This window comes from Rhinoderma darwinii, unplaced genomic scaffold (assembly GCF_050947455.1).
Source record: "Rhinoderma darwinii isolate aRhiDar2 unplaced genomic scaffold, aRhiDar2.hap1 Scaffold_645, whole genome shotgun sequence".
Classification (NCBI taxonomy): domain Eukaryota; kingdom Metazoa; phylum Chordata; class Amphibia; order Anura; family Rhinodermatidae; genus Rhinoderma; species Rhinoderma darwinii.
In genome coordinates this window covers 67,715-139,803 of record NW_027464201.1, presented here as the reverse complement: position 1 = coordinate 139,803, position 72,089 = coordinate 67,715, and the positions used below count along the sequence as shown (strand labels likewise).

The 72,089-nt window shown below is 47.2% G+C and overlaps 1 protein-coding gene across 2 annotated transcripts; it reads right to left on the bottom strand.

Moving 5' to 3' along the window:
• Positions 1-16,977: 16,977 nt before the first annotated feature.
• On the bottom strand, positions 16,978-50,869 carry PDE3A (phosphodiesterase 3A). 2 transcript variants are annotated; one of them, XM_075849029.1, is made up of 14 exons: positions 50,624-50,869; positions 49,904-50,058; positions 49,695-49,810; positions 48,495-48,711; positions 48,083-48,168; positions 47,859-48,001; positions 45,594-45,731; positions 44,233-44,344; positions 42,078-42,191; positions 41,591-41,790; positions 40,620-40,823; positions 40,062-40,223; positions 38,594-38,843; positions 16,978-19,219 (listed from the first exon to the last, which is right to left on the bottom strand). In XM_075849029.1, exons 1-14 carry the CDS (start codon positions 50,834-50,836, stop codon positions 19,014-19,016), a joined length of 2,316 nt encoding a protein of 771 aa, XP_075705144.1. In that variant the 5' UTR covers positions 50,837-50,869; the 3' UTR covers positions 16,978-19,013. The 2 variants fall into 2 exon arrangements, with proteins under 2 accessions (XP_075705144.1, XP_075705145.1); XM_075849030.1 differs by having other exon boundaries at positions 48,495-48,606.
• Positions 50,870-72,089: the final 21,220 nt, after the last annotated feature.

Below are 72,089 nucleotides of genomic sequence, written 5' to 3'. Positions count from 1 at the left end.
AGGGATCTGGTGTGGCTATCGTCTAAGAACTTGCGTCTCAAGGTTCCGTCCAAGAAGTTTGCTCCCCGGTTTATTGGGCCGTATAAGGTCATTGAGGTCCTCAATCCTGTCTCCTTCCGGCTGGAGTTACCCCCGTCTTTTCGGATACACGACGTGTTTCATGCCTCTCTCCTCAAACGCTGCTCCCCGTCCTTAGCTCCCTCGAGGAGACCTCCTGTTCCCATCCTCACCCCTGAGGGGGTGGAATTCGAGGTGGCCAGGATTGTGGACAGCAAGATGGTCCAAGGCTCCCTCCAGTACCTGGTCCATTGGAGAGGATACGGGCCCGAGGAGAGGACTTGGGTACCCGCCCGGGATGTTCACGCTGGGGTATTGGTCAGGAGGTTCCACCTGCCTTTCCCCAGTAAGCCAGGTCCACGTAGAAAGGGTCCGGTGGCCCCTCATAAAAGGGGGGGTACTGTAAAGGATCTGCCAGGCACAGCTTCGGGGTTAACTCCCAGAACTAATCAGTCAGCACCTGAGAATACATCCCTGAGACTGACTCCAGCTTCCACCACTCAGGCTGGCAGGCTTAGGAGTGGGAGAGCCTATCGTAGCCTGGCCAGACTCAGCTAGCTCCCGCCCTCGGTCTATTTAAGCCTGCACTTCCTGTCCCTTAGTGCTTGTGACTCTTTCCTTGTGGTTTCCTGGCCCTGCTACAGCTCCTTCTATATTGATCCTGCTCCATACAGACCCTGGCTTACCGACTACTCTTCTGCTTTTCGTTTTGTACCTCGCACACTCCTGGCTTGACTCGGCTCGTTCACCACTCTGGTTGCTCACGGTGTTGCCGTGGGCAACGGCCCCTTTTCCTTGCTTGTGTTCCTTTGTATGTTTGTCGTGTTTGTCGTGCACTTACTGAGCGCAGGGACCGCCGCCCAGTTGTACCCCGTCGCCTAGGGCGGGTCGTTGCAAGTAGGCAGGGACAGAGTGGCGGGTAGATTAGGGCTCACTTGTCCGTCTCCCTACCCCCTGCCATTACAGTGTGGGTGTATTACTCCTCATGCACATGATCATGTGTGCCGTCCGAGTCTGGTCAGTGATTCGAGGAAAGATAGGACATGTTCTAACTTTCCTCGGATCGGAGACTCGGACCATTTTTCACATACCCGATTCACCCGCTTAAATGAATGTCAAAAACGGCCCGAGTGGCACAACGGTCGTGTGCATGAGGTATCAGTCAGTTTATGGGGGTATTATTAAGTGTATAGATGTAATAATCTGTGTATGGTGGTACTAGTTATTCACTGTGTGGAGGTAATAGTCAGTGTATGGAGGTAATAGTCAGTGTATGGAGGTATTTGTCATTATATGGGGGTATTAGTCAGTGTATGGAGGTATTTGTCATTGTATGGGGGTATTAGTCAATGTAAGGGGGTATTAGTCAGTGTATGGGGGTATTAGTCATTGTATGGAGGTATTAGTCAGTGTATGGGGGTATTAGTCAGTGTATTGAGGTATTAGTCAGTGTATGGGGTATTAGTCAGTGTATGGAGGTAATAATCAGTGTATGGGGATATTAGTCAGTGTATGGGGTATTAGTCAGTGTATGGGTGGTATTAGTCAGTGTGTGAGGGTATTAGTCAGTGTGTGAGGGTATTAGTGTGTGAGGGTATTAGTCAGTGTGTGAGGGTATTAGTCAGTGTGTGAGGGTATTAGTCAGTGTATGGGGGTATTAGTCAGTGTATGGGGTATTAGTCAGTGAGTGAGGGTATTAGTCAGTGTATGGGGGTATTAGTCAGTGTATGGGGATATTAGTCAGTGTATGGGGGTATTAGTCAGTGTATGGGGATATTAGTCAGTGTATGGGGGTATTAGTCAGTGTATGGGGGGTATTAGTCAGTGTACGGGGGTATTAGTCAGTGTACGGGGGTATTAGTCAGTGTACGGGGGGTATTAGTCAGTGTACGGGGGTATTAGTCAGTGTACGGGGGTATTAGTCAGTGTACGGGGGTATTAGTCAGTGTATGGGGGGTATTAGCCAGTGTGTGATGGTATTAGTCAGTGTATGGGGGGTATTAGTCAGTGTATGGGGGGTATTAGTCAGTGTACGGGGGTATTAGTCAGTGTATGGGGGGTATTAGTCAGTGTACGGGGGTATTAGTCAGTGTATGGGGGTATTAGTCAGTGTATGGGGGTATTAGTCAGTGTATGGGGGTATTAGTCAATGTACGGGGGGTATTAGTCAGTGTATGGGGATATTAGTCAGTGTATGGGGGGTATTAGTCAGTGTACGGGGGTATTAGTCAGTGTACGGGGGTATTAGTCAGTGTATGGGGGTATTAGTCAGTGTATGGGGGTATTAGTCAGTGTACGGGGGTATTAGTCAGTGTACGGGGGTATTAGTCAGTGTACGGGGGTATTAGTCAGTGTATGGGGGGTATTAGCCAGTGTGTGATGGTATTAGTCAGTGTATGGGGGGTATTAGTCAGTGTATGGGGGGTATTAGTCAGTGTACGGGGGTATTAGTCAGTGTATGGGGGGTATTAGTCAGTGTACGGGGGTATTAGTCAGTGTATGGGGGTATTTGTCATTATATGGGGGTACTAGTCAGTGTATGGAGGTATTTGTCATTGTATGGGGGTATTAGTCAATGTATGGGGGTATTAGTCATTGTATGGAGGTATTAGTCAGTGTATGGGGGTATTAGTCAGTGTATTGAGGTATTAGTCAGTGTATGGGGTATTAGTCATTGTATGGAGGTATTAGTCAGTGTATGGGGGTATTAGTCAGTGTATGGGGGGTATTAGTCAGTGTACGGGGGTATTAGTCAGTGTACGGGGGGTATTAGTCAGTGTATGGGGGTATTAGTCAGTGTACGGGGGTATTAGTCAGTGTATGGGGGTATTAGTCAGTGTACGGGGGTATTAGTCAGTGTATGGGGGTATTAGTCAGTGTATGGGGGTATTAGTCAGTGTATGGGGGTATTAGTCAGTGTATGAGGGTATTAGTCAGTGTATGGGGTATTAGTCAGTGTGTGAGGGTATTAGTCAGTGTATGGGGGTATTAGTCAGTGTATGGGTGGTATTAGTCAGTGTGTGAGGGTATTAGTCAGTGTGTGAGGGTATTAGTGTGTGAGGGTATTAGTCAGTGTGTGAGGGTATTAGTCAGTGTGTGAGGGTATTAGTCAGTGTATGGGGGTATTAGTCAGTGTATGGGGTATTAGTCAGTGAGTGAGGGTATTAGTCAGTGTATGGGGGTATTAGTCAGTGTATGGGGATATTAGTCAGTGTATGGGGGTATTAGTCAGTGTATGGGGATATTAGTCAGTGTATGGGGGTATTAGTCAGTGTATGGGGGGTATTAGTCAGTGTACGGGGGTATTAGTCAGTGTACGGGGGTATTAGTCAGTGTACGGGGGGTATTAGTCAGTGTACGGGGGTATTAGTCAGTGTACGGGGGTATTAGTCAGTGTACGGGGGTATTAGTCAGTGTATGGGGGGTATTAGCCAGTGTGTGATGGTATTAGTCAGTGTATGGGGGGTATTAGTCAGTGTATGGGGGGTATTAGTCAGTGTACGGGGGTATTAGTCAGTGTATGGGGGGTATTAGTCAGTGTACGGGGGTATTAGTCAGTGTATGGGGGTATTAGTCAGTGTATGGGGGTATTAGTCAGTGTATGGGGGTATTAGTCAGTGTATGGGGGTATTAGTCAGTGTACGGGGGGTATTAGTCAGTGTATGGGGATATTAGTCAGTGTATGGGGGGTATTAGTCAGTGTACGGGGGTATTAGTCAGTGTACGGGGGTATTAGTCAGTGTATGGGGGTATTAGTCAGTGTATGGGGGTATTAGTCAATGTATGGGGGTATTAGTCAGTGTATGGGGATATTAGTCAGTGTATGGGGGGTATTAGTCAGTGTATGGGGGGTATTAGTCAGTGTACGGGGGTATTAGTCAGTGTACGGGGGGTATTAGTCAGTGTATGGGGGTATTAGTCAGTGTACGGGGGTATTAGTCAGTGTATGGGGGTATTAGTCAGTGTATGGGAGTATTAGTCAGTGTATGGTGGGTATTAGTCAGTGTACGGGGGGTATTAGTCAGTGTATGGGGGTATTAGTCAGTGTACGGGGGTATTAGTCAGTGTATGGGGGTATTATTCAGTGTATGGGGGGTATTAGTCAGTGTATGGGGGGTATTAGCCAGTGTGTGATGGTATTAGTCAGTGTATGGGGGGTATTAGTCAGTGTATGGGGGGTATTAGTCAGTGTACGGGGGTTTTAGTCAGTGTATGGGGGGTATTAGTCAGTGTACGGGGGTATTAGTCAGTGTACGGGGGTATTAGTCAGTGTATGGGGGGTATTAGTCAGTGTATGGGGGGTATTAGTCAGTGTATGGGGGTATTAGTCAGTGTACGGGGGTATTAGTCAGTGTATGGGGGTATTAGTCAGTGTATGGGGGGTATTAGTCAGTGTATGGGGATATTAGTCAGTGTATGGGGGTATTAGTCAGTGTATGGGGGGTATTAGTCAGTGTACGGGCTACCCTGCTTGCTAGGCTTCTTTTGGACACAGCCAGGTCTTTGATGCTGGGAGAGAATGGTGTGTTGTTGTTTGGCCTAGCAAGCAGGGTAGCCGCTCTATGAATTATCAAGGCGTCACAAATAGGCTTCTACCTGGCTAGACACGTTGCGCCTCATGACTTACACACTATCCCTCCATGTTTCACACACTTGCATCCCATTATTCATTTATTTTTTAGGCACTTTACTCATTACTGCCCCCTATATTTCACTTACATTATTACACTTGCACATACACTATTCATTTATTATTTCTTACTACACATCCCATGCACCACACGCCCCTCCCCTCAAGACTAGTGGGAGTGGCTATTATTATTTAAAGCACCTGCTCACTCGCCTTCATCAGCGTTTCTGACCTGGCTGTGTCCATTTGTAAGCATGGCCTTTTTCGGTGTTTTTGCTTAAATGTCCTTGTTTTTATCTGTTTTGGGGGTATTAGTCAGTGTATGGGGGGTATTAGTCAGTGTATGGGGGTATTAGTCAGTGTACGGGGGTATTAGTCAGTGTATGGGGGTATTAGTCAGTGTATGGGGGGTATTAGTCAGTGTATGGGGGGTATTAGTCAGTGTATGGGGTATTAGTCAGTGTATGGGAGGTATTAGTCAGTGTATGGGGGTATTAGTCAGTGTATGGGGGTATTAGTCACTGTATGGGGGTATTAGTCAGTGTATGGGGGTATTAGTCAGTGTATGGGGGTATTAGTCAGTGTATGGGGGGTATTAGTCAGTGTACGGGGGGTATTAGTCAGTGTACGGGGGTATTAGTCAGTGTATGGGGGTATTAGTCAGTGTATGGGGGTATTAGTCAGTGTACGGGGGTATTAGTCAGTGTATGGGGGTATTAGTCAGTGTATGGGGGTATTAGTCAGTGTATGGGGGTATTAGTCAGTGTATGGGGGGTATTAGTCAGTGTATGGGGGGTATTAGTCAGTGTATGGGGGTATTAGTCAGTGTACGGGGGTATTAGTCAGTGTATGGGGGGTATTAGTCAGTGTATGGGGGGTATTAGTCAGTGTATGGGGGTATTAGTCAGTGTACGGGGGTATTAGTCAGTGTATGGGGGTATTAGTCAGTGTATGGGGGGTATTAGTCAGTGTATGGGGATATTAGTCAGTGTATGGGGGTATTAGTCAGTGTATGGGGGGTATTAGTCAGTGTACGGGGGTATTAGTCAGTGTACGGGGGTATTAGTCAGTGTATGGGGGTATTAGTCAGTGTACGGGGGTATTAGTCAGTGTATGGGGATATTAGTCAGTGTATGGGAGTATTAGTCAGTGTATGGTGGGTATTAGTCAGTGTACGGGGGTATTAGTCAGTGTATGGGGGGTATTAGTCAGTGTATGGGGGGTATTAGTCAGTGTATGGGGGGTATTAGTCAGTGTATGGGGGGTATTAGTCAGTGTATGGGGGGTATTAGTCAGTGTACGGGGGTATTAGTCAGTGTATGGGGGGTATTAGTCAGTGTATGGGGGGTATTAGTCAGTGTATGGGGGGTATTAGTCAGTGTATGGGGGGTATTAGTCAGTGTATGGGGGGTATTAGTCAGTGTGTGGGGGTATTAGTCAGTGTATGGGGGGTATTAGTCAGTGTATGGGGGGTATTAGTCAGTGTATGGGGGTATTAGTCAGTGTACGGGGGTATTAGTCAGTGTATGGGGGTATTAGTCAGTGTATGGGGGGTATTAGTCAGTGTATGGGGGGTATTAGTCAGTGTATGGGGTATTAGTCAGTGTATGGGAGGTATTAGTCAGTGTATGGGGGTATTAGTCAGTGTATGGGGGTATTAGTCACTGTATGGGGGTATTAGTCAGTGTATGGGGGTATTTGTCAGTGTATGGGGGTATTAGTCAGTGTATGGGGGGTATTAGTCAGTGTACGGGGGGTATTAGTCAGTGTATGGGGGGTATTAGTCAGTGTATGGGGGGTATTAGTCAGTGTGTGGGGGTATTAGTCAGTGTATGGGAGGTATTAGTCAGTGTATGGGGGTATTAGTCAGTGTATGGGGGTATTAGTCAGTGTATGGGGGTATTAGTCACTGTATGGGGGTATTAGTCAGTGTATGGGGGTATTAGTCAGTGTATGGGGGTATTAGTCAGTGTATGGGGGTATTAGTCAGTGTACGGGGGTATTAGTCAGTGTATGGGGGTATTAGTCAGTGTATGGGGGTATTAGTCAGTGTATGGGGGTATTAGTCAGTGTATGGGGGGTATTAGTCAGTGTATGGGGGGTATTAGTCAGTGTATGGGGGTATTAGTCAGTGTACGGGGGTATTAGTCAGTGTATGGGGGGTATTAGTCAGTGTATGGGGGGTATTAGTCAGTGTATGGGGGTATTAGTCAGTGTACGGGGGTATTAGTCAGTGTATGGGGGTATTAGTCAGTGTATGGGGGGTATTAGTCAGTGTATGGGGTATTAGTCAGTGTATGGGGGTATTAGTCAGTGTACGGGGGTATTAGTCAGTGTACGGGGGTATTAGTCAGTGTACGGGGGTATTATTCGGTAATCGTACTGCGGTATTGTTTGATGGTGGATACTAAGGATTGTCCACTCTGTTAGTTACAGAATTGGCCCGGTTGGCATGGGTTTGGTGGCACAGCTGGTTATCCCCTTGGGTGCGGCGGGTGCACAGGTTGGCATTATGCAGACTTGTACCTCGCACCTCCTTGTATGATATTGCTGCTTTGGTACTTTATTATTTGCAGACTTTGCTCTTTGGTCTCGTCAGTTTTGATTCGTCTTCTCCTAAATGTTGATGATTATTCGCTGTTGGGCGTTTCGTAGTTTTGCGGCGTTCCCCTCTAATACCCTCTAATACCCTCTAATACCCTCACACTTGTACTGAGAGATAAAAACATTTCTCCGTCTTAGGCCTCATCTCATGCCATTCAGGGTGATATCGTTTTTTTATCGGATCGCCCCCTGACACATTCATTCCTATGGGGCACGCGCACTTCTGCTGTTTTAACGGAACCGTGTGGCCATTCCGCCATAGATAGGGCAGGTCCCACTCCTCTCTGCTTTTGACAGAACAGTTTCGACCTTTTAATTGATTTGGTCCGTGAAACAATGGACTGCACACGGGAGCCAAGCGCGAGCGGCCCGTGTGTCACGGATCCATCATTGCGGCCGTACGACGTGCAATGAAAATGTGCGCGTGGCCTTAGCGGCTCCTGAAGAAACGACATTAAAAATTCTCCTCCCCTGTGCGTTACACTGCAGACTGCACCAAGATGGGGGACCGGGGCAATAAACCACTGCACATCGGTGACCGGGGCAATAAATCACTGCACACCAGGGACCGGGGCAATAAACCACTGGACACCGGGGACCGGGGCAATAAACCACTGGACACCGGGGCAATAAACCACTGCACACTGAGGACTGGGGCAATAAATCCCTGCACACCGGGGACCAGGGCAATAAACCACTGCACACCGTGGACAAGGGCAATAAACCACTGCACACCGGGGACCGGGGCAATAAACCACTGCACACCGGGGACCGGGGCAATAAACCACTGCACACCGGGGACCGGGGCAATAAATCACTGCACAACGGGGACCGGGGCAATAAACCGCTGCACACCGGGGACCGGGGCAATAAACCACTGGACACCGGGGCAATAAACCACTGGACACCGGGGACCGGGGCAATAAACCACTGCACACTGAGGACTGGGGCAATAAATCCCTGCACACCGGGGACCAGGGCAATAAACCACTGCACACCGTGGACAAGGGCAATAAATCACTGCACACCGGGGACTGGGGCAATAAACCACTGCACACTGAGGACTGGGGCAATAAATCACTGCACAACGGGGACCGGGGCAATAAATCACTGCACAACGGGGACCGGGGCAATAAACCGCTGCACACCGGGGACCGGGGCAATAAACCACTGCACACTGAGGACCGGGGCAATAAACCACTGCACACCGGGGACCGGGGCAATAAACCACTGCACACTGAGGACTGGGGCAATAAATCACTGCACACCGGGGACCGGGGCAATAAATCATTGCACACCGGGGACTGGGGCAATAAACCACTGCACACTGAGGACTGGGGCAATAAATCACTGCACAACGGGGACCGGGGCAATAAATCACTGCACAACGGGGACCGGGGCAATAAACCGCTGCACACCGGGGACCGGGACAATAAACCACTGCACACCGGGGACCGGGGCAATAAACCACTGCACACTGAGGACTGGGGCAATAAATCACTGCACACCGGGGACCGGGGCAATAAACCACTGGACATCAGGTGTAGGGATCCGCCGGGGGCAGCGGACTAGGGATCTGCTCAGGTTCCACCTCACAATCCTCAGCAGTTTAAAGAGCACAACAGAAAGTAATGACATAAAATGCCCGGGCGACGGCTGAGAGTTGCGTGCGGCTCCTGACATTGCGCTGCAGTTCTCGTTTCTCTGTCTTATTTGATCAATTTAGAAGCAGGAATGAGAATGTGCGCGGCCGCAGTCACGGAAACCACACAATTAATGACATTTCCTTAAACCTAATCTGGCGGCGTTGAATGGCGTTCTTGTCACTCGGTCTAATCCCGTAATTCTCAGCTCTGACTACAATCTGCTCTGTGTTTATTACGTCGGCAGGAACACAATGTGACGGAGAAAGCGACGGCGGCGGATTATACCCCACGTGACACAGAAAGCACTGATCATAGGACGTTACCCGTCACTCACCAGTCACAGCCTCTCCCCAAATGGCTGATAACAGGGAACAATAGATTATATTACTATTATATCAGTGATGTCAGTAACAGAGGGCGGGGCTGTGACATCCTCTTAGTAACAGAAGGTGGGGCTGTGACAACCTCAGTAACCGGGGGGAGGGGCTGTGACAATCTCCTAGTAACAGGGGGTGGGGCTATGACAATCTGAGTAACCGAGGGAGGGGCTGTGACAATCTCCTAGTAACAAGGGGTGGGGATGTGACATCCTCTTAGTAACAGGGGGCAGGGCTATGACATCTTTTCAGTAACTGGGGGCAGCGCTGTGACATCCTCTTAGTAAAAGGGGGCAGCGCTGTGACATCCTTTTAGTAACAGGAGGCAGGGCTGTGACATCCTCTTAGTAACAGGAGGCAGGGCTGTGACATCCTCTTAGTAACCGGGGGCGTGGCTGTGACATCCTTTTAGTAACAGGAGGCAGGGCTGTGACATCCTCTTAGTAACAGGAGGCAGGGCTGTGACATCCTCTTAGTAACAGGGGGCGTGGCTGTGACATCCTCTCAGCAACAGGGGGCGTGGTTGTGACATCCTCTCAGTAACAGGGGGCGGTGCTGTGACAATCTCTCTGTATCAGGGGTTGGGGCTGTGACAGTAACAGGGGGCGTGGCTGTAAAATCTTCTTAGTAACAGGGGGCGTGGCTGTGACAATCTCTCAGTAACAGGGGGCGGGGCTGTGCCATCCTCTTAGGAACAGGGGGCCAGGGCTGTGACATCCTCTTACTAACAGGGGGCGGGGCTGTGACATCCCCTTAGTAACAGGGGGCGTGGCTGTGACAGCCTCTTAGTAACAGGGGGCTTGGCTGTGACAATTTCTCAGTAACAGGGGGTGGGGCTGTGACATCCTCTTAGTAACAGGGGGTGGGGCTGTGACATCCTCTTAGTAACAAGGGGTGGGGCTGTGACATCCTCTTAGTAAGAGGGGGCGGGGCTGTGACATCCTCTTAGTAACAGAGTGCGGGGCTGTGACATCCTCTTAGTAACAGGGGGAGGTGCTGTGACAATCTGAGTAACCAGGGGAGGGGCTGTGACAATCTCCTAGTAACAGGGGGTGGGGATGTGACATCCTCTTAGTAACAGGGGGCGGGGCTGTGACATCCTCTTAGTAACAGGGGATGGGGCTATGACAATCTCCTAGTAACAGGGGGAGGGGCTATGACAATCTGAGTAACCAGGGGAGGGGCTGTGACAATCTCTCAGTATCAGGGGGTTTGGCTGTAACATATTTTCAGTAACTGGGGGCGGGGCTGTGACAATCTCTCAGTAACAGGGGTTGGGGCTGTGACATCCTCTTAGTAACAGGGGTTGGGGCTGTGACATCCTCTTAGTAACAGGGGGCGGGGCTGTGACATCATCTTAGTAACAGGGGTTGGGGCTGTGACATCCTCTTAGTAACAGGGGGAGGGGCTGTTACATCCTCTTAGTAACAGGGGGCGGGGCTGTGACATCCCCTTAGTAACAGGGGGTGGGGCTGTGACATCCCCTTAGTAACATGGGGCGGGGCTGTGACATCCTCTTAGTAACAGGGGGCGGGGCTGTGACATCCTCTTAGTAACATTGGGCGGGGCTGTGACATCCTCTTAGTAACAGGGGGTGGGCTGTGACATCCTCTTAATAACATGGGGCGGGGCTGTGACATCCTCTTAGTAACAGGGGCGGGGCTGTGACATCCTCTTAGTAACAGGGGGTGGGGCTGTGACATCCTCTTACTAACAGGGGGCGGGGCTGTGACATCCTTAGTAACAGGGGGCGAGGCTGTGACATCCTTAGTAACAGGGGGCGGGGCTGTGATATCTTCTCAGTAACTGGGGGTGGGGCTGTGACATCCTCTTAGTACCAGAGTGCGGGGCTGTGACATCCTCTTAGTAACAGGGGGCGGGGCTGTGACAACCTCAGTAACTGGGGGCGTGGCTATGACATCCTCTTAGTAACAGGGAGAGGTGCTGTGACAATTTCCTAGTAACAGGGGGTGGGGCTATGACAATCTGAGTAACCAGGGGAGGGGCTGTGACAATCTCCTAGTAACAGGGGGCGGGGATGTGACATCCTCTTAGTAACAGGGGGCAGAGCTGTGACATCCTCTTAGTAACAGGGGATGGCGCTATGACATCTTCTCAGTAACTGGGGGCGGGGCAGTGACAATCTCTCAGTATCAGGGGGTGAGGCTGTAACATCTTTTCAGTAACTGGGGGCGGGGCTGTGACAATCTCTCAGTAACAGGGGGTGGGGATGTGACATCCTCTTAGTAACAGGGGGCGGGGCTGTGACATCCTCTTAGTAACAGGGGGAGGGGCTGTGACATCCTCTTAGTAACAGGGGGCGGGGCTGTGACATCCTTAGTAACGGGGCAGGGCTGTGACATCCTCTTAGTAACAGGGGGCGGGGCTGTGACATCCTTAGTAACAGGGCGCAGGGCTGTGACATCCTTAGTAACCGGGGGCGTGGCTGTGACATCCTCTTAGTAACAGGGGGCGTGGCTGTGACATCCTCTTAGTAACAGGGGGCGTGGCTGTGACATCATCTTAGTAACAGGGAGTGTGGCTGTGACATCCTCTTAGTAACAGGGAGCGTGGCTGTGACATCCTCTTAGTAACAGGGAGCGTGGCTGTGACATCCTCTTAGTAACAGGGGGCGTGGCTGTGACATCCTCTTAGTAACAGGGGGCGTGGCTGTGACATCCTTAGTAACCGGGGGCGTGGCTGTGACATCCTCTTAGTAACCGGGGGCGTGGCTGTGACATCCTCTTAGTAACAGGGGGCGTGGCTGTGACATCCTCTTAGTAACAGGGGGCGTGGCTGTGACATCCTCTTAGTAACAGGGAGCGTGGCTGTGACATCCTCAGTAACAGGGGGTGGGGCTGTGACATCTCAGTAACTGGGGGTGGGGCTGTGATATCTTCTCAGTAACTGGGGCGGGGCTGTGACAATCTCTCAGTATCAGGGGGTGGGGCTGTTTCATCCTTAGTAACAGGGCGTGTGGCTTTGACAATCACTCAGTAACAGGGGGTGGGGCTGTGATATCTTCTTAGTAACTGGGGGCAGGGCTGTGACAATCTCTCAGTATCAGGGGGTGTGGCTGTGACATCCTATTTGTAACAGGGGGCGGGGCTGGGACATCCTCTTAGTGACAGGGGGCGGGGCTGTGAAATCCTTCGTAACAGGGGGCGGTGCTGTGACAATCTCTCAGTAAAAGGGGGTGGGGCTGTGACATCTCAGTAAATGGGGGTGGGGCTGTAATATCTTCTCAGTAACTGGGGCGGGGCTGTGTTAATCTCTCAGTATCAGAGGGTGGGGCTGTGACATCCTTAGTAACAGGGGGCGGGGCTGTGATATCTTAGTAACTGGGGGCGGGGCTGTGTCAATCTCTCAGTATCAGGGGGTGGGGCTGTGACATCCTCTTAGTAACAGGGGGCGTGGCTGTGACATCATCTTAGTAGGAGGGGGCGTGGCTGTGACATCCTCTTAGTAACAGGGGGCGTGGCTGTGACATCATCTTAGTAACAGGGGGCGTGGCTGTGACATCCTCTTAGTAGGAGGGGCGTGGCTGTGACATCCTCTTAGTAACAGGGGGCGTGGCTGTAACATCATCTTAGTAGGAGGGGGCGTGGCTGTGACATCCTCTTAGTAACAGGGGGCGGGGCTGTGACCAGTGATCATTTTCAGTTGGGCGATCGTTCAGTTTATAAGTGATTTCCTAGACAGAATTGTGCAGATATTCAGCCACATAATCCCTAGTGTCCCCGGGGGGCTGGAGGGGGTGTAACTGGACATCAGGTATGACTAGTGGCCCCCTTTTCTGCTCTAAGACACCAGGGCCACTGACATTAACCCTTCTCTGACCTCCACCATCGCTGTTTTGCTGTTTCATGGTGAGATACTTGGCGCTATGCGACATTTATTTTCTGTTGTTTTGTTGTATAGGGAGCAGCGTCCCGGCCCCCGGCGGTCCCGTTCATCAGTGACAGCGCCAGAGGGGACATTGGGTGTGACGGGCTCTCTGCGTATAACGTTTCCTGGCTCCTTCTTCATATAATCCGGCACGAAATCATCAAAGAGCGAAAGCCGTTATGGTGAAATAGAATTTCATGTCTTTATTCAGGTCTCTGCTCTGCTGCCGGCAACAACATTACAATGAATAGAACTTTATGCCGTCAGTGGATTCTGACACTTCCCGTCCGTGTAAAACAAAAAAACAGGAAAAGAAACAGGAAAATCATAAACCCCTCGGCCAAGGATTCCCGGCTCCACCGGTGCCGAATGGTAACGAGACTTAGAGACTGGTATGATGTGCGGAGGGGCCCCTGGTGTGAAGTGACCGCGGCGGGGGCCACACCGGGCCACTGTGTGTCAATACTGAGGTTATACTATTGCTTACATGGTATTATGGTATAGACGGAGCGACCTCCTAATGCCGAGTGCTCTCTAGAAGCGCAGCCGCGGCCGCCGCCATGTACAAATAACCTGAGTTTAGGCGTCTACATTTCTATATTGTGCAACACGAGTGCGGAAGAAGCTCAGTGACTGGAAACTTACAGTGATATCGCTCAGGCCAAATCCCGGGACCAAACATTCCCCTATAGGCACGCGTAGAACGGAAGATTCCCTACATGATCGTCACCCTATAGACATGAGAACCCGACTGATAGTGGCTTCACTGCGGCGCAGACATCAGCAAGGACGGGACCGCAGAGTGCAAGAGCGCAGGAAGGACGGGACCGCAGAGTGCAAGAGCGCAGCAAGGACGGGACCGCAGAGTGGAAGAGCGCAGCAAGGACGGGACCGCAGAGTGCAAGAGCGCAGCAAGGAAGGGACCGCAGTGTGCAAGAGCGGGACTGCAGCGTGCAAGAGCGTAGCAAGGACGGGACCGCAGAGTGCAAGAGCGCAGGAAGGACGGGACCGCAGAGTGCAAGAGCGCAGCAAGGACGGGACCGCAGAGTGCAAGAGCGCAGCAAGGACGGGACCGCAGAGTGCAAGAGCGCAGCAAGGACGGGACCGCAGAGTGCAAGAGCGCAGCAAGGAAGGGACCGCAGAGTGCAAGAGCGCAGCAAGGAAGGGACCGCAGAGTGCAAGAGCGCAGGAAGGACGGGACCGCAGAGTGCAAGAGCGCAGGAAGGACGAGACCGCAGAGTGCAAGAGCGCAGCAAGGACGGGACGCAGAGTGCAAGAGCGCAGCAAGGAAGGGACCGCAGAGTGCAAGAGCGCAGGAAGGACGGGACCGCAGAGTGCAAGAGCGCAGGAAGGACGGGACCGCAGAGTGCAAGAGCGCAGGAAGGACGAGACCGCAGAGTGCAAGAGCGCAGCAAGGACGGGACCGCAGAGTGCAAGAGCGCAGCAAGGACGGGACCGCAGAGTGCAAGAGCGCAGCAAGGAAGGGACCGCAGAGTGCAAGAGCGCAGCAAGGACGGGACCGCAGAGTGCAAGAGCGCAGCAAGGAAGGGACCGCAGAGTGCAAGAGCGCAGCAAGGATGGGACCACAGAGTGGAAGAGCGCAGCAAGGACGGGACCGCAGAGTGCAAGAGCGCAGCAAGGAAGGGACCGCAGTGTGCAAGAGCGCAGGAACAACCGTGTCAGTCATATTTTTCTAAGCAGAAGTTGCATTAAAGCGTTGGTCACAAGGAGGCAGCATTGAGCTTCTGATAAACAGCTGTGTGACACCAGGGGGCAGCAGTGAGCTATTCTTTATGTGAGGATAGGGGGCAGCAGTGAGCTATTTATGTGACACCAGTGAGCTATTCTTTATTTGACACCAGGGGGCAGCAGTGAGCTACTATGGATGCGGCACCAGGGGGCAGCAGTGAGCTTCTCTTTATGGGACATCAGGGGGCAGCAGTGAGCTTCTCTTTCTGTGACACCAATGTGGAGTAGTGAGCTCCTCTTTATGTGCCACCAGTGAGCTTCTCTTTATGTGACACAAGGGGGCAGCAGTGAGTCTGCTCAATGTATGTATATATATATATATATATACGAGCTGGTGGTTTGTGTAATATAATATATATGTGGCACAGTCATTCGAAGCTGCAGTTGGTAGAGGAGACACTAGGTGGCAGCACAGGGCGCCTCACTTGTATAATTGCGCAGTAGCCGCAGTGAGAAATGCTGCAATGACACGGCTGCACCTGCGCCTGGACAATTACGGGGGGGGGGGGGGGGATTCAAATCAAATGATGAGACCCCGCAATCCTCCAGGTCACAAGAATCACGTGACAGCGAGCTGCTTAAAGGGCCAGTGAACCTGAAATGTTTCCTCTGCTTTGTGGGTCGGTAACATTTACTGAGAATGGGAAACAATGGATGAAAAGGAGGCGGAGCTTTTATAACAAATTCTGCTGCTGTCTGCGCTGAGGACGGCGACCGGATTATCTAATCGCTAAATAACGTCCCTCATAAAACACATCATGTGACTGTGATCGCCGTCTACGTGTCCCATGATGCTCAGTGACCGCCATTATGTCTGCTAGCCACATTCCAGTCTTTGCATTCCAGGTGTACTGGCCCTTTAAGACATGCAGATTGTTACATGTTATTCTTGTTAGGTGAAACATTGTTGCTTTACTGGTGCGGAGCGGTTTCTGCAGCGCGCGCACCCGGGGATTCGCCCTCAGAATCAGCGCGCGCCACCGGCGACATTGCACAGAGCGCGATTGCATAAATGATCCCCCCCCCCCCCCCCCCGCCGAGAATAATCCAAGACTGGAGAGTAAGAAACGTAAATGGTTGTGAAATACTGAACCGCGAACCGTCAGCGCGGTGACCAAAGATTGTCCGACCGTCTCGCGCCACAAGAACAAACTATTGCGCGGTCACTTTAACATTTCATTGGTGAAACTGAAATTTGCCATTTATTAGGGGGCTGAGGAGTGAAATATAAACCCCCAAAAAGGAAGGCGGAGCCCTGCGCCAATCCAGAGGCCGCTATATCTGCAGCAAATACGAGGATAACGTCATCTACACCCGATCCGGCCGCCCCCGCAGGGGAGGTATTGACGAAGGGGTTCTGTAAAACTCGCCACTGCTGCACGTGACCGGACGGCGAGCGATCTCTGCCCGCGCCACAAACGTTCCCGGAATTAACGGCTCCGCAAGTTATAAAAATTGGTGATTAAAAAAAAAAATCTTTACTAAAAAATCTTTTGTACTTTTTCTTATAAAAGGCGTTTCCTTCGGATAAAAATGTCGCCGTATTTACAAGATTTCCCAGAATTCTAGTGAAATAAAATATCGGACGCGTAAAGCGACTAAAAAGAGGATTTGTCTCACAGCGTAAAAAACGGAGAAAAAAACGCTCCCTTTACTACATTTGTTCATATGGTTACGAGTCACATGATCCGACGCCATGACCACCGGTCACGTGTCCTATGGAGTGCGCAGGGGGCGGGGCCTTGGAGGTCAGCGCGTTGTAAATGCCGTACCTTATATCCGTGAGCAAATACACGATCTGCTGGACGCTAAGCTCCGCCTCCCAGCGCCAACTCACCGTCTACTCCAAGACCGCGCGCCGCTTTATAATGTGAATGCTGTGACTATCCTGTACATCATGTCCTATACTCCAGTCACATCCAAAGCTGCAGTAACTATTCTACTGTTACATCATGTCTCATACTCCAGTTACATCCAGAGCTGCAGTCAATATACTGCTGTTACATCATGTTTTATACTCCAATCACATCTAGAGCTGCAGTGTCTATTCTGCTGGTACATCATGTCTTATACTCCAATCACATCCAGAGCTGCAGTCATTATTCTAGCGTCTGCCACTAAGAAACTTACAATATGGGACTATAGACAGTCCCCGATTCTGCTGAATTCCAGATATTTCGTTGCATTGCAGAGCACAGTACAGAGCGATGTGCAAACACTACAACACCTGCAATGCAACTCAGCAGACTATGTTCTGTGCAGGCACTCCACCTGAGAGCTAACAGGAAACCAGCAAAATGCTAAACCCAGCGCTGTAACATAAGACATGATGTATCAGCAGATTGGTGACTGCAGCTCTGGATGTGACTGGAGTATAAGACATCATTTCACAGTAGATTTGTGACTGCTGCTCTGGATGTGATTGGAGTATTAGACATGATGGAACAACAAAATAGTGACTGCAGCTCTGGATGTGACTGGAGTATGACATAATGCAACAATAGAACAGTGACTGCAGCTTTGGATGTGACTGGAGTATGACATGATGTAACAATAGAATCGTGACTGCAGCTTTGGATGTGACTGGAGTGTGACATAATGTAACAATAGAACAGTGACTGCAGCTTTGGATGTGACTGGAGTATGACATAATGTAACAACTGAATAGTGACTGCAGCTTTGGATGTGACTGGAGTATGACATGATGTAACTTGATGTACACGGTTCTCAGCGTTATCTGGAAATTTATGCGTGAAATGGCGCTTAGAGGCGGAGATTTTATTTCCGTCAGTCTCATTAGGGGAGAACCGGTCAGGACTTGTCCACACGTAACGGGATTGCGGACAGAAATTACGCCGCGGAACACAACAGCAGCAAAGTGACTCCACGCGCTGCGCAAAACTCACCTGCGCCGCGTCAATTATTACTGCGGAACGTGGACGGATTTCCTGCGTTTTTCCGATGTAAGGCTGAGGGGGGGGGGGGGGGGTGAGCCGCGTAAGAGAACGCAACGCATCCGACCAGTGCGCCGAATTCTGAGTGAAAAACCGCAAAGTCCGCCGTGGAAAACTGCAGCATGAGCCGGCCTGTGATTGGCTGCAGCGGTCACATGGGATGAAGCGTCACCCCCAGGGGGCCGCGCTGGAGGGAGAAACACAGACTTCTGGGTAATTTACAAAAATAAATTGTGGTTTTTGCGGCGGAATCGCTGCCCCCAACCCCCCCCCCGCACAAAACGCGACGACTTCTATTTATTACGGGTTTTACCTCCAGATTGAATTCAAGGGGGAAAACGGCAACAAATAAGCAGCGAAATACGAGCGAACGGCCGCGCCGCCACATCCCAGACCGCAGGTCCGTTTCTGCGTTGCGTTTTTTCCGCTCGCTATTTGCGCAGCGCGGGGAGATTTGTTTTATCCATTTTGCTGCAGATTTTGAGGTGTGAACGGAGCCGTAACGTGGAATTTCTTACAGGGGGCGGAGCCGACGTCAGAGGAAATGTCCGCACGGCAAAGTGCTGAACGAACCGCGACAAAACACTGCACTAATCTCCGCAGTAAAAACGCATGACGAGGTGAGGATTTGCCGCTGGTTGACGTGTAAATGCTGCAGAAATTCTGTTACATGTGAACAAGCCCTGACGCTGGCGGCCGCGCTCCCGGGGATCGCCCCCGCGCTTTACTCCTGGCTCCGCCCCTCACACCTGACGACACGCCACGATGAATATCTACCGGATTTGGTGGCAGATGAGATTGTTAGAAAAGTGTCCCTGAAGAATCCCCCCCCCCCCCATGTGGAGATCCGATGCCCGCCAGCTGCCCGCGTACAATGTACCGCCCCCCGCCCCGGGCATCACCCCTCCCCCGGGCATCACGGATATAGCTATAAATATACGATAGAAATGTGCAGCGGTGCCCCCCCATGGAGTCTCTGGGGGAGGGGTCACCCGGGACCTCGCTGTATATGGGGACCACAATGATGGGGGGGGGGGGGGCGTGGTCGTCGTCTACAGTGTTGTGTATAAGCTCCGTGCTAGCGGGAGGTGGGCGGAGCCGTCACCCCTCACTCCTCCCCCTTCTGGGCGGTTTTCTCCTCCTCCTCCTCGCTGATGGCCTGGATGTGGTCGGAGGTCGGGTGGACGGGGGGCGTGTCCTGCTCCGGCGCCTCCGCCCGCTGCTCCTCCTCCATCACCTTCCGCCACATCTCGTGGTTCTCCAGAAGATGCTGCGACATCAAACACAAGACTTTTCTCTTACATTTTTTCTTTTCTGTCAATAAAAAAAAAACGGGAAATGTTCAGAGTGAAAAAAGTGGAAATACATCCTGCAGACTATTACACCACTGACCTCCCTGCAGAGCATTGCTCCTCCACCTCCTGACAGATACATAGTGATACATCCTGCAGACTATTACATCACTGACCTCTCTACAGATCTGCAGAACATTGCTCCTCTACCTCCTGACAGATACATAGTGATATATCCTGCAGATTATTACACCACTGACCTCCCTGCAGATCTGCAGAACATCGCTCCTCTACCTCCTGACAGATACATAGTGATATATCCTGCAGATTATTACACCACTGACCTCTCTACAGATCTGCAGAACATTGCTCCTCTACCTCCTGACAGATACATAGTGATATATCCTGCAGATTATTACACCACTGACCTCTCTACAGATCTGCAGAACATTGCTCCTCCACCTCCTGACAGATACATAGTGATATATCCTGCAGATTATTACACCACTGACCTCGCTACAGATCTGCAGAACATTGCTCCTCTACCTCCTGACAGATACATAGTGATATATCCTGCAGATTATTACACCACTGACCTCTCTACAGATCTGCAGAACATTGCTCCTCCACCTCCTGACAGATACATAGTGATATATCCTGCAGATTATTACACCACTGACCTCTCTACAGATCTGCAGAACATCGCTCCTCTACCTCCTGACAGATACATAGTGATATATCCTGCAGATTATTACACCACTGACCTCTCTACAGATCTGCAGAACATCGCTCCTCTACCTCCTGACAGATACATAGTGATATATCCTGCAGATTATTACACCACTGACCTCTCTACAGATCTGCAGAACATTGCTCCTCTACCTCCTGACAGATACATAGTGATATATCCTGCAGATTATTACACCGCTGACCTCTCTACAGATCTGCAGAACATCGCTCCTCTACCTCCTGACAGATACATAGTGATATATTCTGCAGATTATTACACCACTGACCTCTCTACAGATCTGCAGAACATTGCTCCTCTACCTCCTGACAGATACATAGTGATATATCCTGCAGATTATTACACCACTGACCTCTCTACAGATCTGCAGAACATTGCTCCTCTACCTCCTGACAGATATATAGTGATATATACTGCAGATTATTACACTACTGACCTCTCTACAGATCTGCAGAACATTGCTCCTCTACCTCCTGACAGATACTTAGTGATATATCCTGCAGATTATTACACCACTGACCTCTCTACATCTGCAGAACATTGCTCCTCTACCTCCTGACAGATACATAGTGATATATCCTGCAGATTATTACACCACTGACCTCTCTACAGATCTGCAGAACATTGCTCCTCTACCTCCTGACAGATACATAGTGATATATCCTGCAGATTATTACACCACTGACCCCTCTAGAGATCTGCAGAACATTGCTCCGCTACCTCCTGACAGATATATAGTGATATATCCTGCAGATTATTACACCACTGACCTCTCTACAGATCTGCAGAACATTGCTCCTCTACCTCCTGACAGATACATAGTAATATATCCTGCAGATTATTACACCACTGACCTCTCTACAGATCTGCAGAACATTGCTCCTCTACCTCCTGACAGATACATAGTGATATATCCTGCAGATTATTACACCACTGACCTCTCTACAGATCTGCAGAACATTGCTCCTCTACCTCCTGACAGATACATAGTGATATATCCTGCAGATTATTACACCACTAACCTCTCTGCAGATCTGCAGAACATTGCTCCTCTACCTCCTGACAGATACATAGTGATATATCCTGCAGATTATTACACCACTGACCTCTCTACAGATCTGCAGAACATTGCTCCTCTACCTCCTGACAGATACATAGTGATATATCCTGCAGATTATTACACCACTGACCTCTCTACAGATCTGCAGAACATTGCTCCTCTACCTCCTGACAGATACATAGTGATATATCCTGCAGATTATTACACCACTGACCTCTCTACAGATCTGCAGAACATTGCTCCTCTACCTCCTGACAGATACTTAGTGATATATCCTGCAGATTATTACACCACTGACCTCTCTACAGATCTGCAGAACATTGCTCCTCTACCTCCTGACAGATACATAGTGATATATCCTGCAGATTATTACACCACTGACCTCTCTACAGATCTGCAGAACATTGCTCCTCTACCTCCTGACAGATACATAGTGATATATCCTGCAGATTATTACACAACTGACCTCTCTACAGATCTGCAGAACATCGCTCCTCCACCTCCTGACAGATACATAGCGATATATCCTGCAGATTATTACACCACTGACCTCTCTACAGATCTGCAGAGCATTGCTCCTCTACCTACTGACAGATACATAGTGATATATCCTGCAGATTATTACACCACTGACCACTCTACAAATCTGCAGAACATTGCTCCTCCACCTCCTGACAGATACATAGTGATATATCCTGCAGATTATTACACCACTGACCTCTCTAGAGATCTGCAGAACATTGCTCCTCCACCTCCTGACAGATACATAGTGATATATCCTGCAGATTATTACACCACTGACCTCTCTACAGATCTGCAGAACATTGCTCCTCTACCTCCTGACAGATACATAGTGATATATCCTGCAGATTATTACACCACTGACCTCTCTACAGATCTGCAGAACATTGCTCCTCTACCTCCTGACATACATAGTGATATATCCTGCAGATTATTACACCACTGACCTCTCTACAGATCTGCAGAACATTGCTCCTCCACCTCCTGACAGATACATAGTGATATATCCTGCAGACTATCACACCACTGACCTCTCTACAGATCTGCAGAACATCGCTCCTCTACCTCCTGACAGATACATAGTGATATATCCTGCAGATTATTACACCACTGACCTCTCTACAGATCTGCAGAACATCGCTCCTCCACCTCCTGACAGATACATAGTGATATATACTGCAGATTATTACACCACTGACCTCTCTACAGACCTGCAGAACATTGCTCCTCTACCTCCTGACAGATACATAGTGATATATCCTGCAGATTATTACACCACTGACCCCTCTAGAGATCTGCAGAACATTGCTCCTCTACCTCCTGACAGATACATAGTGATATATTCTGCAGATTATTACACCACTGACCTCTCTACAGACCTGCAGAACATTGCTCCTCTACCTCCTGACAGATACATAGTGATATATCCTGCAGATTATTACACCACTGACCTCTCCACAGATCTGCAGAACATCGCTCCTCTACCTCCTGACAGATACATAGTGATATATCCTGCAGATTATTACACCACTGACCTCTCTACAGATCTGCAGAACATTGCTCCTCTACCTCCTGACAGATACATAGTGATATATCCTGCAGATTATTACACCACTGACCTCTCTAGAGATCTGCAGAGCATCGCTCCTCTACCTCCTGACAGATACATAGTGATATATCCTGCAGATTATTACACCAATGACCTCTCTACAGATCTGCAGAACATTGCTCCTCTACCTCCTGACAGATACATAGTGATATATCCTGCAGATTATTACACCACTGACCTCTCTACAGATCTGCAGAACATCGCTCCTCTACCTCCTGACAGATACACAGTGATATATCCTGCAGATTATTACACCACTGACCTCTCTACAGATCTGCAGAACATTGCTCCTCCACCTCCTGACAGATACATAGTGATATATCCTGCAGATTATTACACCACTGACCTCTCTACAGATCTGCAGAACATTGCTCCTCTACCTCCTGACAGATACATAGTGATATCCTGCAGATTATTACACCACTGACCTCTCTACAGACCTGCAGAACATTGCTCCTCTACCTCCTGACAGATACATAGTGATATATCCTGCAGATTATTACACCACTGACCTCCCTACAGATCTGCAGAACATCGCTCCTCTACCTCCTGACAGATACAGTGATATATCCTGCAGATTATTACACGACTGACCTCTCTACAGATCTGCAGATCATTGCTCCTCTACCTCCTGACAGATACATAGTGATATATCCTGCAGATTATTACACCACTGACCTCTACAGATCTGCAGAACATTGCTCCTCTACCTCCTGACAGATACATAGTGATATATCCTGCAGATTATTACACCACTGACCTCTCTAGAGATCTGCAGAACATTGCTCCTCTACCTCCTGACAGATACATAGTGATATATTCTGCAGATTATTACACCACTGACCTCTCTACAGATCTGCAGAACATTGCTCCTCTACCTCCTGACAGATACATAGTGATATATCCTGCAGACTATTACACCACTGACCTCTCTACAGATCTGCAGAACATTGCTCCTCTACCTCCTGACAGATACATAGTGATATATCCTGCAGATTATTACACCACTGACCTCTCTACAGATCTGCAGAGCATTGCTCCTCCACCTCCTGACAGATACATAGTGATATATCCTGCAGACTATTACACCACTGACCTCTCTACAGATCTGCAGAGCATTGCTCCTCCACCTCCTGACAGATACATAGTGATATCCTGCAGATTATTACACCACTGACCCCTCTACAGATCTGCAGAACATTGCTCCTCTACCTCCTGACAGATACATAGTGATATATTCTGCAGATTATTACACCACTGACTTCTCTACAGATCTGCAGAACATCGCTCCTCTACCTCCTGACAGATACATAGTGATATATCCTGCAGATTATTACACCACTGACCTCTCTACAGATCTGCAGAACATTGCTCCTCTACCTCCTGACAGATACATAGTGATATATCCTGCAGATTATTACACCACTGACCTCTCCACAGATCTGCAGAACATTGCTCCTCTACCTCCTGACAGATACATAGTGATATATCCTGCAGATTATTACACCACTGACCTCTCTACAGATCTGCAGAACATTGCTCCTCTACCTCCTGACAGATACATAGTGATATATCCTGCAGATTATTACACCACTGACCTCTCTAGAGATCTGCAGAGCATCGCTCCTCTACCTCCTGACAGATACATAGTGATATATCCTGCAGATTATTACACCAATGACCTCTCTACAGATCTGCAGAACATTGCTCCTCTACCTCCTGACAGATACATAGTGATATATCCTGCAGATTATTACACCACTGACCTCTCTACAGATCTGCAGAACATCGCTCCTCTACCTCCTGACAGATACACAGTGATATATCCTGCAGATTATTACACCACTGACCTCTCTACAGATCTGCAGAACATTGCTCCTCTACCTCCTGACAGATACATAGTGATATATCCTGCAGATTATTACACCACTGACCTCTCTACAGATCTGCAGAACATTCCTCCTCTACCTCCTGACAGATACATAGTGATATATCCTGCAGATTATTACACCACTGACCTCTCTACAGATCTGCAGAACATTGCTCCTCTACCTCCTGACAGATACATAGTGATATATCCTGCAGATTATTACACCACTGACCTCTCTAGAGATCTGCAGAACATTGCTCCTCTACCTCCTGACAGATACATAGTGATATATTCTGCAGATTATTACACCACTGACCTCTCTACAGATCTGCAGAACATTGCTCCTCTACCTCCTGACAGATACATAGTGATATATCCTGCAGACTATTACACCACTGACCTCTCTACAGATCTGCAGAACATTGCTCCTCTACCTCCTGACAGATACATAGTGATATATCCTGCAGATTATTACACCACTGACCTCTCTACAGATCTGCAGAGCATTGCTCCTCCACCTCCTGACAGATACATAGTGATATATCCTGCAGACTATTACACCACTGACCTCTCTACAGATCTGCAGAGCATTGCTCCTCCACCTCCTGACAGATACATAGTGATATCCTGCAGATTATTACACCACTGACCCCTCTACAGATCTGCAGAACATTGCTCCTCTACCTCCTGACAGATACATAGTGATATATTCTGCAGATTATTACACCACTGACTTCTCTACAGATCTGCAGAACATCGCTCCTCTACCTCCTGACAGATACATAGTGATATATCCTGCAGATTATTACATCACTGACCTCTCTACAGATCTGCAGAACATCGCTCCTCTACCTCCTGACAGATACATAGTGATATCCTGCAAATTATTACACCACTGACCTCTCTACAGACCTGCAGAACATTGCTCCTCTACCTCCTGACAGATACATAGTGATATATCCTGCAGATTATTACACCACTGACCTCCCTACAGATCTGCAGAACATTGCTCCTCTACCTCCTGACAGATACAGTGATATATCCTGCAGATTATTACACCACTGACCTCTCTACAGATCTGCAGATCATTGCTCCTCTACCTCCTGACAGATACATAGTGATATATCCTGCAGATTATTACACCACTGACCTCTCTAGAGATCTGCAGAACATTGCTCCTCTACCTCCTGACAGATACATAGTGATATATTCTGCAGATTATTACACCACTGACCTCTCTACAGATCTGCAGAACATTGCTCCTCTACCTCCTGACAGATACATAGTGATATATCCTGCAGACTATTACACCACTGACCTCTCTACAGATCTGCAGAACATTGCTCCTCTACCTCCTGACAGATACATAGTGATATATCCTGCAGATTATTACACCACTGACCTCTCTACAGATCTGCAGAGCATTGCTCCTCCACCTCCTGACAGATACATAGTGATATATCCTGCAGACTATTACACCACTTACCTCTCTACAGATCTGCAGAGCATTGCTCCTCCACCTCCTGACAGATACATAGTGATATCCTGCAGATTATTACACCACTGACCCCTCTACAGATCTGCAGAACATTGCTCCTCCACCTCCTGACAGATAAATAGTGATATATCCTGCAGATTATTACACCACTGACCTCTCTACAGATCTGCAGAACATTGCTCCTCTACCTCCTGACAGATACATAGTGATATATCCTGCAGATTATTACACCACTGACCTCTCTACAGATCTGCAGAACATTGCTCCTCTACCTCCTGACAGATACATAGTGATATATCCTGCAGATTATTACACCACTGACCTCTCTACAGATCAGCAGAACATTGCTCCTCCACCTCCTGACAGATACATAGTAATATATCCTGCAGATTATTACACCACTGACCTCTCTACAGATCTGCAGAACATCGCTCCTCTACCTCCTGACAGATACATAGTGATATATCCTGCAGATTATTACACCACTGACCTCTCTACAGATCTGCAGAACATTGCTCCTCTACCTCCTGACAGATACATAGTGATATATCCTGCAGATTATTACACCACTGACCTCTCTAGAGATCTGCAGAACATCGCTCCTCTACCTCCTGACAGATACATAGTGATATATCCTGCAGATTATTACACCACTGACCTCTCTACAGATCTGCAGAACATTGCTCCTCTACCTCCTGACAGATACATAGTGATATATCCTGCAGATTATTACACCACTGACCTCTCTACAGACCTGCAGAACATCGCTCCTCCACCTCCTGACAGATACATAGTGATATATCCTGCAGATTATTACACCACTGACCTCTCTACAGATCTGCAGAACATTGCTCCTCTACCTCCTGACAGATACATAGTGATATATCCTGCAGATTATTACACCACTGACCTCTCTACAGATCTGCAGAACATTGCTCCTCTACCTCCTGACAGATACATAGTGATATATCCTGCAGATTATTACACCACTGACCCCTCTACAGATCTGCAGAACATCGCTCCTCTACCTCCTGACAGATACATAGTGATATATCCTGCAGATTATTACACCACTGACCTCTCTACAGATCTGCAGAACATTGCTCCTCTACCTCCTGACAGATACACAGTGATATATCCTGCAGATTATTACACCACTGACCTCTCTACAGATCTGCAGAACATTGCTCCTCCACCTCCTGACAGATACATAGTGATATATCCTGCAGATTATTACACCACTGACCCCTCTAGAGATCTGCAGAACATTGCTCCTCTACCTCCTGACAGATACATAGTGATATATTCTGCAGATTATTACACCACTGACCTCTCTACAGACCTGCAGAACATTGCTCCTCTACCTCCTGACAGATACATAGTGATATATCCTGCAGATTATTACACCACTGACCTCTCTACAGATCTGCAGAACATTGCTCCTCCACCTCCTGACAGATACATAGTGATATATCCTGCAGATTATTACACAACTGACCTCTCCACAGATCTGCAGAACATTGCTCCTCTACCTCCTGACAGATACATAGTGATATATCCTGCAGATTATTACACCACTGACCTCTCTACAGATCTGCAGAACATTGCTCCTCTACCTCCTGACAGATACATAGTGATATATCCTGCAGATTATTACACCACTGACCTCTCTACAGATCTGCAGAACATTGCTCCTCTACCTCCTGACAGATACATAGTGATATATCCTGCAGATTATTACACCACTGACCTCTCTACAGATCTGCAGAACATTCCTCCTCTACCTCCTGACAGATACATAGTGATATATCCTGCAGATTATTACACCACTGACCTCTCTACAGATCTGCAGAACATTGCTCCTCTACCTCCTGACAGATACATAGTGATATATCCTGCGGATTATTACACCACTGACCTCTCTACAGATCTGCAGAACATTGCTCCTCCACCTCCTGACAGATACATAGTGATATATCCTGCAGATTATTACACCACTGACCTCTCTACAGATCTGCAGAACATTGCTCCTCTACCTCCTGACAGATACATAGTGATATATCCTGCAGATTATTACACCAATGACCTCTCTACAGATCTGCAGAACATTGCTCCTCTACCTCCTGACAGATACATAGTGATATATCCTGCAGATTATTACACCAATGACCTCTCTACAGATCTGCAGAACATTGCTCCTCTACCTCCTGGCAGATACATAGTGATATATCCTGCAGATTATTACACCAATGACCTCTCTACAGATCTGCAGAACATTGCTCCTCTACCTCCTGACAGATACATAGTGATATATCCTGCAGATTATTACACCACTGACCTCTCTACAGATCTGCAGAACATTGCACCTCTACCTCCTGACAGATACATAGTGATATATCCTGCAGATTATTACACCACTGACCCCTCTACAGATCTGCAGAACATTGCTCCTCTACCACCTGACAGATACATAGTGATATATCCTGCAGATTATTACACCACTGACCTCTCTACAGATCTGCAGAGCATTGCTCCTCTACCTCCTGACAGATACACAGTGATATATCCTGCAGATTATTACACCACTGACCTCTCTACAGATCTGCAGAACATTGCTCCTCTACCTCCTGACAGATACATAGTGATATATCCTGCAGATTATTACACCACTGACCTCTCTACAGATCTGCAGAACATTGCTCCTCCACCTCCTGACAGATACATAGTGATATCCTGCAGATTATTACACCACTGACCTCTCTACAGACCTGCAGAACATCGCTCCTCTACCTCCTGACAGATACATAGTGATATATTCTGCAGATTATTACACCACTGACCTCCCTACAGATCTGCAGAACATCGCTCCTCTACCTCCTGACAGATACAGTGATATATTCTGCAGATTATTACACCACTGACCTCTCTACAGATCTGCAGATCATTGCTCCTCTACCTCCTGACAGATACATAGTGATATATCCTGCAGATTATTACACCACTGACCTCTACAGATCTGCAGAACATTGCTCCTCTACCTCCTGACAGATACATAGTGATATATCCTGCAGATTATTACACCACTGACCTCTCTAGAGATCTGCAGAACATTGCTCCTCTACCTCCTGACAGATACATAGTGATATATTCTGCAGATTATTACACCACTGACCTCTCTACAGATCTGCAGAACATTGCTCCTCTACCTCCTGACAGATACATAGTGATATATCCTGCAGATTATTACACCACTGACCTCTCTACAGATCTGCAGAGCATTGCTCCTCCACCTCCTGACAGATACATAGTGATATATCCTGCAGACTATTACACCACTGACCTCTCTACAGATCTGCAGAACATTTCTCCTCTACCTCCTGACAGATACATAGTGATATATCCTGCAGATTATTACACCACTGACCTCTCTACAGATCTGCAGAGCATTGCTCCTCCACCTCCTGACAGATACATAGTGATATATCCTGCAGACTATTACACCACTGACCTCTCTACAGATCTGCAGAGCATTGCTCCTCCACCTCCTGACAGATACATAGTGATATCCTGCAGATTATTACACCACTGACCCCTCTACAGATCTGCAGAACATTGCTCCTCTACCTCCTGACAGATACATAGTGATATATTCTGCAGATTATTACACCACTGACCTCTCTACAGACCTGCAGAACATTGCTCCTCCACCTCCTGACAGATACAGTGATATATCCTGCAGATTATTACACCTCTGACCTCTCTACAGATCTGCAGAACATCGCTCCTCTACCTCCTGACAGATACATAGTGATATATCCTGCATATTATTACACCACTGACCTCTCTACAGATCTGCAGAACATCGCTCCTCCACCTCCTGACAGATACATAGTGATATATCCTGCAGATTATTACACCACTGACCTCTCTGCAGATCTGCAGAACATTGCTCCTCTACCTCCTGACAGATACACAGTGATATATCCTGCAGACTATTACACCACTGACCTCTCTACAGATCTGCAGAACATTGCTCCTCTACCTCCTGACAGATACATAGTGATATATCCTGCAGACTATTACACCACTGACCTCTTTACAGATCTGCAGAACATTGCTCCTCTACCTCCTGACAGATACATAGTGATATATCCTGCAGATTATTACACCACTGACCTCTCTAGTGAACTGCAGAACATTGCTCCTCTACCTCCTGACAGACCCATAGTGATATATCCTGCAGATTATTACACCACTGACCTCTCTACAGATCTGCAGAACATCGCTCCTCTACCTCCTGACAGATACATAGTGATATATCCTGCAGACTATTACACCACTGACCTCTCTACAGATCTGCAGAACATTGCTCCTCTACCTCCTGACAGATACATAGTGATATATCCTGCAGATTATTACACCACTGACCTCCCTACAGATCTGCAGAACATTGCTCCTCTACCTCCTGACAGATACATAGTGATATATCCTGCAGACTATTACACCTCCTGATCTGCAGAACATCTACTGAATACAATGTCATTAATGAGCCGGACTCCTGTGGTAAACACTTGAGGATTTGCCTTTGGTTATTAGAAGTGACGTCCGGCCTCAGGAATTCTCCATTCTTCTCCGTCCGGCGACATTTACTGCGGACTCGATGAGGTAACGTTCTTCTATTTACACAATTTACCTTCCTCCCTAATTAATTACCAGTCGCCTCATTTTAAGAATCTGCGTCCTGAACCCTGAGCCGCGGCCGACACTGAACCAGCAGAACCAGGAAACATTCAGCAACCGATCAGATCACTGGATCTCAAGGAAAAGGATCCGTTCTGAGAGATGAATATTCCTGGCGGGGGTGGGGGGCACGTAGTGATCGTTCTCATATATGGACCTGTGGCTGGGGGAGTAGGGGGGGACACGGCTCCATTCACACCACATTACCACGGATACGGAATCCAACAGAAAAAAATGGCGGCACCTCCCAGCAGACGCCATTATGCAGTTGCTCCCCCTCCATCACTTTACCACCTGATGTCCATGTAAAATATACATAAAACTTTAGAATATTATTCCACGACGGACTGACAGACAGCCCAGAAAGCCGGGGGAGGGGATCTGCTCACGTGGACCGGGGGTGAGGATCTGCTCATGTGGACCAGGGAAGTGGATTTGCTCATGTGGACCGGGGGAGAGGATCTGCTCATGTGGACCAGGTGAGAGGATCTGCTCACGTGGACCGGGGGTGAGGATCTGCTCACGTGGACCGGGGGAGTGGATCAGCTCATGTGGACCGGGGGAGAGGATCTGCTCATGTGGACCGGGGAATAGGATCTGCTCATGTGGACCGGGGGAGAGGATCTGCTCATGTGGACTGGGGGAGGGGATCTGCTCACGTGGACCGGGGAAAGAAGATCTGCTCATGTGGACTGGGGGAGGGGATCTAATCATGTGGATCGGGGGAGAGGATCTGCTCACGTGGAAAGAGGGAGTGGTTCTGCTCATGTGTTCCAGGGGAGTGGATCTGCTCTTGTGGACTGGGGAAGAGGATCTGCTCATGTGGACTGGGGAGGAGGATCTGCTCATGTGGACCGAAGGTGAGGATCTGCTCATGTGGACCAGGAGAGAGGATCTGCTCATGTGGACCGGGAAAGGGGATCCGCTTATGTGGACCAGGCGGAGAGGATCTGCTCGCGTGGCCAGGCGGAGAGGACCTGCTTACATGGACTGGGGGAGAGGTTCAGCTCATGTGGACATGGAGAGGTGATCTGCTCATGTGGACCGGGAGAGGGGTCTGCTTATGTAAACCAGGGGAGAGGATCTGCGCACGTGGCCTGGAGGAGGGGATCTGCTCTTGTGGACTGAAGGTGAGGATCTGCTTATGTGGATTGGGGGAGAGTATCTGCTCATGTGAGCTGAGAGAGAGGATCTGCTCATGTGGACCGAATGAGAGGCTCTGCTTATGTGGCCCGAAGGAGAGGATCTGCTTATGTGAGCCAGGGGAGTGGATCTGCTCATGTGGACCTGGAGTGGGGTCTGCTTACGTAAACCAGCGGAGAGGATCTGCTCATGTATAATGGGGGAGGATCTGCTCATGTGGACCGAAGGAGAGGATCTGCTCATGTGGGACGAGGGAGAGGATCTGCTCACGTGGGCTGGGGGAGAGGTTCTGCTCATGTGGACTGGGGAAGAGGTACTGCTCATGTGGACCAGGCGAGAGGATCTGCTCATGTGGAATGAGAAAAATAATCTGCTCATATGAACCTGGATAGAGGATCTGCTAATGTGGACCTGGATAGAGGATCTGCTTATGTGGGCCGGGGGAGTGGATCTGCTCAGGTGGACCGAGGGAGAGGATCTGCTTACGTGGAATGGGGGAGAGGTTCTGATCATGTGGAATGGGGGAGAGGATCTGCTCATGTGGAATGGGGGAGAGGATCTGCTCGTGTGGACCTGGAGAGGGGATCTGCTCATGTGGACCAGGGGAGAGGATCTGCTCACATGGCCTGGAGGAGGGGATCTGCTCATGTGGACCGAAGGAGAGGATCTGCTCATGTGGACTGAGGGAGAGGATCTGCTCATGTGGACTGAGGGAGAGGATCTGCTTATGTGGTCCGAATGAGAGGATCTGCTTATGTGGACTGGGAGAGGGGTCTGCTTACGTAAAGCAGGGGAGAGGATCTGCTCATGTGTAATGGGGGGAGGATCTGCTCATGTGGACCGAAGGAGAGGATCTGCTCATGTGAGCCGGGGGAGTGGATCTGCTCAGGTGGACCGAGGGAGAGGATCTGCTCACGTGGACTGGGGGAGAGGTTATGCTCATGTGGACCAGGCGAAAGGATCTGCTCATGTGGAATGGGGGAGAGGATCTGCTCATGTGGACCTGGAGAGAGGATATGCTCATGTGGACCTGGATAGAGGATCTGCTAATGTGGGCCTGGGGAGTGGATCTGCTCAGGTGGACCGAGGGAGAAGATCTGCTTAAGTTGACTGGGGGATAGGTTCTGATCATGTGGAATGGGGGAGAGGATCTGCTCATGTGGACCTGGAGAGAGGATCTGCTCATGTGGACCTGGAGAGAGGATCTGCTCAGGTGGACCGAGGGAGAGGATCTGCTTACGTGGACGGGGGAGAGGTTCTGATCATGTGGAATGGGGGAGAGGATCTGCTCATGTGGAATCGGGGAGAGGATCTGCTCATGTGGACCTGGAGAGAGGATCTGCTCATGTGGACCTGGAGAGAGGATCTGCTCATGTGGACTGGGAGAGGGGATCTGCTCATGAGGACCGGGAGAGGGGATCTGCTCATGTGGACCTGGAGAGAGGATCTGTTCATGTGGACCGGGAGAAGGGATCTGCTCATGAGGACCGGGAGAGGGGATCTGCTCATGTGGACCTGGAGAGAGGATCTGTTCATGTGGACCTGGAGAGAGGATCTGCTCATGTGGACCGGGAGAGGAGATCTGCTCATGAGGACCGGGAGAGAGGATCTGCTCATGTGGACCTGGATAGAGGATCTGCTAATGTGGGTCGGGGGAGTGGATCTGCTCAGGTGGACTGGGGGAGAGGTTCTGATCATGTGGAATGGGGGAGAGGTTCTGATCATGTGGAATGGGGGAGAGGATCTGCTCATGTGGAATGGGGGAGGGGATCTGCTCATGTGGAATGGGGGAGAGGATCTGCTCATGTGGCCCGGGAGAGGGGATCTGCTCGTGTGGACCGGGAGAGGGGATCTGCTCGTGTGGACCGGGAGAGGGGATCTGCTCATGTGGACCGAGAGAGGCGATCTGCTCATGTGGCCCGGGAGAGGGGATCTGCTCGTGTGGACTGGAAGAGGGGATCCACTTATGTGGACCAAGGGAGAGGATCTACTCATGTGGACTGAGGGAGAAGTTCTGCCCATATGGACCAAGGTAAATGATCTGCTCATGTGGACTTGGGGAGAGGTTTAGCTCATTTGGACTGGGGGAGAGGATCTGTTCATGTGGACCTGGAGGGGGGATCTGCTCATGTGGACCTGGAGAGGGGATCTGCTCATGTGGACCTGGAGAGGGGATCTGCTCATGTGGACCAGGGGAGAGGATCTGCTCGCGTGGCCAGGCGGAGAGGACCTGCTCACATGTACTGGGGGAGAGGTTCTGCTCATGTGGACTGAGGTAAATGATCTCGTCTAGTGGACTGACAGAGAAGTTCTGCCCATATGGACCAAGGTAAATTATCTGCTCATCTGGACATAGGGAGAGTTTCAGCTCATGTGGACATTGAGAGGGGTCTGCTTATGTAAACCAGGGGAGAGGATCTGCTCACGTGGCCTGGAGGAGGGGATCTGCTCATGTGGACCGAAGGAGAGGATCTGCTCATGTGGATTGGGAGAGAGGATCTGCTCATGTGGACTTGGAGAGAGGATCTGCTCATGTGGACCTGGAGAGAGGATCTGCTCATGTGGACTGGGAGAGGGGATCTGCTCATGAGGCCCGGGAAAGGGGATCTGCTCATATGGACCGGGAGAGGGGATCTGCTCATGAGGATCGGGAGAGGGGATCTGCTCATGAGGATCGGGAGAGGGGATCTGCTCATGTGGACCTGGATAGAGGATCTGCTAATCTGGACCAGGGGAGTGGATCTGCTCAGGTGGACCGAGGGAGAGGATCTGCTTACGTGGACTGGGGGAGAGGTTCTGATCATGTGGAATGGGGGAACGGTTCTGATCATGTGGAATGGGGGAGAGGTTCTGATCATGTGGAATGGGGGAGAGGATCTGCTCATGTGGAATCGGGGAGAGGATCTGCTCATGTGGACCTGGAGAGAGGATCTGCTCATGTGGACCTGGAGAGAGGATCTGCTCATGTGGACCGGGAGAGGAGATCTGCTCATGAGGACCGGGAGAGAGGATCTGCTCATGTGGACCTGGATAGAGGATCTGCTAATGTGGGTCGGGGGAGTGGATCTGCTCAGGTGGACTGGGGGAGAGGTTCTGATCATGTGGAATGGGGGAGAGGTTCTGATCATGTGGAATGGGGGAGAGGATCTGCTCATGTGGAATGGGGGAGAGGATCTGCTCATGTGGAATGGGGGAGAGGATCTGCTCATGTGGACCTGGAGAGAGGATCTGCTCATGTGGACCGGGAGAGGGGATCTCCTCATGAGGACCAGGGAGAGGGGATCTGCTCATGTGGACCTGGAGAGAGGATCTGCTCATGTGGACCGGGAGAGGGGATCTGCTCATGTGGACCGGGAGAGGGGATCTGCTCATGTGGCCCGGGAGAGGGGATCTGCTCATGTGGACCGGGAGAGGGGATCTGCTCATGTGGACCGGGAGAGGGGATCTGCTCATGTGGACTGGGAGAGAGGATCTGCTCATGTGGACCTGGAGACAGGATCTGCTCATGTGGACCTGGAGAGAGGATCTGCTCATGTGGACTGGGAGAGGGGATCTGCTCATGAGACCCGGGAAAGGGGATCTGCTCATATGGACCGGGAGAGGGGATCTGCTCATGAGGATCAGGAGAGGGGATCTGCTCATGAGGATCGGGAGAGGGGATCTGCTCATGTGGACCGAAGGAGAGGATCTGCTCATGTGGATTGGGAGAGAGGATCTGCTCATGTGGACCTGGAGAGAGGATCTGCTCATGTGGACCTGGAGAGAGGATCTGCTCATGTGGACTGGGAGAGGGGATCTGCTCATGAGGCCTGGGAAAGGGGATCTGCTCATATGGACCGGGAGAGGGGATCTGCTCATGAGGATCGGGAGAGGGGATCTGCTCATGAGGATCGGGAGAGGGGATCTGCTCATGTGGACCTGGATAGAGGATCTGCTAATGTGGACCAGGGGAGTGGATCTGCTCAGGTGGACCGAGGGAGAGGATCTGCTTACGTGGACCGGGGGAGAGGTTCTGATCATGTGGAATGGGGGAACGGTTCTGATCATGTGGAATGGGGGAGAGGTTCTGATCATGTGGAATGGGGGAGAGGTTCTGATCATGTGGAATGGGGGAGAGGATCTGCTCATGTGGAATCGGTGAGAGGATCTGCTCATGTGAACCTGGAGAGAGGATCTGCTCATGTGGACCTGGAGAGAGGATCTGCTCATGTGGACTGGGAGAGGGGATCTGCTCATGAGGACCGGGAGAGGGGATCTGCTCATGTGGACCTGGAGAGAGGATCTGCTCATGTGGACCGGGAGAAGGGATCTGCTCATGAGGACCGGGAGAGGGGATCTGCTCATGTGGACCTGGAGAGAGGATCTGCTCATGTGAACCGGGAGAGGGGATCTGCTCATGTGGACCGGGAGAGATGATCTGCTCATGTGGACCTGGAGAGAGGATCTGCTCATGTGGACCGGGAGAGGAGATCTGCTCATGAGGACCGGGAGAGAGGATCTGCTCATGTGGACCTGGATAGAGGATCTGCTAATGTGGGTCGGGGGAGTGGATCTGCTCAGGTGGACTGGGGGAGAGGTTCTGATCATGTGGAATGGGGGAGAAGTTCTGATCATGTGGAATGGGGGAGAGGATCTGCTCATGTGGAATGGGGGAGAGGATCTGCTCATGTGGAATGGGGGAGAGGATCTGCTCATGTGGACCTGGAGAGAGGATCTGCTCATGTGGACCGGGAGAGGGGATCTGCTCATGTTGACCGGGAGAGGGGATCTGCTCATGTGGCCCGGGAGAGGGGATCTGCTCGTGTGGACCGGGAGAGGGGATCTGCTCGTGTGGACCGGGAGAGGGGATCTGCTCATGTGGACTGGGAGAGGGGATCTGCTCGTGTGGACTGGAAGAGGGGATCCACTTATGTGGACCAAGGGAGAGGATCTGCTCATGTGGACTGAGGAAGAAGTTCTGCCCATATGGACCAAGGTAAATGATCTGCTCATGTGGACTTGGGGAGAGGTTTAGCTCATTTGGACTGGGGGAGAGGATCTGCTCATGTGGAATAGGGGAGAGGATCTGTTCATGTGGACCCGGAGAGGGGATCTGCTCATTTGGACCTTGAGGGGGGATCTGCTCATGTGGACCTGGAGAGGGGATCTGCTCATGTGGACCTGGAGAGGGGATCTTCTCATGTGGACCAGGGGAGAGGATCTGCTCGCGTGGCCAGGCGGAGAGCACCTGCTCACATGTACTGGGGGAGAGGTTCTGCTCATGTGGACTGAGGTAAATGATCTCCTCTAGTGGACTGACGGAGAAGTTCTGCCCATATGGACCAAGGTAAATTATCTGCTCATCTAGACATAGGGAGTTTTAGCTCATGTGGACATTGAGAGGGGTCTGCTTATGTAAACCAGGGGAGAGGATCTGCTCACGTGGCCTGGAGGAGGGGATCTGCTCATGTGGACCGAGGGAGAGGATCTGCTCATGAGGATCGGGAGAGGGGATCTGCTCATGAGGCCCGGGAGAGGGGATCTGCTCATGTGGACCGGAAGAGGGGATCTGCTCATGAGGATCGGGAGAGGGGATCTGCTCATGAGGATCGGGAGAGGGGATCTGCTCATGAGGATCGGGAGAGGGGATCTGCTCATGTGGACCTGGATAGAGGATCTGCTCATGTGGACCTGGAGAGGGGATCTGCTCATGTGGACCGGGGGAGGATCTGCTCATGTGGACCGGGGGAGAGGATCTGCTCATGTGGACCGGGGGAGAGGATCTGCTCATGTGGACCTGGAGAGGGGATCTGCTCATGAGGATCAGGAGAGGAGATCTGCTCATGTGGACCGGAAGAGGGGATCTGCTCATGTGGACTGGAAGAGGGGATCTGCTCATGAGGATCGGGAGAGGGGATCTGCTCATGAGGATCGGGAGAGGGGATCTGCTCATGTGGACCTGGATAGAGGATCTGCTCATGTGGACCTGGAGAGGGGATCTGCTCATGTGGACCGGGGGAGAGGATCTGCTCATGTGGACCGGGGGAGAGGATCTGCTCATGTGGACCGGGGGAGAGGATCTGCTCATGTGGACCTGGAGAGGGGATCTGCTCATGAGGATCAGGAGAGGGGATCTGCTCATGAGGCCCGGGAGAGGGGATCTGCTCATGTGGACCGGAAGAGGGGATCTGCTCATGAGGATCGGGAGAGGGGATCTGCTCATGTGAACCTGGATAGAGGATCTGCTAATGTGGACCGGGGGAGAGGATCTGCTCATGTGGAACGGGGGAGAGGATCTGCTCATGTGGACCGGGGGAAAGGATCTGCTTATGTGGACCGGGGGAGAGGATCTGCTCATGTGGACCTGGAGAGGGGATCTGCTCATGTGGACCGGGGGAGAGGATCTGCTCATATTGGAAAGTCTGATCCGAGCAGAGGAGAGGTGCTGCTACACTGGGACGACTGATTATAATGCTGCCATATAGCAGAATGCTGGGAGATTAATTGAACTTTCCATGGTTCATTCCTATCAGAGGTGATACTTTTCCTTTAAAGGGACAGCTCATGTAGTTTTAGTCATTCTCTGTACGGGTGGTTTACAGCGAAGGGTTAATCAGAAACCCAATCAGGAGTTACAGAAGAGGAATGAACGTGGTTGTCCTGACCCCTCCCGGAATTATTTCCCCATGAGGCATCTTTGAAACAACAGAAGGTGTGACTGGACTTACTTGTTAGGTTCTGGGAGGGTTCGGACCTCTCCTCCTCTGTGGTGTCCGTGTCGTCGTCCTGCTCATCTGTGTCCTCGGACTCGTCGCTGTCCTCTATCCACGTCCCCGGCATCAGTCCAGAAGAGTCGTAGGAGTTACATAGTGGCCCCACAATGTGAGTTATAAAAGATTCTTGAAGTTTGGCCAATTGAGGGGCCGATCGATCCATAAAGGGGCTGATCGGGAGGCCGAGGCTGGCTTCTTCATCGCCCTGGAAACAGACAGCAGACGGTCACTACAGTCCGCAGCTCCTCCGCTCTATTACACATCTCTGTCTTACTGCCAAGAGATTACAGCTGTGAAGCCTTGTTGTCAGATCCTCTTCTTTTTGGGTTGTCGATGCCCCTCCCACTGAGATCTTTTCATTATGGAAGAGGAGACAGGTCTAAGGTGTCTGCAGGTGAAGATTTAGGCGGCTCTATAAGGTCCCAGAGAGGAGAGGATCTGCACTTTAGGCTTGTGGAGCTTTTATATCCCTAACCCTGATCTGCAGAACAACATAGAGAAGTGACGAAAAGCGGCGGAAAATCCGGAACATCGCAGATTATTTCCAATTATTCAACTATAATTACAACGTGGCCTCAGGATTGGGACGAGCTCCTCGAATTTCTGTATGTCAAAAATTCTCCCCCATTAAAGGGGTATTCCATCTTAAGCACTTTTGGCATATTCACAGTCCCACCTCCTGGCGGCCAGTCCCCGCACAGTCCCATGACGAAGCGGCTGGGCTTGTGTGCGGCCTTCTCCTTTAAGGTTCCAGATAGCGCGCCTCTTTCCATAACTCCCATAGATTTTAATATGGATATGACATAAATGCTAACGTTTGGAATACCGCTTTAAGAGGGAGGAGTTAAAACAATCCAGGAGGAGAGGAAGCTCCAGTTTAAGCCCAAAAATGTATTTATGACCTTAAAGGGCCGGTGTCCATTCTCCTGTAAATAATTGTATCGTTATGTCATAAAAAAAAGTTCTGCAACTTTCTGATAGACTTTGTCAAGATCTCTGCTTGCTGTTAGACATTGCTTATATTGAAGGGCTAATAACCTGTCTTGACCTAGTACTGCCGACACAGCTGAAAGCTTGTTACAATGTATCAGTGGAGGTAAGGGCTTTCCGTCTGTTTAGCTCAGACTGGATACAACTGTAACAAACCCCCTGCCGTGAAAAGTATTAGGCCAGGATGGGTTTTCAGCCGCCGGATGTAAACAATAAATGTTCCCATTCACTGACAGGAAGCAGATATTGACAAAGAATTAAAGCATAAAACCTATTAATAACGTTTCATTCTGCAGGGATGAAGCTTCATGGACGGCCCGTTGGCCCTCATCTCCCGGACGATGTAGAGAAGATGCACCTTCTGGAGACTCATTTCAATAGAAGGATTAGGAGCAGTCACCTGCAGGGGCCCGGGGACCCCCATGAGGCTCACCTGCTCATAGAACTCATTGACGATGCCCTCTGTCCACTTTAAATGGAGGTCTTTGCACTTGGCGGGTCCGTTGATGTCGGCCAGCTTAATGCACATTTGACAAACCAACAATCGGTCGTTCTCATTTGACCAATCGATTCCGGGGCCGACGTCTTCATTCACCTTTAAGGGAGAGAACGAGACGTAAGACGGAGACCGGGGGCGGCAGAGGCGCAGGACGGCAGAGGCGCAGGACGGAAGAGGCGCAGGACGGAAGAGGCGCAGGACGGCAGAGGCGCAGGATGGCAGAGGCGCAGAACGGCAGAGGCGCAGGACGGAAGAGGCGCAGGACGGCAGAGGCGCAGGACGGAAGAGGCGCAGGATGGAAGAGGCGCAGAACGGCAGAGGCGCAGGACGGAAGAGGCGCAGGACGGCAGAGGCGTAGGACGGAAGAGGCGCAGGACGGCAGAGGCGCAGGACGGAAGAGGCGCAGGACGGAAGAGGCGCAGGACGGAAGAGGCGCAGGACGGAAGAGGCGCAGGACGGAAGAGGCGAAGGACGGCAGAACTCACTTCTCACCTTCGCATTGAACTCAGCCAGGAAATCAAAGTGTTTCTTGAGGTCGGTGGCCAGAATGGCCTCGATGACCAGGAAGCGAAACCTCTTGAACTCCATGTGGTCTAAGTTGACTAAGAAGTTGTATTCAGGCCTGGAGAGGAAGAGGTTCCAGGCGGCGGCGGCGTGGTGATTCTCCAGGACTGACCGGTCATTATACAGCACTGCCTAGAAAACGAGGCCTCCAGTCATTTACTGTCCCATATAGAATATAAATCCTCTCATGTATAGCCCCTCCCATATAAATATAGAACATATAGCCCCTCCCATATAAATACAGAACATATAGCCCCTCCCAAATAAATACAGCACATATAGCCCCTCCCAAATAAATACAGAACATATAGCCCCTCCCATATAAATACAGCACATATAGCCCCTCCCATATAAATAGAGAACATATAGCCCCTCCCATATAAATATAGAACATATAGCCCCTCCCATATAAATATAGAACATATAGCCCCTCCCATATAAATACAGAACATATAGCCCCTCCCATATAAATACAGAACATATAGCCCCTCCCATATAAATACAGCACATATAGCCCCTCCCATATAAATATAGAACATATAGCCCCTCCCATATAAATATAGAACATATAGCCCCTCCCATATAAATATAGAACATATAGCCCCTCCCATATAAATATAGAACATATAGCCCCTCCCATATAAATACAGAACATATAGCCCCTCCCATATAAAAATAGAACATATAGCCCCTCCCATATAAATATAGAACATATAGCCCCTCCCATATAAATATAGAACATATAGCCCCTCCCATATAAAATATAGCCCCTCCCATATAAAATATAGCCCCTCCCGTTAAATATAACATATAGCCCCTCCCATAATATAATTGATAATATAGCCCCTCCCACATTATTATAATTAGAACACAGCCACGTTTCGGGCCCGATCTCTTACCTGGGGGGCATTAGTAGCTACTAGGAAGGCATTTGTTCTTCCCGGATGGTCATAGTCGTGCATGGCCGCCGCTACGTACAACGCCATCAGCTCTAGGGACGGAATATTACCCGATAAACATCCGTACGTCTCCTCAGAAGGATTGTACGTCTTAGAGAAGACATATCCCATGTGTCCGTGCGTGATTCCACTGTCAGAATCTGCGGGAGAGAGGACACAGGAGCTTAAACTTCAATGTATAGAGTGACCGACAACTACTGGGAGCCCAGTTGTCAGACCCCGCCCCAAGTAATGAGGCTGGAAAGACCTGAAAGTGACAGGTTCCGGCTGATAATCTATAGTATAATATACAGAAGATATAATGTCGGACCCCCGGCGGCTGCGGGAAGATGAGGGGCAGGACCCAGACATTTACATTGTATCTTCTAGACATTCTCAGAATATTGTGAGGTGTAATAAATGTCACCGACTGAAGAGGGCGCAGTACCGGAATCACTGGCGGAGCTGTGATCGTTCACCACGGTCTGGAGTCCTGGGATGGCCTGAGTGCTCAGATACCAGACGGCGTGCAGGACATCAGTGGCGTGGATCCGATTGTGATCTGAAAAATTCAAAGTGTTTACAGTCACTGCCACCTAGTGGTCACACACTGCAACTGCAAGATGTATATAGCAATACACAATGTATCACACCCATCATCCCTGACCCCAGGAGCTCACAATCTAATCTCCCTATCACACACAATGTATCACTCCCATCATCCCTGAGCCCAGGAGCTCACAATCTAATCTCCCTATCACATACAATGTATCACTCCCATCATCCTGACCCCAAGAGCTCACAATCTAATCTCCCTATCACACAATGTATCACTCTCATCATCCTGACCCCAGGAGCTCACAATCTAATCACCATATCACACACAATGTATCACTCCCATCATCCTGACCCCAGGAGCTCACAATCTAATCACCCTATCACACACAATGTATCACTCTCATCATCCTGACCCCAGGAGCTCACAATCTAATCTCCCTATCACACAATGTATCACTCCCATCATCCTGACCCCAAGAGCTCACAATCTAATCTCCCTATCACACAATGTATCACTCCCATCATCCCTGACCCCAAGAGCTCACAATCTAATCTCCCTATCACACATACAATGTATCACTCCCATCATCCCTGTCCCCAGGAGCTCACAATCTAATCTCCAGATCACACACAATGTATCACTCCCATAATCCCTGACCCCAAGAGCTCACAATCTAATCTCCCTATCACATACAATGTATCACTCCCATCATCCCTGACCCAGGAGCTCACAATCTAATCTCCCTATCACATACAATGTATCACTCCCATCATCCCTGACCCCAGGAGCTCACAATCTAATCTCCCTATCACACACAATGTATCACTCCCATCATCCCCGGCCCCAGGAACTCACAATCTAATCTCCCTATCACAGAATGTATCACTCCCATCATCCCTGACCCCAGGAGCTCACAATCTAATCTCCCTCACACAATGTATCACTCCCATCATCCCTGACCCCAGGAGCTCACAGTCTAATCTCCCTATCACACAGAATGTATCACTCTCATCATCCTGACCCAGGAGCTCACAATCTAATCTCCCTATCAAACAATGTATCACTCCCATCATCCCTGACCCAGGAGCTCACAATCTAATCTCCCTATCACACACAATGTATCACTCCCATCATCCCTGATCCAGGAGCTCACAATCTAATCTCCCTATCACACACAATGTATCACTCCCATCATCCCTGACCCAGGAGCTCACAATCTAATCTCCCTATCACACACAATGTATCACTCCCATCATCCCTGACCCAGGAGCTCACAATCTAATCTCCCTATCACACAATGTATCACTCCCATCATCCTGACCCCAGGAGCTCACAGTCTAATCTCCCTATCACACAATGTATCACTCTCATCATCCTGACCCCAGGAGCTCACACTCTAATCTCCCTATCACACACAATGTATCACTCCCATCATCCCTGACCCAGGAGCTCACAATCTATTTCCAGCACATTACTTGCGCCATTTTTCTGTTGCCGATAGATACATGCACCCCAATGTTTACCTCATGGCTCCTTTAAGATGATGGCGTCCTCCCCCCCCTCGGGACCCGACCTGCCGGCGACTTCTCACCCGGACGCATAAAGCGGCAAAAAGGTAATTAAACTTTCATAGCGACATGTCAGAGGTTTTGATCGCTGGGGTCCGAGCACGGAGACCCCCACCGATCGCCAGAAAGAAGCGGCAGAAGCGCCCGGGTGACCTCTGTGCCGCTTCGTTTCCTCGGAGCGGTGTACGGGCTCCATAGAAGGTCTATGAGGAAAACCGATCAGAAACGAAGCGGCACAGAGGTCACCCGGGCGCTTCTGCCGCTTCTTTCTGGCGATCGGTGGGGGTCTCCGTGCTCGGACCCCAGCGATCAAAACTTCTGACATGTCGCTATGAAAGTTTAGTTACCCTTTAAATATAGAATGACCCCAATAGTGCTGAAACGTATGTACCCCCTTATCATATGCCCCCCGCTACGCCCCCCATGAGCAGGTGTAATAATAGGAGTCGCCCCCTGGTGGTGGGCTCCGCACTCACAGGGGATGTCTCTGTATCCGTTCTCCAGCGCGTGGAAGTAGTTCATGAATTCCTTCAGCGGAATCTTAAACGTCTCCAGCAAATTCATGTCATCGAAGAGCCGATACGACATCTGAAACGAGAGGCAGCGCAATGAGCAGGACTCACCCGTCCCCATCATACCATGGCTGCTAAAAGAGAGCAGCAGCTGGAGAATCCTGGACAGGATGGAATTAGTCACAGATTTAAAGTAAAACCACTTTTGTAGAAAAATGTCTTATACTCAAGTCACATCAAAAGCTGCATTCACAGTTTTGCTGGTTTCTTGTCACCAGAGTACAATGCTTGCTGGGAGCTCAGACTGCTAGAGCTATGTGTCTGCCGAACGTAGGATAATCGTGACAGCAGCTCTGGGTGTGTGTGGAGTATAATACATGGTATAATGGCAGAATTGTGACTGCAGTTCTGGATGTCACTAGAATATCACATAACGTAACAGCAGAATAGTGACTGCAGCTCTGGATGTGACTGGAGTATAAGACATGATGTCACCCAAGAATAGTGACTGCAGCTCTGGATGTGACTGGAGTATAAGACATGATGTCACCCAAGAATAGTGACTGCAGCTCTGGATGTGACTGGAGTATAAGGCATGATGTCACCCCAGAATAGTGACTGCAGCTCTGGATGTGACTGGAGTATAAGACATGATGTCACCCCAGAATAGTGACTGCAAAGCTCTGGATGTGACTGGAGTATAAGACATGATGTCACCCCAGAATAGTGACTGCAGCTCTGGATGTGACTGGAGTATAAGACATGATGTCACCCCAGAATAGTGACTGCAGCTCTGGATGTGACTGGAGTATAAGACATGATGTCACCCCAGAATAGTGACTGCAGCTCTGGATGTGACTGGAGTATAAGACATGATGTCACCCCAGAATAGTGACTGCAGCTCTGGATGTGACTGGAGTATAAGACATGATGTCACCCCAGAATAGTTACTGCAGCTCTGGATGTGACTGGAGTATAAGACATGATGTCACCCAAGAATAGTAACTGCAGCTCTGGATGTGACTGGAGTATAAGACATGATGTCACCCCAGAATAGTGACTGCAGCTCTGGATGGGACTGGAGTATAAGACATGATGTCACCCCAGAATAGTGACTGCAGCTCTGGATGTGACTGGAGTATAAGACATGATGTCACCCCAGAATAGTGACTGCAGCTCTGGATGTGACTCACAGATCAGTAAATGGTTGTAAAGTGACAGGTTTAAGGTTGGAGGTTGAGACAATGACACTCGCTGTCAGTTATTTGCCCCTGTCATCTGCCCCCAGGAGGTGAGATACCCCCTGCTGCCTGTATGGCTCTTACCTGGCTGAGGATTCTGCCGCCTTTCTGTCCCGTTATCTCCATCAGGTCAAATATAGGAAAGTTCCAATTGTTCACCTCTCCCATGAGGACCTCTATGTTCTCCATAATGAGGGGCTCCGGGGCCAGGAGGGGCTTGTCCTGACAATCAGAGAAGGCCGTCAGTTCTCAGCCGCTGCCTCATATTACAGACATAATGTCGCTCCGTGGAGCTTGCGGTAGTCTGAGATCCCCCTCCTATGTCATCAGAGGCTAATGATGCGGTGTCCCTCCCCCATGCTTTACACTGCAGCTCTGCTTGTTCAGATTGGCTGCTGTGTCAAGCTCAGCAGGAGGTCAGTGCATGGAGAGATGATTACAGGGTCAGAAGATTATAAACAAAAGTTCATCAGAAATTTGGTGAATAGTCTGTGGGGAGGAGCCTAAATGAGGGGGAGGAGCCTGGAGAGCGGATATAATGAATTATTACAGGATTTATATATATTATTATCAGCGAATTACAAACAAATGATCACACAAAGAGCTGAATTCTGCTTGCTGCAGTTACCACTAGGGGGAGCTCACTACGTACAGATATATACAGCTCCAATAGAATTACATGATAAGATTCTGCTGCCTGCAGTCACCACTAGGGGGAGCTCACTACGTACAGATATATACAGCTCCAATAGAATTACATGATAAGATTCTGCTGCCTGCAGTCACCACTAGGGGGAGCTCACTACATACAGATATATACAGCTACCATAGAGTTACATGATAACATTCTACTGCCTGCAGACACCACTAGGGGGAGCTCACTACATACAGATATATACAGCTCCCATAGAGTTACATGATAACATTCTGCTGCCTGCAGCCACCACTAGAGGGAGCTCACTACATACAGATATATACAGCTCCCATAGAGTTACATGATAACATTCTGCTGCCTGCAGTCACCACTAGGGGGAGCTCACTACATACAGATATATACAGCTCCCATAGAGTTACATGATAAGATTCTGCTGCCTGCAGTCACCACTAGAGGGAGCTCACTACATACAGATATATACAGCTACCATAGAGTTACATGATAACATTCTACTGCCTGCAGACACCACTAGGGGGAGCTCACTACATACAGATATATACAGCTCCCATAAAGTTACATGATAATAATCTTCTGCCTGCAGTCACCACTAGGGGGAGCTCACTACATACAGATACATACAGCTCCCATAGAGTTACATGATAACATTCTGCTGCCTGCAGTCACCACAAGGGGGAGCTCACTACATACAGATACATACAGCTCCCAAAGAGTTACATGATAACATTCTGCTGCCCGCAGCCACCACTAGGGGGAGCTCACTACATACAGATATATACAGCTACCATAGAGTAACATGATAACATTCTCCTGCCTGCAGCCACCACTAGGAGGAGCTCACTACATACAGATATATACAGCTCCTATAGAGTTACATGATAACATTCTGCTGCCCGCAGCCACCACTAGAGGGAGCTCACTACATACAGATATATACAGCTACCATAGAGTAACATGATAACATTCTCCTGCCTGCAGCCACCACTAGGAGGAGCTCACTACATACAGATATATACAGCTCCCATAGGGTTACATGATAACATTCTGCTGCCTGCAGTCACCACTAGAGGGAGCTCACTACATACAGATCCCATAGAGTTACATGATAACATTCTGCTGCCCGCAGCCACCAGTAGGGGGAGCTCACTACATACAGATATATACAGCTCCTATAGAGTTACATGATAACATTCTGCTGCCCGCCGCCACCACTAGGGGGAGCTCACTACATACAGATATATACAGTTCCCATAGAGTTACATGATGCCACCACTAGGGGGAGCTTGTAGTATTCAGATTTATACAGCAGGGAGCTCTTCCTAGTGGTGAATAAGTAATAAAGTAAAAATAAAAAATGAATAAAAAGTAAAATAAAAATATTTTATAATATATATATAAACAATAAAGCTTCATCAGCGGCGTCGTTGAGGGGTTAATAGAAGTGGCGCACTTTCTGCAGGAATTATAAGAACATGAGACATAAATTCAATATCTACAATAACAAGTGAGAGGTTCAGATGTCTCCGGGGTGCGTGTGCGGTATACAGGGGGTCATTACATAGAGAGAGACTGACCTGCCCCCTCCCCCACTGCGCCTCCCTTGATTTCGCCATGAATCCTGCACGGTTACGTGGTGCTGACATGTGATTGGCTGCGGGCGTCATGTGATCACTGACCTCGGTTGGTAATAGGTCTAGGCTGTCGGGTCGGAACGTTCTGGTGGATTGTGTTAGCTCCGCCTCCACGTCGTCCTGTACGATGTCGCTGCTGTCGGTTTCGTGCGTGCTGTCGTAGTCGGAGGTGGCGTGCGCCGGATCATCTGTAACGACGAGTGACAGCGTTTCCTTATAATCATCTATCTGGTCCCTATAATGGACGCTGGTAATAACGCACGCAGTACCGGCTCTGCTCCCGGAGGGCGGCGTCTCGTCATGGCGGTCCGGCGTCCTCTCCGCTGGATTTCCCTGGTCGTACGTCCTCCCACAGCTGCAACACAGAGATACGTCCGGTCAGGCGCGCGGCACATTCTGCCGTTTTCTTGAGATTTTGTTGCGTTTTAAAACGTTTAAAAAAAACGAATCTGAAAAAACCTTCATGTTCTAAACACCCGCGAGGGCCAAAAGAACGCAACAAAACCGCCAAAAAAACCGCACAATGTGAAGCAGTCACTCATTATATCCACAATCACCACATTTAAAGGGAAACACCACCTGACACCCCCCCCCCCCCCCCCGGCGCCGCTCAGAGAATGTCACTAAAAACCCCGGAACACGGAAATCGCAGTCAGGACTCCGCCCACAGCGACCACTCACCTGCTACACACCCCCGCGGCTTCATGCGGCGGCTCCGGAATCTCGGGGGCGCTCTTCGTACATGTTAAGGTCTTGTGCGGGTTCAGACCCAGCCGGCCGCCATCACCAGCGTCTGTGAATTGGGGGGGGAAGGATTTTATTGTTGGACTGGGGGCCGGTGTCCCGTGAATGGGAGAATGACAAGGAGAGGTAAGCGGAGAAATGCTAGGAGGAATACCTGAGGAACACAGAAGAGACAATGTATCATCATCCACAGCAACAGCAGGGACTCAGGGGGGCACTTACTTTCACATATTACCACTCATAGACGAGGGAGATGCAACAGCAGAATAGTGACTGCAGCTCTGGATGTGACTGGAGTATAAGATATGATGTGACTGCAGCTCTGGATGTGACTGGAGTATAAGACATGATGTGACTGCAGCTCTGGATGTGACTGGAGTATAAGTCATGGTGTAGCAGCAGAATAGTGACTGCAGCTCTGGCTGTGATTGGAGTATAAGACATGTTGTGACTGCAGAAAAGTGACTGCAGCTCTGGCTGTTATTGGAGTATGAGACATGATGTGACTGCAGAATAGTGACTGCAGCTCTGGCTGTTATTGGAGTATGAGACATGATGTGACTGCAGAATAGTGACTGCAGCTCTGGATGTGACTGGAGTATAAGACATGATGTGACTGGAGTATAAGACATGATGTGATTGCAGCTCTGGCTGTGGTTGGAGTATGAGACATGATGTGACTGCAGCTCTGGCTGTGATTGGAATATAAGATATGATGACACTGCAGCTCTGGATGTGATTGGAGGATGTAATATAATATTCAGATGCGGAGCTGCGGTTTGTCCGTGGCCGCTCTCTGTGTTATTGCGACGGTTAATAAACGGCATCTCGCGCTCATCCGCCTCAGTTACAGGATCGGTCAAACTGACATTTTCTAACAAATACACAAACTACTAAACGACAGCGGATGAGACTGAACATCACAGTAATCACCACCATCATCCTCACAACCACCATTATCATGATGAATAGAATGTCAGCACTGCAGTGTAGACTGACACACATACACAGAAGCAGGGGAGGATATCCCCACATCATTCAGGGTGTGTAGAAAGCCTGTGGTGGGTGTACTGGCGCTATCCGTGGTCGTCACCTTCCTATTTCTCTATTACAGCTGCGCCCCCGTCGTCCCCTCACCTTGTCTTCTCTTGGAGTTCAGGTGATTGACGTTGGACACTACAAATGGTGTAGAGAAGGAGCGGCTCTTGCTGATGCCCCCCAGGAGGGTATTATTCCACGTCTCAGGATTGGCACTGCAGGAAATCAGAGAAAAGTACAATGTAACAAACCCTCAGCTGTGACATAAGAAGCAGGGGATATAAGCAGACGTCATTTATAGGTCATACCTGGCAGACGTTGTGTCAGTGGGTTTAATACTGCCGCTGCGATCTCTCCGGACCGGCGCTGGTTCTAGAGTCGGTAAACCGGTGGCCGAGGTGGTCGTGGTCCACGTGGAGGAGACTCTTCGTGACAGTCCTGGTGGAAGACTTCTCCGTAATCGCTGGAAAGCCACAAAAACAACACATGATTGTCCCATAACTGATCCGGAGCTGTGTTCTGCTCCAGTCACATCCAGAGCTGCAGTCACCCCATGTATTCTACTCCAGTCACATCCACAGCTGCAGTCACTATTTCGCTGGATTCCTGTAAACGCTCAATCTGCAGAAGCTCATAGCTCACTGCTGCCCCCTGCTGGTTCAGTCTGTACAGAGGATGTCCTGCTGTAATCACAATGATACTCTGGATCACAGCTAAATTATTTGTGATGTACTAGTCAGAACAGTGCACTCCAAATGACCGCAGCTCTGGATGTGACTGGAGTATAAAACATGATCTGTCTCAGGGTCCGATTAGCAGCTCTGGATGTGATTGGAATATAAAACATGTGTCTCAGGGTCGGATTAGCAGCTTTGGGTGTGGCTGGAGTATAAAACATGATGTATCTCAGGGTCAGAGTAGCAGCTCTGTATGTAACTGGAGTATGACATGATGTGTCTCAGGGTTGGAGTAGCAGCTCTGGATGTGACTGGAGTATGACTGGATTTGGGGTCGTGGTTTGGCTTTACCTTTGGTATCGTCATTTTGTCCCCTTTCTCGGACCCCTCCTCAGAATCGGAACAAGCGTAGTTCTCGCTGAAGTTGACCCTGGGCTTGTGGATGGGCTGGAAGTTCAGCTGAGTGTTTAGAAGATTACTGACCGCCCGCAAGGAAGAGCACACATGGGGGGGCAACGAGGGGTCAACGAGGAGGTCAGTGATGAGACCGTGGGCCTCCCCCATAACAGCGATGTCTACAGTGATGGTGGTACCTGAGGACTGAAGAAGAGGAAACCATCAGACACAGCGCAAGCAAGAGCAAAAATACTGAACAGTACAAACCGGCATATAATAATATTCTGCTGCCTGCAGCCACCACTAGGGGGAGCTCTATGCATACAGATATATACAGCTCCCATAGAGTTACATGATAACATTCTGCTGCCTGCAGTCACCACTAGGGGGAGCTCACTACATACAGATATATACAGCTCCCATAGAGTTACATGATAACATCCTGCTGCCTGCAGTCACCACTAGGGGGAGCTCACTACATACAGATATATACAGCTCCCATAGCCTTACATGATAACATTCTACTGCCTGCAGTCACCACTAGGGGGAGCTCACTACATACAGATACATACAGCTCCCATAGAGTTACATGATAACATTCTGCTGTCTGCAGCCACCACTAGGGGGAGCTCACTACAAACAGATATATACAGCCCCCATGGAGTTACATGATAACATTCTGCTGCCTGCAGCCACCACTAGGGGGAGCTCACTACATACAGATATATACAGCCCCCATGGAGTTACATGATAACATTCTGCTGCCTGCAGCCACCACTAGGGGGAGCTCAATGCATACAGATATATACAGCTCCCATAGTTACATGATAACATTCTACTGCCTGCAGCCACCACTAGAGGGAGCTCACTACATACAGATATATACAGCTCCCATAGAGTTACATGATAACATTCTGCTGCCTGTAGTCACCACTAGGGGGAGCTCACTACATACAGATATATACAGCTCCCATAGAGTTACATGATAATATTCTGCTGCCTGCAGCCACCACTAGGGGGAGCTCAATGCATACAGATATATACAGCCCCCATAGAGTTACATGATAACATTCTGCTGCCTGCAGTCACCACTAGAGGGAGCTCACTACATACAGCTCCCATAGAGTTACATGATAACATTCTGCTGCCTGCAGCCACCACTAGAGGGAGCTCACTACATACAGATATATACAGCTCAGCATAGAGTTACATGATAACAGCCACCACTAGGGGGAGCTCACTACATACAGATACATACAGCTCCCATAGAGTTACATGATAACATTCTGCTGCCTGCAGCCACCACTAGAGGGAACTCACTACATACAGATATATACAGCTCCCATAGAGTTACATGATAACATTCTGCTGCCTGCAGCCACCACTAGGGGGAGCTAACTACATACAGATATATACAGCTCCCATAGAGATACATGATAACATTCTGCTGCCTGCAGTCACCACTAGGGGGAGCTCACTACATACAGATATATACAGCTCCCATAGAGTTACATGATAACATTCTGCTGCCTGCAGCCACCACTAGAGGGAGTTCACTACATACAGATATATACAGCTCCCATAGAGTTACATGATAACATTCTGCTGCCTGCAGCCACCACAAGAGGGAGCTCACTACATACAGATATATACAGCTCCCATAGAGTTACATGATAACATTCTGCTGCCTGCAGTCACCACTAGAAGGATCTCACTACATACTGATATATACAGCCCCCATAGAGTTACATGATAACATTCTGCTGCCTGCAGTCACCACTAGGGGGAGCTCACTACATACAGATATATACAGCTCCCATAGAGTTACATGATAACATTCTGCTGTCTGCAGCCACCACTAGGGGGAGCTCACTACATACAGATATATACAGCTCCCATAGAGTTACATGATAACATTCTACTGCCTGCAGCCACCACTAGGGGGAGCTCACTACATACAGATATATATATATATATACACAGCTCCCATAGAGATACATGATAACATTCAGCTATCAGTAGCCACCAAAAGGGGGAGCTCACTACATACAGAAATATACAGCTCCCATAGAGTTACATAATAACATTCTGCTGCCTGTAGTCACCACTAGGGGGAGCTCACTACATACAGATATATACAGCTCCCATAGAGTTACATAATCACATTCTGCTGCCTGCAGTCACCACTAGGGGGAGCTCACTACATACAGATTTATACAGCTCCCATAGAGTTACATGAAAACATTCTGCTGCCTGCAGCCACCACTAGAGGGAGCTCATTACATACAAATTTATACAGCTCCCATAGAGTTACATGATAACATTCTGCTGCCTGCAGTCACCACTAGGGGGAGCTCCCTACATACAGGTATATACAGCTCCCATAGAGTTACATGATAACATTCTGCTGCCTGCAGTCACCACTAGGGGGAGCTCCCTACATACAGGTATATACAGCACCCATAGAGGAGTATGTTGAGTATGTGATGGGGAGCAGTTCGCTGTCACCAGGGATCTTGTTGCAGTCATTTGTACATCACTGACAGCAGAAACCGCGAAGATACAATGAACCGGAACCCGTTACACGCTCGCTGCGATTATTCATTATACTGAGATCATTTACCACAAAGCACAAACTACAGAAGGTTAATGCAAAGACTCTGCAGAGCATTGCTCCTCTACCTCGTGACATATATTATTATTATCTCATTATATTATATTATTATTATTATATTATTATTATTATTATCTCATTATATTATATTATTATTATTATCTCATTATATTATATTATTATTATCTCGTTATATTATATTATTATTATCTCGTTAGATTATATTATTATTATCTCATTATATTATATTATTATTATCTCATTATATTATATTATTATTATCTCATTATATTATATTATTATTATCTCATTATATTATATTATTATTATCTCATTATATTATATTATTATTATCTCATTATATTATATTATTATTATCTCATTATATTATATTATTATTATCTCATTATATTATATTATTATTATCTCATTATATTATATTATTATTATCTCATTATATTATATTATTATTATCTCATTATATTATATTATTATTATCTCATTATATTATATTATTATTATCTCATTATATTATATTATTATTATCTCGTTATATTATATTATTATTATCTCGTTAGATTATATTATTATTATCTCATTATATTATATTATTATTATCTCATTATATTATATTATTATTATCTCATTATATTATATTATTATTATCTCATTATATTATATTATTATTATCTCATTATATTATATTATTATTATCTCATTATATTATTATTATCTCATTATATTATATTATTATTATCTCATTATATTATTATTATCTCATTATATTATATTATTATTATCTCATTATATTATTATTATCTCGTTATATTATATTATTATTATCTCATTATATTATTATTATCTCATTATATTATATTATTATTATCTCATTATATTATTATTATCTCATTATATTATATTATTATTATCTCATTATATTATTATTATCTCATTATATTATATTATTATTATCTCATTATATTATTATTATCTCGTTATATTATTATTATCTCGTTATATTATATTATTATTATCTCATTATATTATATTATTATTATCTCATTATATTATATTATTATTATCTCATTATATTATATTATTATTATCTCATTATATTATATTATTATTATCTCATTATATTATATTATTATTATCTCATTATATTATTATTATCTCATTATATTATTATTATCTCGTTATATTATATTATTATTATCTCGTTATATTATATTATTATTATCTCATTATATTATATTATTATTATCTCATTATATTATATTATTATTATCTCATTATATTATATTATTATTATCTCATTATATTATATTATTATTATCTCATTATATTATATTATTATTATCTCATTATATTATATTATTATTATCTCATTATATTATAGTGATATATCCTGCAGATTATTACACCACTGAACTCCCTACAGATCTGCAGAACATTGCTCCTCTACCTCCTGACAGATACATAGTGATATATCCTGCAGATTATTACACCACTGACCTCTCTGCAGAACATTGCTCCTCTACCACCTGACAGATACATAGTGATATATCCTGCAGATTATTACACCACTGACCTCTCTGCAGAACATTGCACCTCTACCTCCTGACAGATACACAGTGATATATCCTGCAGATTATTACACCACTGACCTCTCTACAGATCTGCAGAACATCGCTCCTCTACCTCCTGACAGATACATAGTGATATATCCTGCAGATTATTACACCACTGACCTCTCTACAGATCTGCAGAACATTGCGCCTCTGCCTCCTGACAGATACATAGTGATATATCCTGCAGATTATTATACCACTGACCTCTCTACAGATCTGCAGAACATTGCTCCTCTACCTCCTGACAGATAGTGATATATTCTGCAGATTATTACACCACTGACCTCTCTACAGATCTGCAGAACATTGCTCCTCTACCTCTTGACAGATACATAGTGATATATTCTGCAGATTATTACACCACTGACCTCTATACAGATCTGCAGAACATCGCTCCTCTACCTCCTGACAGATACATAGTGATATATCCTGCAGATTATTACACCACTGACCTCTCTACAGATCTGCAGAACATTGCTCCTCTACCTCCTGACAGATACATAGTGATATATTCAGCAGATTATTACACCACTGACCTCTCTACAGATCTGCAGAACATTGCTCCTCTACCTCCTGACAGATACATAGTGATATATCCTGCAGATTAATACACCACTGACCTCTCTACAGATCTGCAGAACATTGCTCCTCCACCTCCTGACAGATACATAGTGATATATTCTGCAGATTATTACACCACTGTCCTCTCTACAGATCTGCAGAACATTGCTCCTCTACCTCCTGACAGATACATAGTGATATATTTTGCAGATTATTACACCACTGACCTCTCTACAGATCTGCAGAACATTGCTCCTCTACCTCCTGACAGGTACATAGTGATATATCCTGCAGATTATTACACCACTGACCTCTCTGCAGAACATCGCTCCTCTACCTCCTGACAGATACATAGTGATATATCCTGCAGATTATTACACCACTGACCTCTCTACAGATCTGCAGAACATTGCTCCTCCACCTCCTGACAGATACATAGTGATATATCCTGCAGATTATTACACCACTGACCTCTCTGCAGAACACCGCTCCTCTACCTCCTGACTGATACATAGTGATATATTCTGCAGATTATTACACCACTGACCTCTCTACAGATCTGCAGAACATTGCTCCTCCACCTCCTGACAGATACATAGTGATATATCCTGCAGATTATTACACCACTGACCTCTCTACAGATCTGCAGAACATTGCTCCTCTACCTCCTGACAGATACATAGTGATATATCCTGCAGATTATTACACCACTGACCTCTCTACAGATCTGCAGAACATCGCTCCTCTACCTCCTGACAGGTACATAGTGATATATCCTGCAGATTATTACACCACTGACCTCTCTACAGATCTGCAGAACATTGCTCCTCCACCTCCTGACAGATACATAGTGATATAACCTGCAGATTATTACACCACTGACCTCTCTACAGATCTGCAGAACATTGCTCCTCTACCTCCTGACATACATAGTGATATATCCTGCAGATTATTACACCACTGACCTCTCTACAGATCTGCAGAACATCGCTCCTCCACCTCCTGACAGATACATAGTGATATATCCTGCAGATTATTACACCACTGACCTCTCTACAGATCTGCAGAACATTGCTCCTCTACCTCCTGACAGATACATAGTGATATATCCTGCATATTATTACACCACTGACCTCTCTACAGATCTGCAGAACATCGCTCCTCTACCTCCTGACAGATACATAGTGATATATCCTGCAGATTATTACACCACTGACCCCTCTACAGATCTGCAGAACATTGCTCCTCTACCTCCTGACAGATACATAGTGATATATCCTGCATATTATTACACCACTGACCTCTCTACAGATCTGCAGAACATCGCTCCTCTACCTCCTGACAGATACATAGTGATATATCCTGCAGATTATTACACCACTGACCTCTCTACAGATCTGCAGAACATTGCTCCTCTACCTTCTGATAGATACATAGTGATATATTCTGCAGATTATTACACCACTGACCTCTCTACAGATCTGCAGAACATTGCTCCTCTACCTCCTGACAGATACATAGTGATATATTCTGCAGATTATTACACCACTGACCTCTCTACAGATCTGCAGAACATTGCTCCTCTACCTCCTGACAGATACATAGTGATATATCCTGCAGATTATTACACCACTGACCTCTCTACAGATCTGCAGAGCATTGCTCCTCCACCTCCTGACAGGTACATAGTGATATATCCTGCAGATTATTACACCACTGACCTCTCTGCAGATCTGCAGAACATTGCTCCTCCACCTCCTGACAGATACATAGTGATATATCCTGCAGATTATTACACCACTGACCTCTCTAGTGAACTGCAGAACATTGCTCCACTACCACCTGACAGATACATAGTGATATATCCTGCAGATTATTACACCACTGACCTCTCCACAGATCTGCAGCACATTGCTCCTCTACCTCCTGACAGATACATAGTGATATATCCTGCAGATTATTACACCACTGACCTCTCTACAGATCTGCAGAACATTGCTCCTCTACCTTCTGACAGATACATAGTGATATATCCTGCAGATTATTACACCACTGACCTCTCTACAGATCTGCAGAACATTGCTCCTCTACCTCCTGACAGATACATAGTGATATATCCTGCAGATTATTACACCACTGACCTCTCTACAGATCTGCAGAACATTGCTCCTCCACCTCCTGACAGATACATAGTGATATATCCTGCAGATTATTACACCACTGACCTCTCTACAGATTTGCAGAACATTGCTCCTCCACCTCCTGACAGATACATAGTGATATATCCTGCAGATTATTACACCACTGACCTCTACAGATCTGCAGAACATTGCTCCTCTACCTCCTGACAGGTACATAGTGATATATTCTGCAGATTATTACACCACTGACCTCTACAGATCTGCAGAACATTGCTCCTCTACCTCCTGACAGGTACATAGTGATATATCCTGCAGATTATTACACCACTGACCTCTACAGATCTGCAGAACATTGCTCCTCTACCTCCTGACAGATACATAGCGATATATCCTGCAGATTATTACACCACTGACCTCTCTACAGATCTGCAGAACATTGCTCCTCTACCTCCTGACAGATACATAGTGATATATCCTGCAGATTATTACACCACTGACCTCTCTACAGATCTGCAGAACATCGCTCCTCTACCTCCTGACAGATACATAGTGATATATCCTGCAGATTATTACACCACTGACCTCTCTACAGATCTGCAGAACATTGCTCCTCCTCCTCCTGACAGATACATAGTGATATATTCTGCAGATTATTACACCACTGACCTCTCTACAGATCTGCAGAACATTGCTCCTCTACCTCCTGACAGATACATAGTGATATATCCTGCAGATTATTACACCACTGACCTCTCTACAGATCTGCAGAACATTGCTCCTCCACCTCCTGACAGATACATAGTGATATATTCTGCAGATTATTACACCACTGACCTCTCTACAGATCTGCAGAACATTGCTCCTCCACCTCCTGACAGATACATAGCGATATATCCTGCATATTATTACACCACTGACCTCTCTACAGATCTGCAGAACATCGCTCCTCTACCTCCTGACAGATACATAGTGATATATCCTGCAGATTATTACACCACTGACCTCTCTACAGATCTGCAGAACATTGCTCCTCTACCTCCTGACAGATACAGTGATATATCCTGCAGATTATTACACCACTGACCTCTCTACAGATCTGCAGAACATTGCTCCTCTACCTCCTGACAGATACATAGTGATATATCCTGCAGATTATTACACCACTGACCCCTCTACAGATCTGCAGAACATTGCTCCTCCACCTCCTGACAGATACATAGTGATATATACTGCAGATTATTACACCACTGACCTCTCTACAGATCTGCAGAACATTGCTCCTCTACCTCCTGACAGATACATAGTGATATATCCTGCAGATTATTACACCACTGACCTCTCTACAGATCTGCAGAACATTGCTCCTCTACCTCCTGACAGATACATAGTGATATATCCTGCAGATTATTACACCACTGACCCCTCTACAGATCTGCAGAACATTGCTCCTCTACCTCCTGACAGATACATAGTGATATATTCTGCAGATTATTACACCACTGACCTCTCTACAGATCTGCAGAACATTGCACTTCTACCTCCTGACAGATACATAGTGATATAACCTGCAGATTATTACACCACTGACCTCTCTACAGATCTGCAGAACATTGCTCCTCTACGTCCTGACAGATACATAGTGATATATCCTGCAGATTATTACACCACTGACCGCTCTACAGATCTGCAGAACATCGCTCCTCCACCTCCTGACAGATACATAGTGATATATCCTGCAGATTATTACACCACTGACCTCTCTACAGATCTGCAGAACATCGCTCCTCTACCTCCTGACAGATACATAGTGATATATCCTGCAGATTATTACACCACTGACCTCTCTACAGATCTGCAGAACATTGCTCCTCTACCTCCTGACAGATACATAGTCATATATCCTGCAAATTATTACACCACTGACCTCTCTACAGATCTGCAGAACATTGCTCCTCTACCTCCTGACAGATACATAGTGATATATCCTGCAGATTATTACACCACTGACCTCTCTACAGATCTGCAGAACATTGCTCCTCTACCTCCTGACAGATACATAGTGATATATCCTGCAGATTATTACACCACTGAACTCTCTACAGATCTGCAGAACATCGCTCCTCTACCTCCTGACAGATACATAGTGATATATCCTGCAGATTATTTCACCACTGACCTCTCTACAGATCTGCAGAACATTGCTCCTCTACCTCCTGACAGATACATAGTGATATATCCTGCAGATTATCACACCACTGACCTCTCTACAGATCTGCAGAACATCGCTCCTCTACCTCCTGACAGATACATAGTTATATATCCTGCAGATTATTACACCACTGACCTCCCTACAGATCTGCAGAACATTGCTCCTCCACCACCTGACAGATACATAGTGATATATCCTGCAGATTATTACACCACTGACCTCTCTACAGATCTGCAGAACATTGCTCCTCTACCTCCTGACAGATACATAGTGATATATCCTGCAGATTATTACACCACTGACCTCTCTACAGATCTGCAGAACATTGCTCCTCTACCTCCTGACAGATACATAGTGATATATCCTGCAGATTATTACACCACTGACCTCTCTACAGATCTGCAGAACATTGCTCCTCTACCTCCTGACAGATACATAGTGATATATCCTGCAGATATTACACCACTGACCTCCCTAGAGATCTGCAGAACATTGCTCCTCTACCTCCTGACAGATACATAGTGATATATCCTGCAGATTATTACACCACTGACCTCTCTACAGATCTGCAGAACATTGCTCCTCTACCTCCTGACAGATACATAGTGATATATCCTGCAGATTATTACACCACTGACCTCTCTACAGATCTGCAGAACATCGCTCCTCTACCCCCTGACAGATACATAGTGATATATCCTGCAGATTATTACACCACTGACCTCTCTGCAGATCTGCAGAACATTGCTCCTCTACCTCCTGACAGATACATAGTGATATATCCTGCAGATTATTACACCACCGTCGTCTCTACAGACCTGCAGAACATTGCTCCTCCACCTCCTGACAGATACATAGTGATATATCCTGCAGATTATTACACCACTGACCTCTCTAGAGATCTGCAGAACATCGCTCCTCTACCTCCTGACAGATACATAGTGATATATCCTGCAGATTATTACACCACTGACCTCTCTGCAGATCTGCAGAACATTGCTCCTCCACCTCCTGACAGATACATAGTGATATATCCTGCAGATTATTACACCACTGAGCTCTCTACAGATCTGCAGAGCATTGCTCCTCTACCTCCTGACAGATACATAGTGATATATCCTGCAGATTATTACACCACTGACCTCTCTACAGATCTGCAGAACATTGCACCTCTACCTCCTGACAGATTCATAGTGATATATCCTGCAGATTATTACACCACTGACCTCTCTACAGATCTGCAGAACATTGCTCCTCTACCTCCTGACAGATACATAGTGATATATCCTGCAGATTATTACACCACTGACCTCTCTACAGATCTGCAGAACATTGCACCTCTACCTCCTGACAGATACATAGTGATATATCCTGCAGATTATTACACCACTGACCTCTCTGCAGAACATTGCTCCTCTACCTCCTGACAGATACATAGTGATATATCCTGCAGATTATCACACCACTGACCTCTCTACAGATCTGCAGAACATTGCTCCTCTACCTCCTGACAGATACGTAGTGATATATCCTGCAGATTATTACACCACTGACCTCTCTACAGATCTGCAGAACATTGCTCCTCTACCTCCTGACAGATACATAGTGATACATACTGCAGATTATTACACCACTGACCTCTCTGCAGAACATTGCTCCTCTACCTCCTGACAGATACATAGTGATATATCCTGCAGATTATTACACCACTGACCCCTCTACAGATCTGCAGAACATTGCTCCTCTACCTCCTGACAGATACATAGTGATATATTCTGCAGATTATTACACCACTGACCTCTCTACAGATCTGCAGAACATTGCACTTCTACCTCCTGACAGATACATAGTGATATAACCTGCAGATTATTACACCACTGACCTCTCTACAGATCTGCAGAACATTGCTCCTCTACCTCCTGACAGATACATAGTGATATATCCTGCAGATTATTACACCACTGACCGCTCTACAGATCTGCAGAACATCGCTCCTCCACCTCCTGACAGATACATAGTGATATATCCTGCAGATTATTACACCACTGACCTCTCTACAGATCTGCAGAACATCGCTCCTCTACCTCCTGACAGATACATAGTGATATATCCTGCAGATTATTACACCACTGACCTCTCTACAGATCTGCAGAACATTGCTCCTCTACCTCCTGACAGATACATAGTCATATATCCTGCAAATTATTACACCACTGACCTCTCTACAGATCTGCAGAACATTGCTCCTCTACCTCCTGACAGATACATAGTGATATATCCTGCAGATTATTACACCACTGACCTCTCTACAGATCTGCAGAACATTGCTCCTCTACCTCCTGACAGATACATAGTGATATATACTGCAGATTATTACACCACTGAACTCTCTACAGATCTGCAGAACATCGCTCCTCTACCTCCTGACAGATACATAGTGATATATCCTGCAGATTATTTCACCACTGACCTCTCTACAGATCTGCAGAACATTGCTCCTCTACCTCCTGACAGATACATAGTGATATATCCTGCAGATTATTACACCACTGACCTCTCTACCGATCTGCAGAACATCGCTCCTCTACCTCCTGACAGATACATAGTTATATATCCTGCAGATTATTACACCACTGACCTCTCTACAGATCTGCAGAACATTGCTCCTCTACCTCCTGACAGATACATAGTGATATATCCTGCAGATTATTACACCACTGACCTCTCTACAGATCTGCAGAACATTGCTCCTCTACCTCCTGACAGATACATAGTGATATATCCTGCAGATTATTACACCACTGACCTCTCTACAGATCTGCAGAACATTGCTCCTCTACCTCCTGACAGATACATAGTGATATATCCTGCAGATATTACACCACTGACCTCCCTAGAGATCTGCAGAACATTGCTCCTCTACCTCCTGACAGATACATAGTGATATATCCTGCAGATTATTACACCACTGACCTCTCTACAGATCTGCAGAACATTGCTCCTCTACCTCCTGACAGATACATAGTGATATATCCTGCAGATTATTACACCACTGACCTCTCTACAGATCTGCAGAACATTGCACCTCTACCTCCTGACAGATACATAGTGATATATCCTGCAGATTATTACACCACTCTCCTCTCTAGAGATCTGCAGAACATCGCTCCTCTACCTCCTGACAGATACATAGTGATATATCCTGCAGATTATTACACCACTGACCTCTCTAGAGATCTGCAGAACATCGCTCCTCTACCTCCTGTCAGATACACAGTGATATATCCTGCAGATTATTACATCACTGACCTCTCTACTGATCTGCAGAACATCGCTCCTCTACCTCCTGACAGATACATAGTGATATATCCTGCAGATTATTACACCACTGACCTCTCTAGAGATCTGCAGAACATCGCTCCTCCACCTCCTGACAGATACATAGTGATATATCCTGCAGATTATTACACCACTGACCTCTCTACAGATCTGCAGAACATTGCTCCTCTACCTCCTGACAGATACATAGTGATACATCCTGCAGATTATTACACCACTGACCTCTCTGCAGAACATTGCTCCTCTACCTCCTGACAGATACATAGTGATATATCCTGCAGATTATCACACCACTGACCTCTCTACAGATCTGCAGAACATTGCTCCTCTACCTCCTGACAGATACTTAGTGATATATCCTGCAGATTATTACACCACTGACCTCTCTACAGATCTGCAGAACATTGCTCCTCTACCTCCTGACAGATACATAGTGATACATACTGCAGATTATTACACCACTGACCTCTCTGCAGAACATTGCTCCTCTACCTCCTGACAGATACATAGTGATATATCCTGCAGATTATTACACCACTGACCCCTCTACAGATCTGCAGAACATTGCTCCTCTACCTCCTGACAGATACATAGTGATATATTCTGCAGATTATTACACCACTGACCTCTCTACAGATCTGCAGAACATTGCACTTCTACCTCCTGACAGATACATAGTGATATAACCTGCAGATTATTACACCACTGACCTCTCTACAGATCTGCAGAACATTGCTCCTCTACCTCCTGACAGATACATAGTGATATATCCTGCAGATTATTACACCACTGACCGCTCTACAGATCTGCAGAACATCGCTCCTCCACCTCCTGACAGATACATAGTGATATATCCTGCAGATTATTACACCACTGACCTCTCTACAGATCTGCAGAACATCGCTCCTCTACCTCCTGACAGATACATAGTGATATATCCTGCAGATTATTACACCACTGACCTCTCTACAGATCTGCAGAACATTGCTCCTCTACCTCCTGACAGATACATAGTGATATATCCTGCAGATTATTACACCACTGACCTCTCTACAGATCTGCAGAACATTGCTCCTCTACCTCCTGACAGATACATAGTGATATATCCTGCAGATTATTACACCACTGAACTCTCTACAGATCTGCAGAACATCGCTCCTCTACCTCCTGACAGATACATAGTGATATATCCTGCAGATTATTTCACCACTGACCTCTCTACAGATCTGCAGAACATTGCTCCTCTACCTCCTGACAGATACATAGTGATATATCCTGCAGATTATTACACCACTGACCTCTCTACCGATCTGCAGAACATCGCTCCTCTACCTCCTGACAGATACATAGTTATATATCCTGCAGATTATTACACCACTGACCTCTCTACAGATCTGCAGAACATTGCTCCTCTACCTCCTGACAGATACATAGTGATATATACTGCAGATTATTACACCACTGACCTCTCTACAGATCTGCAGAACATTGCTCCTCTACCTCCTGACAGATACATAGTGATATATCCTGCAGATTATTACACCACTGACCTCTCTACAGATCTGCAGAACATTGCTCCTCTACCTCCTGACAGATACATAGTGATATATCCTGCAGATTATTACACCACTGACCTCTCTACAGATCTGCAGAACATTGCTCCTCTACCTCCTGACAGATACATAGTGATATATCCTGCAGATATTACACCACTGACCTCCCTAGAGATCTGCAGAACATTGCTCCTCTACCTCCTGACAGATACATAGTGATATATCCTGCAGATTATTACACCACTGACCTCTCTGCAGATCTGCAGAACATTGCTCCTCTACCTCCTGACAGATACATAGTGATATATCCTGCAGATTATTACACCACTGACCTCTCTACAGATCTGCAGAACATCGCTCCTCTACCCCCTGACAGATACATAGTGATATATCCTGCAGATTATTACACCACTGACCCCTCTACAGATCTGCAGAACATCGCTCCTCTACCTCCTGACAGATACATAGTGATATATCCTGCAGATTATTACACCACTGACCTCTCTGCAGATCTGCAGAACATTGCTCCTCTACCTCCTGACAGATACATAGTGATATATCCTGCAGATTATTACACCACCGTCGTCTCTACAGACCTGCAGAACATTGCTCCTCCACCTCCTGACAGATACATAGTGATATATCCTGCAGATTATTACACCACTGACCTCTCTGCAGATCTGCAGAACATTGCTCCTCCACCTCCTGACAGATACATAGTGATATATCCTGCAGATTATTACACCACTGACCTCTCTACAGATCTGCAGAGCATTGCTCCTCTACCTCCTGACAGATACATAGTGATATATCCTGCAGATTATTACACCACTGACCTCTCTACAGATCTGCAGAACATTGCACCTCTACCTCCTGACAGATTCATAGTGATATATCCTGCAGATTATTACACCACTGACCTCTCTACAGATCTGCAGAACATTGCTCCTCTACCTCCTGACAGATACATAGTGATATATCCTGCAGATTATTACACCACTGACCTCTCTACAGATCTGCAGAACATTGCACCTCTACCTCCTGACAGATACATAGTGATATATCCTGCAGATTATTACACCACTCTCCTCTCTAGAGATCTGCAGAACATCGCTCCTCTACCTCCTGACAGATACACAGTGATATATCCTGCAGATTATTACATCACTGACCTCTCTACTGATCTGCAGAACATCGCTCCTCTACCTCCTGACAGATACATAGTGATATATCCTGCAGATTATTACACCACTGACCTCTCTAGAGATCTGCAGAACATCGCTCCTCTACCTCCTGTCAGATACACAGTGATATATCCTGCAGATTATTACATCACTGACCTCTCTACTGATCTGCAGAACATCGCTCCTCTACCTCCTGACAGATACATAGTGATATATCCTGCAGATTATTACACCACTGACCTCTCTAGAGATCTGCAGAACATCGCTCCTCCACCTCCTGACAGATACATAGCGATATATCCTGCAGATTATTACACCACTGACCTCTCTACAGATCTGCAGAACATTGCTCCTCTACCTCCTGACAGATACATAGTGATACATCCTGCAGATTATTACACCACTGACCTCTCTGCAGAACATTGCTCCTCTACCTCCTGACAGATACATAGTGATATATCCTGCAGATTATCACACCACTGACCTCTCTACAGATCTGCAGAACATTGCTCCTCTACCTCCTGACAGATACGTAGTGATATATCCTGCAGATTATTACACCACTGACCTCTCTACAGATCTGCAGAACATTGCTCCTCTACCTCCTGACAGATACATAGTGATACATACTGCAGATTATTACACCACTGACCTCTCTGCAGAACATTGCTCCTCTACCTCCTGACAGATACATAGTAATATATACTGCAGATTATTACACCACTGACCTCTCTACAGATCTGCAGAACATTGCTCCTCTACCTCCTGACAGATACATAGTGATATATCCTGCAGATTATTACACCACTGACCTCTCTACAGATCTGCAGAACATTGCTCCTCTACCTCCTGACAGATACATAGTGATATATCCTGCAGATTATTACACCACTGACCTCTCTACAGATCTGCAGAACATTGCTCTTCCACCTCCTGACAGATACATAGTGATATATCCTGCAGATTATTACACCACTGACCTCTCTACAGATCTGCAGAACATTGCTCCTCTACCTCCTGACAGATACATAGTGATATATCCTGCAGATTATTACACCACTGACCTCTCTACAGATCTGCAGAACATCGCTCCTCTACCTCCTGACAGATACATAGTGATATATCCTGCAGATTATTACACCACTGACCTCTCTACAGATCTGCAGAACATTGCTCCTCTACCTCCTGACAGATACATAGTGATATATCCTGCAGATTATTACACCACTGACCTCTCTACAGATCTGCAGAACATTGCTCCTCTACCTCCTGACAGATACAGTGATATATTCTGCAGATTATTACACCACTGACCTCTCTACAGATCTGCAGAACATTGCTCCTCTACCTCCTGACAGATACATAGTGATATATCCTGCAGATTATTACACCACTGACCTCTCTACAGATCTGCAGAACATTGCTCCTCTACCTTCTGACAGATACATAGTGATATATCCTGCAGATTATTACACCACTGACCTCTCTACAGATCTGCAGAACATTGCTCCTCTACCTCCAGACAGATACATAGTGATATATCCTGCAGATTATTACACCACTGACCTCTCTACAGATCTGCAGAACATTGCTCCTCCACCTCCTGACAGATACATAGTGATATATCCTGCAGATTATTACACCACTGACCTCTCTACAGATTTGCAGAACATTGCTCCTCCACCTCCTGACAGATACATAGTGATATATCCTGCAGATTATTACACCACTGACCTCTCTACAGATCTGCAGAACATTGCTCCTCTACCTCCTGACAGATACATAGTGATATATCCTGCAGATTATTACACCACTGACCTCTACAGATCTGCAGAACATTGCTCCTCTACCTCCTGACAGGTACATAGTGATATATTCTGCAGATTATTACACCACTGACCTCTACAGATCTGCAGAACATTGCTCCTCTACCTCCTGACAGGTACATAGTGATATATCCTGCAGATTATTACACCACTGACCTCTACAGATCTGCAGAACATTGCTCCTCTACCTCCTGACAGATACATAGCGATATATCCTGCAGATTATTACACCACTGACCTCTCTACAGATCTGCAGAACATTGCTCCTCTACCTCCTGACAGATACATAGTGATATATCCTGCAGATTATTACACCACTGACCTCTCTACAGATCTGCAGAACATCGCTCCTCTACCTCCTGACAGATACATAGTGATATATCCTGCAGATTATTACACCACTGACCTCTCTACAGATCTGCAGAACATTGCTCCTCCACCTCCTGACAGATACATAGTGATATATTCTGCAGATTATTACACCACTGACCTCTCTACAGATCTGCAGAACATTGCTCCTCTACCTCCTGACAGATACATAGTGATATATCCTGCAGATTATTACACCACTGACCTCTCTACAGATCTGCAGAACATTGCTCCTCCACCTCCTGACAGATACATAGTGATATATTCTGCAGATTATTACACCACTGACCTCTCTACAGATCTGCAGAACATTGCTCCTCCACCTCCTGACAGATACATAGCGATATATCCTGCATATTATTACACCACTGACCTCTCTACAGATCTGCAGAACATTGCTCCTCTACCTCCTGACAGATACATAGTGATATATCCTGCAGATTATTACACCACTGACCTCTCTACAGATCTGCAGAACATTGCTCCTCTACCTCCTGACAGATACATAGTGATATATCCTGCAGATTATTACACCACTGACCCCTCTACAGATCTGCAGAACATTGCTCCTCTACCTCCTGACAGATACATAGTGATATATTCTGCAGATTATTACACCACTGACCTCTCTACAGATCTGCAGAACATTGCACTTCTACCTCCTGACAGATACATAGTGATATATCCTGCAGATTATTACATCACTGACCTCTCTACAGATCTGCAGAACATTGCTCCTCTACCTCCTGACAGATACATAGTGATATATCCTGCAGATTATTACACCACTGACCTCTCTACAGATCTGCAGAACATCGCTCCTCTACCTCCTGACAGATACATAGTGATATATCCTGCAAATTATTACACCACTGACCTCTCTACAGATCTGCAGAACATTGCTCCTCTACCTCCTGACAGATACAGTGATATATTCTGCAGATTATTACACCACTGACCTCTCTACAGATCTGCAGAACATTGCTCCTCTACCTCCTGACAGATACATAGTGATATATCCTGCAGATTATTACACCACTGACCTCTCTACAGATCTGCAGAACATTGCTCCTCTACCTTCTGACAGATACATAGTGATATATCCTGCAGATTATTACACCACTGACCTCTCTACAGATCTGCAGAACATTGCTCCTCTACCTCCAGACAGATACATAGTGATATATCCTGCAGATTATTACACCACTGACCTCTCTACAGATCTGCAGAACATTGCTCCTCTACCTCCTGACAGATACATAGTGATATATCCTGCAGATTATTACACCACTGACCTCCCTACAGATCTGCAGAACATTGCTCCTCTACCTCCTGACAGATACATAGTGATATATCCTGCAGATTATTACACCACTGACCTCTCTACAGATTTGCAGAACATTGCTCCTCCACCTCCTGACAGATACATAGTGATATATCCTGCAGATTATTACACCACTGACCTCTCTACAGATTTGCAGAACATTGCTCCTCTACCTCCTGACAGATACATAGTGATATATCCTGCAGATTATTACACCACTGACCTCTCTACAGATCTGCAGAACATTGCTCCTCCACCTCCTGACAGATACATAGTGATATATTCTGCAGATTATTACACCACTGACCTCTCTACAGATCTGCAGAACATTGCTCCTCCACCTCCTGACAGATACATAGCGATATATCCTGCATATTATTACACCACTGACCTCTCTACAGATCTGCAGAACATCGCTCCTCTACCTCCTGACAGATACATAGTGATATATCCTGCAGATTATTACACCACTGACCTCTCTACAGATCTGCAGAACATTGCTCCTCTACCTCCTGACAGATACAGTGATATATCCTGCAGATTATTACACCACTGACCTCTCTACAGATCTGCAGAACATTGCTCCTCTACCTCCTGACAGATACATAGTGATATATCCTGCAGATTATTACACCACTGACCTCTCTAGAGATCTGCAGAACATCGCTCCTCCACCTCCTGACAGATACATAGTGATATATCCTGCAGATTATTACACCACTGACCTCTCTACAGATCTGCAGAACATTGCTCCTCTACCTCCTGACAGATACATAGTGATATATCCTGCAGATTATTACACCACTGACCTCTCTACAGATCTGCAGAACATTGCTCCTCTATCTCCTGACAGATACATAGTGATATATCCTGCAGATTATTACACCACTGACCTCTCTACAGATCTGCAGAACATTGCTCCTCTACCTCCTGACAGATACATAGTGATATATCCTGCAGATTATTACACCACTGACCTCTCTACAGATCTGCAGAACATTGCTCCTCTACCTCCTGACAGATACATAGTGATATATCCTGCAGATTATTACACCACTGACCCCTCTACAGATCTGCAGAACATTGCTCCTCTACCTCCTGACAGATACATAGTGATATATTCTGCAGATTATTACACCACTGACCTCTCTACAGATCTGCAGAACATTGCACTTCTACCTTCTGACAGATACATAGTGATATATCCTGCAGATTATTACATCACTGACCTCTCTACAGATCTGCAGAACATTGCTCCTCTACCTCCTGACAGATACATAGTGATATATCCTGCAGATTATTACACCACTGACCTCTCTACAGATCTGCAGAACATTGCTCCTCTACCTCCTAACAGATACATAGTGATATATCCTGCAGATTATTACACCACTGACCTCTCTACAGATCTGCAGAACATTGCTCCTCTACCTCCTGACAGATACATAGTGATATATCCTGCAGATTATTACACCACTGACCTCTCTACAGATCTGCAGAACATCGCTCCTCTACCTCCTGACAGATACATAGTGATATATCCTGCAGATTATTACACCACTGACCTCTCTACAGATCTACAGAACATCGCTCCTCTACCTCCTGACAGATACATAGTGATATATCCTGCAGATTATTACACCACTGACCTCTCTACAGATCTGCAGAACATTGCTCCTCTACCTCCTGACAGATACATAGTGATATATCCTGCAGATTATTACACCACTGACCTCTCTACAGATCTGCAGAACATTGCTCCTCTACCTCCTGACAGATACATAGTGATATATTCTGCAGATTATTACACTGACATCTCTACAGATCTGCAGAACATCGCTCCTCTACCTCCTGACAGATACATAGTGATATATCCTGCAGACTATTACACCACTGACATCTCTAGAGATCTGCAGAACATTGCTCCTCTACCTCCTGACAGATACATAGTGATATATCCTGCAGACTATTACACCACTGACCTCTCTACAGATCTGCAGAACATTGCTCCTCTACCTCCTGACAGATACATAGTGATATATCCTGCAGATTATTACACCACTGACCTCTCTACAGATCTGCAGAACATTGCTCCTCTACCTCCTGACAGATACATAGTGATATATCCTGCAGATTATTACACCACTGACCCCTCTACAGATCTGCAGAACATTGCTCCTCTACCTCCTGACAGATACAGAGTGATATATTCTGCAGATTATTACACCACTGACCTCTCTACAGATCTGCAGAACATTGCACCTCTACCTCCTGACAGATACATAGTGATATATCCTGCAGAGTATTACACCACTGACCTCTCTACAGATCTGCAGAACATCGCTCCTCTACCTCCTGACAGATACATAGTGATATATCCTGCAGATTATTACAGCACTGACCTCTCTACAGATCTGCAGAACATTGCTCCTGTACCTCCTGACAGATACATAGTGATATATCCTGCAGATTATTACACCACTGACCTCTCTGCAGAACATTGCTCCTCTACCTCCTGACAGATACATAGTGATATATCCTGCAGATTATTACACCACTGACCTCTCTACAGATCTGCAGAACATCGCTCCTCTACCTCCTGACAGATACATAGTGATATATCCTGCAGATTATTACACCACTGACCTCTCTGCAGAACATTGCTCCTCT

Coding starts and splice junctions, on each gene's coding strand:
- PDE3A (XM_075849029.1), bottom strand. CDS start 50,836: ATGGGGGAGGCCCACGGTCTCATCACTGACCTCCTCGTTGACCCCTCG. Junction 48,002..48,082: donor GCCCTCCGGGAGCAGAGCCG/GTACTGCGTGCG, acceptor TCGTCGTTACAG/ATGATCCGGCGCACGCCACC. Junction 42,192..44,232: donor CGGATACAGAGACATCCCCT/GTGAGTGCGGAG, acceptor TGAATTTTTCAG/ATCACAATCGGATCCACGCC.